Source organism: Oncorhynchus masou, chromosome 9 (assembly GCF_036934945.1).
Source record: "Oncorhynchus masou masou isolate Uvic2021 chromosome 9, UVic_Omas_1.1, whole genome shotgun sequence".
Lineage (NCBI taxonomy): Eukaryota > Metazoa > Chordata > Actinopteri > Salmoniformes > Salmonidae > Oncorhynchus > Oncorhynchus masou.
In genome coordinates, this window is record NC_088220.1 from 24,752,738 (window position 1) to 24,813,291 (window position 60,554).

The 60,554-nt window shown below is 41.1% G+C and overlaps 1 protein-coding gene and 2 long non-coding RNA genes across 4 annotated transcripts; 1 reads left to right on the forward strand and 2 right to left on the reverse strand.

Annotated features, from left to right (window-relative positions):
• Positions 1-18,002: 18,002 nt before the first annotated feature.
• On the forward strand, positions 18,003-23,006 carry LOC135545710 (uncharacterized). Of its 2 annotated transcripts, XR_010456493.1 has the most exons (4): positions 18,003-18,116; positions 18,420-18,458; positions 20,786-20,932; positions 21,236-23,006. It is a non-coding gene; the product is annotated as an uncharacterized LOC135545710 (long non-coding RNA). The 2 variants fall into 2 exon arrangements; XR_010456494.1 differs by lacking the exon at positions 18,420-18,458.
• A 956-nt stretch (positions 23,007-23,962) lies between these two features.
• LOC135545711 (uncharacterized) lies at positions 23,963-27,802 on the reverse strand. The gene is made up of 2 exons (XR_010456495.1): positions 27,665-27,802; positions 23,963-27,531 (listed from the first exon to the last, which is right to left on the reverse strand). It is a non-coding gene; the product is annotated as an uncharacterized LOC135545711 (long non-coding RNA).
• Positions 27,803-27,908: 106 nt separating this feature from the next.
• On the reverse strand, positions 27,909-58,284 carry LOC135545180 (receptor expression-enhancing protein 2-like). The gene is made up of 8 exons (XM_064972810.1): positions 58,113-58,284; positions 55,609-55,681; positions 50,789-50,865; positions 47,362-47,482; positions 42,646-42,759; positions 34,471-34,645; positions 31,854-32,029; positions 27,909-28,079 (listed from the first exon to the last, which is right to left on the reverse strand). The coding sequence occupies exons 1-8, from the start codon at positions 58,142-58,144 to the stop codon at positions 27,996-27,998; spliced, it is 852 nt and encodes a 283-aa protein (XP_064828882.1). The 5' UTR covers positions 58,145-58,284; the 3' UTR covers positions 27,909-27,995.
• Between the last annotated feature and the right edge of the window lie 2,270 nt (positions 58,285-60,554).

The window sequence follows — 60,554 nt, forward strand, 5'->3', positions numbered from 1 at the left end:
CGCTATCATCCAGAAGGCGAGGTCAGTACAGGTGCATCAAAGCTCGGACCGAGAGACTGAAAAACAGCTTCTATCTCAAGGCCATCAGACTGATAAACAGCCATCACTAAAATTGAGTAGCTGCTGCCAACATACCGACTCAATCTCTAGTCACTTGAATAATTAAAAATTGGATGTAATAAATGTATCACTAGTCACTTTAAACAATGCCACTTTATATAATGTTTACATACCCTACATTACTCATCTCATATGTATTTACTGTACTCTATGCCATCTACTGCATCTTGCCTATGCCGCACGGCCATCACTTATCATTATATTTATATGTACATATTCCTTATTCATTCCTTTATACTTGTGTGTGTATAAAGTAGTAGGTGGGAAATTGTTAGATTACTTGTTAGATATTACAGCACGGTCGGAACTAGAAGCACAAGCATTTTGCTACACTCGCATTAACATCTGCTAACCATGTGTATGTGACCAATAAAATTAGATTTGATTTGTAACAGCTTGACTGTATAATCAATAGCTATGATTTGCATGTATATACTATGATGAGAATGTGTGGACAAGGTAACTATGAAATGTAAAGAACACACGCATACAATTTAACACTTCTCATTACCTCTCTCTCTCGTTAGTTGGCAGTAGGTGTTGCGTGGCCCTCCACAGCACAGAGCCCAGTTGCTGATGGGATAGGACAGAACAGACGACAGTAACTCCACTACACTACATGTTGCCATGAGCAATCAGGAAGACATGTCACAATGGTGAAATGAGCAACCAGGTGGACTTGTCTGGAAGATTACAAAAGCAACCAGAAAGACTTGCCTGGAAGTTTCAAGAAGCAAAATTATTCAACAAGATACACCCTGGCATATTGACCCTACCCTGCATACATCCTTACAGAGTAGAGACCTAACACACACACACACACACACACATTTGAACTTAAGACAGATGGGTCTTGACACTCTAACCCATCTCCTTACCCCCATGCCAACACCCTTAAACACACTCACACGATATGCTTGACACGTTGCATAAGCCATCACTGAGCGTATCTCTCCAATACGGAGTGTATTGGTAACCGTAGTGGATGCTCTTCAGATGCACCTCTAGGAAGTCTATCGACTAGATCTGAAGGCTTGTGGGGTATTTATTAAGGTATGAGAAACACAAAGCTTAGCTTTGTTCTTAGTTGTTAGCTTGTGGATGTTTTGCTAGTTGAAAGTGTTTAGGAGAAGGTTAGTTAAGACTAAGCAACAAAGGATGCTGCAAAATAAAAAAGTACCCATTTACCATACTCTTGAACCAAACTTCCAGGTAAAACTAAGAATTGGCTGTGAAGAGCCTCATTTCATAATTCCGGACAAGACACTTGTCCAATACACTGGATATAGGGATGGCGCATGCCAGGGTATATTCTGCCACCTGGAGACTACATCACTTCTCTTCCAACTTGCCTCCATTCTCTCTCTCCTTAGCAAAGAGCGCCACCCAATGTTCACTCTTCAAACTGAGTGATGTGCGGTGGAACTGAGGACGATTCCGTCAGTACAGAACTGAGGCTGGGACGATTCAGTCAGTACAGAACTGTCATTTCGGTAACTTACTCTTATATTATGAGTATATTTACTAAGAATTTGCGCCAGTACCAATGCACATACCGTTTCCACGCCTCTATAAAGTGTTATTGTTGTGTTCTGGATTATATGATCATTTTGAGCAGAACCACTGCACTAAAGCACTGATAGGTAGTGCACTTTCACACACAGGGCCTGTAATCAATATGCTATTTCTACCAAGACTCATAGATCCATGGATATAATCACATTCACAACAGGAGTACAGAGCTATTGCCACTGTGGATGGTTACGCAAAAAAATGCAGACCATTACAAGTGTGCTCGGACTAAAATAACAGCACGATTAGTCTACAACTGGGTTCATTGTAAAGGAATCTCCAGTCTTTCACTGTTGATCATGATTATTTTATAGTCTTTAAATAGAAGCCTCATAACCTGAGTCTACAAGGAGGGATTCTCCCTCTGGCCTCTCCTCTCCCAGGCAGTCAGTAGTGGGCTGGAGCGGGATGCTCCTCAGCAGTTGTTGTGCAACTGGGGTTTTCTCCCTGACGTCAGCATAGAATCCCCGATACTCACTGCAGCGCTGCAGTGTCAACAGGGAGGACAGGTGGAGGAATGGGGGGATAAACCAAGGAGAGTTGGAGAGAGGTGGGAGGAGGAATGGAGGAGGGAGACACAGGATGAAGGGATATTCCAAAGAGGGGATGGAGACAGATGAGGGAGCGGTTGAGATGGGGGAGGAGGCATACACCATGGAGAGCTGCTGAGCAGGGAAATTTATGAAGGAGAGTAGAGAAAGAGGTCCAGTTGCCAGGACCACAAATAGAAATTCCATCTAGACTCCATTGCCCTAGAGCACACAAAAAAAACTATACATACCTTGGCCTAAACTTCAGCGCCACAGGTAACTTCCACAAAGCTGTGAATGATCTGAGAGACACGGCAAGAAGGGCCTTCTATGCCATCAAAAGGAACATACATTTCAACATACCAATTAGGATCTGGCTAAAAATACTTGAATCAGTTGAAGAACCCATTGCCCACTATGGTTGTGAGGTCTGGGGTCCGCTCACCAACCAATAATTCTCAAAATGGAACAAACAACAAATTGAGACTGCATGCAGAATTCTGCAAAAAATATCCTCCGTGTACAACGTAAAACACAAAATAATGCATGCAGAGCAGAATTAGGCTGATACCTGCTAATTATCAAAATCCAGAAAAGAGCTGTTAAATTCTACAACCACCTAAAAGGAAGTGATTCCAAACCTTCCATAACAAAGCCATCACCTACAGAGAGATGAACCTGGAGAAGAGTCCCCTAAGCAAGCTGGTCCTGGGGCTCTGTTCAAACACAAACAGACCCCCAGGACAGCAACACAATTAGACTCAACCAAATCATGGGAAAACAACAAGATAATTACTTGACACATTGGAAAGAATTAACAAAAAAACAGAGCAAACTAGAACGCTATTTGGCCCTAAACAGAGAGTACACAGTGGCAGAATACCTGACCACTGTAACTGACCCAAAATTAAGGAAAGCTTTGACTATGTACAGACTCAGTGAGCATAGCCTTGCTATTGAGAAAGGTTGCCATAGGCAGACATGGCTCTCAAGAGAAGACAGGCTATGTGCTACTGCACACAAAATGAGGTGGAAACTGAGCAGCACTTCCTAACTTCCTGCCAAGTGTATGACCATATCAGAGACATATATTTCCCTCAGATTACACCAGGCCCACAAAGAATTTGAAAACAAACCCAATTTTGATAAACTCCCATATCTATTGGGTGAAATACCAGAGTGCCATCACAGCATCAAGATGTGTGATGGCACGACCTGTTTCCACAAGAAAAGGGCAACCAGTGAAGAACAAACATCATTGTAAATACAACCCATATTTATGTTTATTTCATTTCCCTTTCGTACTTTACTATTTGCACTTCATTACAACACTGTATATCGTATATCATAATGACACTTGAAATGTCTTTATTCTTTTGGAACTTTTGTGAGTGTAATGTTTACTGTTCACTTTTGTTTGTTTTCTATTTCCCTTGCTTTGGCAATGTTAACATATGTTTGCCATGCCAGTAAAGCCCTTTGAATTGAATTGAGAGAGAATGGCACGAGGGAGGTGTGTGTGAGAGAGGAGTGATAGTGTCTTTTTCCCCACACCCTTTCATCAACCCCCCTTAGAGGTGAGAGAACAGCTGGGGAGAAGCAGTGATGGTGCCTCGTCATCCTCCCCCTCATCACCACCTCCTCACTGAAGAGAAAATAGTGGAATTCCCCCCCCATCTACAGACTCATACAACACTTCTTCCATGGTCTCCAACTGCTCTTAAACGCTAGTAAAACCAAATGTATGCTTTCAACCGTTCGCTGCCCGCACCCGCCCGCCCGACTAGCATCACTGCCCTGGACGGTTCTGACCTAGAAAACGTAGACAACAAATACCTAGGTGTCTGGCTCGACTGTAAACTCTCCTTCCAGACTCATATTAAACATTTCCAATCCAAAATCAAATCTAGAAATCGGCTTTATATTTCACAACAAAGCCTCCTTCCCACACACCTCCAAACTTACGAGTTAAACGGACCATCCTACCGATCCTCGACTTCGGCGATGTCATCTACAAAATAGCGTCCAATACTCTACTCAGCAAACTGGATGCAGTCTTTCACAGTGCCATCCATTTTGTTACCAAAGCCCCTTCTACCACCCACCACTGTGACCTGTATGCTCTCGTCGCCTGGCCCTCGCTACATATTCATCGCCAGACCCACTGGCTCCAGGTCATCTATAAGTCTATGCTAGGTAACGCTCCGCCTTATCTCAGCTCACTGGTCACGACACCCACCCGTAGCACCGCTCCAGCAGGTATATCTCACTGGTCATCCCCAAAGCAAACACCTCCTTTGGCCACCTTTCCTTCCAGGATTCTGCTGCCAGTGATTGGAACGAATTGCAACATCACTGAAGCTGGAGACTTATATTTCCCACACTAACTTTAAACATCAGCTATCTGAGCAGCTAACCGATCGCTGCAGCTGTACATAGTCCATCTGTAAATAGTCCACCCAATCTACCTTCCTCATCCCCATATTGTTTCTATTTACTTTTCTGCTATTTTGCACACCAGTATCTCTACTTGCACATCATCATCTGCTGATTTTTCACTCCAGTGTTAATCTGCTAAATTGTAATTACTTCGTTACTATGGCCTATTTATTGCCTACCTCCTCATGCCATTTGCACACACTGTATATAGACTTTCTTTTTTCTATTGTGTCATTGACGGTACACTTCTTTATTCCATGTGTAACTCTGTGTGGTTGTTTGTGTCACAATGCTTTGCTTTATCTTGGCCAGGTCGCAGTTGTAAATGAGAACTTGTTCTCAACTAGTCTACCTGGTTAAATAAAGGTGAAGAAAAATACAAAAACAAAACATCTTGCAGTCTCTCTCCTCCCTCCCCTGCTCTCTCACACACACTCTTTCTCTCACACACACAATAATGATGTGTCACTCTCAGGCAATGGGGCATTCCTAACTCCAGTATCTATTGACTCCTGCCAGACAACCAGAGCTAAGGCATGACCTCAGGGGTTTTCAGTTTCAATCTGACCATGATCAAAATTAACCACTGTGTTTAGGTTCCCCATTTTCTGATTAAGTTGCTTGTTGCTTTTGCATGAAATCTTACACTCACAAAATATAAAGTTGATTAATTTCTCTGAAGCCAAGACCTATTTGTAATTGTAATAGTATGGTTCAAAATTTGTAGACTATTGAGAGGGTTAAGGGGTTTGCTGTGAGTGGAGTGCAGTTTGGGACTGTAGTTTCCTTAAATGTTTGTTACAAATACTTTGGTTGCGTCGCCCAGCTAAGATACTGTAGTCTTTAACCAATGGTTGCATGCCACCTCCCTGACGGTGCCATCGGGCACCAGATTGCTATAACAAACCGTATGATGTAGTTAGGCGATGCGGAAAATACTAATCCAGGTGTTATAAGATCTGACATGACTCAGCAACTGTCTCACACCCAGTATCAGGACAGGACAGGCAGCATTCCATTCCATGTACTGACACCTATAGGTCAGGTGATACAAAAAGGAAAATGTGGATCACTGACATAAAAATGGATTGGTCAAAATGAGAATGACATTATAAATGGGCCAATGGGGAAAAGTAGGTGGAAGGTGGGTATACTCTAGCCTGACAGCGAACCGAATGACACAAACATGAATGAGATACCAAGTGTAGACACAAGCGTAACATTTTTGCATTCAGTGGCAAAGAAAAATCCACAATCGAAGTTGGAAATGCCAAGCCGTCTGGAGCAACCTAGAAGTGTTGTGATGGCTCACTTTCCGTAAGTATATAAATATACCTTTCCTTTGATTCCTTTCTACCACTAGACTACCCTGGGGCAGCAGGGTAGCCAAGTGGTTCCAATTTGTAAGTCGCTCTGGATAAGAGCGTCTGCCAAATGACTTAAATGTAAATGTAAATGGTTAGAGCATTGGACGTTCGAATCGCCGAGATGACAAGGTACAAATCTGTCCTTCTGCCGATGAACAGATAGTTAACCCAGAATTTGTTCTGAACTGACTTGCCTAGTTAAATAAAGATAAAAATAAATAAACAGAATGATGATGAATATATTTGCATGTCATAGTCATCAGTCAACTCCATGACACTCAAAAGTTACTTCAAACAGTGAATGCTAGCGATGGCTAGTTATGCTATATTTGCTACCAGTCTGTCTTAATGAGTGTTAGCATGCTAATAGCATGCCCTGCACACAGGGGGTACGCAGTAGGTTGATAACGATGAGCCAAATATGTTGTATGAGACATTTCAAAGAACATTCCCAACTAATGAGAAAACGGCATTTCTTTTTAAGAGAATGAATGTGATTCAACAGGGCAAACTTGGGAAGATTTTTACTTCTGTATTCCATTGACCACAGAAAATCATGCTGGATGTGCTACAGCATCTAATATCATAAAGATTGTCGTTATGACCAATCCTATTGTATTCCTTGTATTTCTGAAAAATGTTTTACTCGATCAAATGTGTGTATGTTGGCACCTGCTCCAGCTTGAGTAATGACATCACTGGTGTTATCTTGAAAGTGGAAAAGATCTGACACAGCAGTTTAAAAAGGTACTACCGCCATCTTAGTAGCACTTTACATTGCAGCACGGCATAAAGTGGTGGTGACATGGTTACTCACCATCAAAATAATGCTATTGTGAGTTACAAAACATTGTTACTATAATTACCGTGTTATTACTGTAATGTAAAGTGCTACCAAGATGGCTGTAAAGCAACACATGTAAAGTGCTACAGATAATGCATTTTAAACTATTACCACTCAGTAAAGTTATTTTTTAAAGACAGTATAAATTAACAACTTGTTACATTTATAACTGTTCTTTACGAAGGAAAAAATAGAAACCTGCTCAACCAGAAGGAGGGAGGCTACTCAGTGTTTGTGAGTTCCATTTGTAATAATGGATTTGTTTCTCCTTCATGTTTCTCTACAGTAAGAAGAGGCCCCTGTCTAATAGGAGTGATGTGAACTCTCCCAGCAACACAGACAGTTCTTCTGATAGATGCCCTCCTGAGGAGGATGTGGCTGCTATATCAACCAGATGGCAGAGTGAGGAGAATGAGAACCACCAATGGTATGACCCATTTGTGCCCTACACATTGGGAACAGACAATATTGGCAGATGTGAATTCAGTTGATGAATTCTGTAAGCAGGAAGTCAACCCACTGGGTGTGTTGATGTCATGTTGCTGAATCTACCTGGTTATAACTCAAGTCTTTGTTTACCTTGGCAAATCTGACCATAATTCTATCCTTCTGATTCCTGCTTAAAAGCTCAAATTAAAGCAGGAATCACCAGTGACTCGGTCTATAAAAAAGTGGTCAGATGAAGCAGATGCTAAACTACAGGACTATTTTGCTATCACAGACTGGAATATGTTCCGGGATTCTTCTGATGGCATTGAGGAGTACACCACATCAGTCACTGACTTTATCAATAAGAGCATCGAGGATGTCGTCCCTACAGTGACTGTATGTACATACCCCAACCAGAAGCCGATGTTTGACCTTTAAACAGGTCAAACTTCACAAGGCCGCAGGGCCAGACGGATTGCCAGAACGTGAAGCGCGAGCATGCGCTTACAAACTGGCAAGCGTCTTCACTGACATTTTCAACCTCTCCCTGTCTGAGTCTGTAACACCAACATGTTTTAAGCAGAACACCATAGTCCCTGTGCCCAAGAACACTAAGGTAACCTGCCTAAAAGACTACCGACCCGTAGCACTCATGTCTGTAGCTATGAAGTGCTTTGAAAGGCTGGTCATTGCTCACGTCAACACCATCATCCCAGAAACCCTAGACCCACTCCAATTTGCATACCGCCCCAACAGATCCACAGATGATGCAATCTCCATCGCACTCCACACTTCCCTTTCCCACCTGGACAAAAGGAACACCTATGTGAGATTGCTATACATTGACCACAGCTCAGCATTCAACACCATAGTGCCCTCAAAGCTCATCACGAAGCTAAAGACCCTTGGACGAAACACCTCCCTCTGCAACTGGATCCTCGACTTCCTGACGGGCTGCCCCCAGGTGGTAAGGGTAGGTAACAACACATCTGCCACGCTGATTGTCAACACGGGGGCCCTTAAGAGGTGCGTACTCAGTCCCCTCCTGAACTCCCTGTTCACTCATGACTGCACGGCCAGGCACGACTCCAACACCATCGTTAAGTTTGCTGATGACACAACAGTGGTAGGCCTGATCACCAACAACAATGAGAGAGCCTATAGGGAGGAGGTCAGAGACCTGACGTGTGGTTAAAGGACAACAACCTCTCCCTCAACGTGATCAAGACAAAGGAGATGATTGTGGACTACAGGAAAAGGAGGGCCGAGCACGCCCCCATTCTCATCGACGAGGCTGTAGTGGAGCAGGTTGAGAGCTTCAAGTTCCTTGGTGTCCACATCGCCAACAAACGAACATGGTCCAAGCACACCAAGACAAGAGGGCAAGACAAAACCTATTCCCCCTAAGAAGACTGAAAAGTTTTGGATCCTCAAAAGGTTTTACAGCTGCACCATCCTGACGGGTTGCATCACTGCCTGGTATGGCAACTGCTCGGCCTCTGACCGCAAGACACTACAGAGGGTAGCGAATACAGCCCAGTAAATCACTGGGGCCAAGCTTCCTGCCATCCAGGAGCTGTATACCAGTCGGTGTCAGAGGAAGGCCCTAAAAATTGTCAAAGACTCCAGCCACCCTAGTCATAGACTGTTCTCTCTGCTACCGCACGGTAAGCGGTACCGGAGCACCAAGTCTAGGTCCAAGAGGCTCCTAAATAGCTTCTACCTCCAAGCCATAAGAACAGCTAATCAAATGGCTACCCAGACTATTTGCATTGCCCCCCCCCCGAACACTGCTGCTACTCTCTATTATTATCTATGCATAGTCACTTTAATATCTCTACCTACATGTTCATATGACCTCAATTACCCCCACACATTGACACACATTCCCCACGTATATAGCAACGCTATTGTTATTTACTGCTGCTCTTTAATAATTTGTTATTTTTATCTCTTACTTTTGGGGGGTCGGGGGTATTTTCTTAAAACTGCATTGGTTAAGGGCTTGTAAGTAAGCATTTCACTGTAAGGTCTACACCTGTTTTATTCGGTGCATGTGACACCTTGAGTTCAATTGCAAGAAACCCCATTTTAAAAACCAAATATTTACAAATTGTATTTGAAAACATTTTTAAAGTATTTAAAACTTAATAAAGAGTTTTCAACAACTAATAGTTTGTGACATTGATGGTGAATAACATCATTATATTTCTCTGCAGTAAGAAGAGGTACCTATCACTGTCTGAGGGAGGGGATCCTGATGATGTGAACCCTTCCACCAACACAAACATTTTATCGAACGGAGGGCCTCCTGAGGAGGATATGGATGCTAATTCAACCAGTAAGGGGATTGAGATCCCGCAGAGGTATGACCTACATTTTCACAATATGCTTATTGGCATCAGGAGACAGAAAGCAATATATTTTGAAATCCTGAAGATGACATGCAACATTTTTGACACTGTACCAAAAGTGGACTAATATTAAACATACTAATTGTGGAGGACATGGTCGTTCTATTGTTATACATATGACGTGTAAATCCAGAGTCCATAGTTATTTTCTGAATCTTTACGAGAAGATTTTACTATCTTTAGCTCTCTTTGACCCCTCACTAAACAGGTTACAAATTGCAAAATTAATTTAGCTATTTTCATTCCACCTTACAGAGGAAGCCCCAGTCCTGCGAACATCAACTTTCCAGACAAGTCAGTGGAACTCCAAAATCAAGTTGAAAACAAATTACGTGATACATTTTAACTTCTACAAACAGAAGTTTGCATTCATCTTAAAATGAAATGGGCATTCTTAACTGGTGATGTGTTTGTTGCAATTCCGGAACCTAACAATATAGAAAATATGGAAAACAAACCTCCAATAATTAGTCATACCAAAGAGTTACTTCTTGAGGAAGTGAAAAAAATGTTTGAAAACGAAGTGAAAATACAAAATAGAAAATGTTATATGTATTCGCTCAACTCTCCTTCGCAAATTATAGATCATAAAATAACAGATTTAGCAGAACTGAACAAGTATGGCATAACAACGATTTTTACGAACTGTCTGACGGAAAACCAAAACATCCCAAAGCATTTTGAAAAATTTTCTGAATTTCTTGATAAATACTACTCATTACAAACAAAAGATTGCAAGCAAAAATTTGATACGCAACATGCATGGGCATTTATAGAGTCACCTTGTGGTGGAGAACCGGTTTTTGTTGGCTTAATTAAATTAGAAGATTGCAAAAAGATGGGTAAGGGAGAACATACCGAAAAGTTACTTCTTGAGGAAGTAAAACAAATATTGAAAAACAATGAGAAATTGCGAAATACTAAGTTGTTTATCTATACCCTCAATTCACCTTGTTTGCAAAATTCCGGTCATGATTCATGCATGGATTTACTGATTAAGGATTCTTCAGAACTGTACAAATCTTATGGTATAAAAACTACTGTTGGATATAGCAAATGGTACGGTTTGACTGGAAAGTTGACAACCTTTATAGATCCATATATCAGCTCATTCGATCACTTTAATTTGATAATCAGTAGTCCTAATTATGAAAACTATCGTGACAAATTTGCCATTTTTAACAATAAGAAAAGCCATGACTCTCAATCAAATTTTGAAGACAGAGAACTTACCGGGCGACTTTATAATTCGAGTAAACAATTTCTACCCAACAACATTTCAGAAGTACCTTTCAGATTGCAAACTTTTACAGACATCCATAAGTATGTGACAAAGAAATTTAGGTCAATTAGCAATTACCATCAAAAAGATTTGAGAACCGATAAGAAAAGTCTTGACCTACATTTTTCCATACCCCATTTTGGAACTCTGAATCAATTCCAAAAAGTTGGAGAGGATCTAGCTAAAACATTTGACTTGGTAAAATACATTGGTAATGACTTAGATAAATCTAAAGTAGTATTCATAAAATGGTGGACTAAAACAATTGCAGACAAACATACTACTTTTCTTCGAGAAGACATTAATAGACGACTTAGTGAAGAAAAACACAGAATCACATTCCTCGATCACATCAAGACTGCAGAATATTTACAGTTGTCACTTACCACCAAACCACTTATACAAACTTCTTAATTAATACATGCAACGAATTCATTTGAGGTTGTGAGCTATAGATTATATGAATAAATCAAATTGTATTGGTCACATGTCTATTTACCTTTATTTAACAAGTCAGTTAAGAACAAATTCTTATCATTAAGTCTGAACAGACTGTGCTGGCTAAGGTGAAGTCACTATCCACTGACCTATCTGCACAAATAGCCATTCTCGCCACCGAGGTCAACACAAAGATGGACTCTGTTAAAGACGACTTGGCGAAACATGACACCCATCTGAATAGCTTGGATTGAGGTGCAAATACTTACTTGGACAAAGTGGTGACACAGGAAGAGCAAATCACCCGGACTGGCTGCCTTAAGCAATCTTTGGGAGGTCCAACTCATTCCGTTGCATATTTGCTGACAGTACATTTAGTTCTGATTCATTTCCAGAGAATTATATATAGTCCATCCCTGCTTCCATGAAGTCTTATCACTTATGCAGATTCTTATTAACCAGGGGATGGGGAAGGAACACATCATTTCACTTTTCAACAGTCATTTATTCATGTACAAGACTTGTGTGAAGATGCATTTTTTTTTTAAATGTTAATTCATTAACTTTTATGTTATTTTACTTTTGAAAACCTTAATTGCACAATATCAAAACACCCTGTACTGTATGAGGTGAACATGCTACGTGATTGAACTTTACTACAAATATGGCAAAGTTTTTAAAATAATGACCTTGTAAGTAAGCATTTCACTGTAAGGTCTACACCGGTTTTATTCAGTGCATGTGACACCTTGAGTTCAATTGCAAGAAACCCCATTTTAAAAACCAAATATTTACAAATTGTATTTGAAAACATTTTTAAAGTATTTAAAACTTAATAAATAGTTTAACAACTAATAGTTTGTGACATTGATGGTGAATAACATCATTATATTTCTCTGCAGTAAGAAGAGGTACCTATCACTGTCTGAGGGAGGGGATCCTGATGATGTGAACCCTTCCACCAACACAAACATTTTATCGAACGGAGGGCCTCCTGAGGAGGATATGGATGCTAATTCAACCAGTAAGGGGATTGAGATCCCGCAGAGGTATGACCTACATTTTCACAATATGCTTATTGGCATCAGGAGACAGAAAGCAATATATTTTGAAATCCTGAAGATGACATGCAACATTTTTGACACTGTACCAAAAGTGGACTAATATTAAACATACTAATTGTGGAGGACATGGTCGTTCTATTGTTATACATATGACGTGTAAATCCAGAGTCCATAGTTATTTTCTGAATCTTTACGAGAAGATTTTACTATCTTTAGCTCTCTTTGACCCCTCACTAAACAGGTTACAAATTGCAAAATTAATTTAGCTATTTTCATTCCACCTTACAGAGGAAGCCCCAGTCCTGCGAACATCAACTTTCCAGACAAGTCAGTGGAACTCCAAAATCAAGTTGAAAACAAATTACGTGATACATTTTAACTTCTACAAACAGAAGTTTGCATTCATCTTAAAATGAAATGGGCATTCTTAACTGGTGATGTGTTTGTTGCAATTCCGGAACCTAACAATATAGAAAATATGGAAAACAAACCTCCAATAATTAGTCATACCAAAGAGTTACTTCTTGAGGAAGTGAAAAAAATGTTTGAAAACGAAGTGAAAATACAAAATAGAAAATGTTATATGTATTCGCTCAACTCTCCTTCGCAAATTATAGATCATAAAATAACAGATTTAGCAGAACTGAACAAGTATGGCATAACAACGATTTTTACGAACTGTCTGACGGAAAACCAAAACATCCCAAAGCATTTTGAAAAATTTTCTGAATTTCTTGATAAATACTACTCATTACAAACAAAAGATTGCAAGCAAAAATTTGATACGCAACATGCATGGGCATTTATAGAGTCACCTTGTGGTGGAGAACCGGTTTTTGTTGGCTTAATTAAATTAGAAGATTGCAAAAAGATGGGTAAGGGAGAACATACCGAAAAGTTACTTCTTGAGGAAGTAAAACAAATATTGAAAAACAATGAGAAATTGCGAAATACTAAGTTGTTTATCTATACCCTCAATTCACCTTGTTTGCAAAATTCGGTCATGATTCATGCATGGATTTACTGATTAAGGATTCTTCAGAACTGTACAAATCTTATGGTATAAAAACTACTGTTGGATATAGCAAATGGTACGGTTTGACTGGAAAGTTGACAACCTTTATAGATCCATATATCAGCTCATTCGATCACTTTAATTTGATAATCAGTAGTCCTAATTATGAAAACTATCGTGACAAATTTGCCATTTTTAACAATAAGAAAAGCCATGACTCTCAATCAAATTTTGAAGACAGAGAACTTACCGGGCGACTTTATAATTCGAGTAAACAATTTCTACCCAACAACATTTCAGAAGTACCTTTCAGATTGCAAACTTTTACAGACATCCATAAGTATGTGACAAAGAAATTTAGGTCAATTAGCAATTACCATCAAAAAGATTTGAGAACCGATAAGAAAAGTCTTGACCTACATTTTTCCATACCCCATTTTGGAACTCTGAATCAATTCCAAAAAGTTGGAGGGATCTAGCTAAAACATTTGACTTGGTAAAATACATTGGTAATGACTTAGATAAATCTAAAGTAGTATTCATAAAATGGTGGACTAAAACAATTGCAGACAAACATACTACTTTTCTTCGAGAAGACATTAATAGACGACTTAGTGAAGAAAAACACAGAATCACATTCCTCGATCACATCAAGACTGCAGAATATTTACAGTTGTCACTTACCACCAAACCACTTATACAAACTTCTTAATTAATACATGCAACGAATTCATTTGAGGTTGTGAGCTATAGATTATATGAATAAATCAAATTGTATTGGTCACATGTCTATTTACCTTTATTTAACAAGTCAGTTAAGAACAAATTCTTATCATTAAGTCTGAACAGACTGTGCTGGCTAAGGTGAAGTCACTATCCACTGACCTATCTGCACAAATAGCCATTCTCGCCACCGAGGTCAACACAAAGATGGACTCTGTTAAAGACGACTTGGCGAAACATGACACCCATCTGAATAGCTTGGATTGAGGTGCAAATACTTACTTGGACAAAGTGGTGACACAGGAAGAGCAAATCACCCGGACTGGCTGCCTTAAGCAATCTTTGGGAGGTCCAACTCATTCCGTTGCATATTTGCTGACAGTACATTTAGTTCTGATTCATTTCCAGAGAATTATATATAGTCCATCCCTGCTTCCATGAAGTCTTATCACTTATGCAGATTCTTATTAACCAGGGGATGGGAAGGAACACATCATTTCACTTTTCAACAGTCATTTATTCATGTACAAGACTTGTGTGAAGATGCATTTTTTTTTTAAATGTTAATTCATTAACTTTTATGTTATTTTACTTTTGAAAACCTTAATTGCACAATATCAAAACACCCTGTACTGTATGAGGTGAACATGCTACGTGATTGAACTTTACTACAAATATGGCAAAGTTTTTAAAATAATGACCTTGTAAGTAAGCATTTCACTGTAAGGTCTACACCGGTTTTATTCAGTGCATGTGACACCTTGAGTTCAATTGCAAGAAACCCCATTTTAAAAACCAAATATTTACAAATTGTATTTGAAAACATTTTTAAAGTATTTAAAACTTAATAAATAGTTTAACAACTAATAGTTTGTGACATTGATGGTGAATAACATCATTATATTTCTCTGCAGTAAGAAGAGGTACCTATCACTGTCTGAGGGAGGGGATCCTGATGATGTGAACCCTTCCACCAACACAAACATTTTATCGAACGGAGGGCCTCCTGAGGAGGATATGGATGCTAATTCAACCAGTAAGGGGATTGAGATCCCGCAGAGGTATGACCTACATTTTCACAATATGCTTATTGGCATCAGGAGACAGAAAGCAATATATTTTGAAATCCTGAAGATGACATGCAACATTTTTGACACTGTACCAAAAGTGGACTAATATTAAACATACTAATTGTGGAGGACATGGTCGTTCTATTGTTATACATATGACGTGTAAATCCAGAGTCCATAGTTATTTTCTGAATCTTTACGAGAAGATTTTACTATCTTTAGCTCTCTTTGACCCCTCACTAAACAGGTTACAAATTGCAAAATTAATTTAGCTATTTTCATTCCACCTTACAGAGGAAGCCCCAGTCCTGCGAACATCAACTTTCCAGACAAGTCAGTGGAACTCCAAAATCAAGTTGAAAACAAATTACGTGATACATTTTAACTTCTACAAACAGAAGTTTGCATTCATCTTAAAATGAAATGGGCATTCTTAACTGGTGATGTGTTTGTTGCAATTCCGGAACCTAACAATATAGAAAATATGGAAAACAAACCTCCAATAATTAGTCATACCAAAGAGTTACTTCTTGAGGAAGTGAAAAAAATGTTTGAAAACGAAGTGAAAATACAAAATAGAAAATGTTATATGTATTCGCTCAACTCTCCTTCGCAAATTATAGATCATAAAATAACAGATTTAGCAGAACTGAACAAGTATGGCATAACAACGATTTTTACGAACTGTCTGACGGAAAACCAAAACATCCCAAAGCATTTTGAAAAATTTTCTGAATTTCTTGATAAATACTACTCATTACAAACAAAAGATTGCAAGCAAAAATTTGATACGCAACATGCATGGGCATTTATAGAGTCACCTTGTGGTGGAGAACCGGTTTTTGTTGGCTTAATTAAATTAGAAGATTGCAAAAAGATGGGTAAGGGAGAACATACCGAAAAGTTACTTCTTGAGGAAGTAAAACAAATATTGAAAAACAATGAGAAATTGCGAAATACTAAGTTGTTTATCTATACCCTCAATTCACCTTGTTTGCAAAATTCCGGTCATGATTCATGCATGGATTTACTGATTAAGGATTCTTCAGAACTGTACAAATCTTATGGTATAAAAACTACTGTTGGATATAGCAAATGGTACGGTTTGACTGGAAAGTTGACAACCTTTATAGATCCATATATCAGCTCATTCGATCACTTTAATTTGATAATCAGTAGTCCTAATTATGAAAACTATCGTGACAAATTTGCCATTTTTAACAATAAGAAAAGCCATGACTCTCAATCAAATTTTGAAGACAGAGAACTTACCGGGCGACTTTATAATTCGAGTAAACAATTTCTACCCAACAACATTTCAGAAGTACCTTTCAGATTGCAAACTTTTACAGACATCCATAAGTATGTGACAAAGAAATTTAGGTCAATTAGCAATTACCATCAAAAAGATTTGAGAACCGATAAGAAAAGTCTTGACCTACATTTTTCCATACCCCATTTTGGAACTCTGAATCAATTCCAAAAAGTTGGAGAGGATCTAGCTAAAACATTTGACTTGGTAAAATACATTGGTAATGACTTAGATAAATCTAAAGTAGTATTCATAAAATGGTGGACTAAAACAATTGCAGACAAACATACTACTTTTCTTCGAGAAGACATTAATAGACGACTTAGTGAAGAAAAACACAGAATCACATTCCTCGATCACATCAAGACTGCAGAATATTTACAGTTGTCACTTACCACCAAACCACTTATACAAACTTCTTAATTAATACATGCAACGAATTCATTTGAGGTTGTGAGCTATAGATTATATGAATAAATCAAATTGTATTGGTCACATGTCTATTTACCTTTATTTAACAAGTCAGTTAAGAACAAATTCTTATCATTAAGTCTGAACAGACTGTGCTGGCTAAGGTGAAGTCACTATCCACTGACCTATCTGCACAAATAGCCATTCTCGCCACCGAGGTCAACACAAAGATGGACTCTGTTAAAGACGACTTGGCGAAACATGACACCCATCTGAATAGCTTGGATTGAGGTGCAAATACTTACTTGGACAAAGTGGTGACACAGGAAGAGCAAATCACCCGGACTGGCTGCCTTAAGCAATCTTTGGGAGGTCCAACTCATTCCGTTGCATATTTGCTGACAGTACATTTAGTTCTGATTCATTTCCAGAGAATTATATATAGTCCATCCCTGCTTCCATGAAGTCTTATCACTTATGCAGATTCTTATTAACCAGGGGATGGGGAAGGAACACATCATTTCACTTTTCAACAGTCATTTATTCATGTACAAGACTTGTGTGAAGATGCATTTTTTTTTTAAATGTTAATTCATTAACTTTTATGTTATTTTACTTTTGAAAACCTTAATTGCACAATATCAAAACACCCTGTACTGTATGAGGTGAACATGCTACGTGATTGAACTTTACTACAAATATGGCAAAGTTTTTAAAATAATGACCTTGTAAGTAAGCATTTCACTGTAAGGTCTACACCGGTTTTATTCAGTGCATGTGACACCTTGAGTTCAATTGCAAGAAACCCCATTTTAAAAACCAAATATTTACAAATTGTATTTGAAAACATTTTTAAAGTATTTAAAACTTAATAAATAGTTTAACAACTAATAGTTTGTGACATTGATGGTGAATAACATCATTATATTTCTCTGCAGTAAGAAGAGGTACCTATCACTGTCTGAGGGGAGGGGATCCTGATGATGTGAACCCTTCCACCAACACAAACATTTTATCGAACGGAGGGCCTCCTGAGGAGGATATGGATGCTAATTCAACCAGTAAGGGGATTGAGATCCCGCAGAGGTATGACCTACATTTTCACAATATGCTTATTGGCATCAGGAGACAGAAAGCAATATATTTTGAAATCCTGAAGATGACATGCAACATTTTTGACACTGTACCAAAAGTGGACTAATATTAAACATACTAATTGTGGAGGACATGGTCGTTCTATTGTTATACATATGACGTGTAAATCCAGAGTCCATAGTTATTTTCTGAATCTTTACGAGAAGATTTTACTATCTTTAGCTCTCTTTGACCCCTCACTAAACAGGTTACAAATTGCAAAATTAATTTAGCTATTTTCATTCCACCTTACAGAGGAAGCCCCAGTCCTGCGAACATCAACTTTCCAGACAAGTCAGTGGAACTCCAAAATCAAGTTGAAAACAAATTACGTGATACATTTTAACTTCTACAAACAGAAGTTTGCATTCATCTTAAAATGAAATGGGCATTCTTAACTGGTGATGTGTTTGTTGCAATTCCGGAACCTAACAATATAGAAAATATGGAAAACAAACCTCCAATAATTAGTCATACCAAAGAGTTACTTCTTGAGGAAGTGAAAAAAATGTTTGAAAACGAAGTGAAAATACAAAATAGAAAATGTTATATGTATTCGCTCAACTCTCCTTCGCAAATTATAGATCATAAAATAACAGATTTAGCAGAACTGAACAAGTATGGCATAACAACGATTTTTACGAACTGTCTGACGGAAAACCAAAACATCCCAAAGCATTTTGAAAAATTTTCTGAATTTCTTGATAAATACTACTCATTACAAACAAAAGATTGCAAGCAAAAATTTGATACGCAACATGCATGGGCATTTATAGAGTCACCTTGTGGTGGAGAACCGGTTTTTGTTGGCTTAATTAAATTAGAAGATTGCAAAAAGATGGGTAAGGGAGAACATACCGAAAAGTTACTTCTTGAGGAAGTAAAACAAATATTGAAAAACAATGAGAAATTGCGAAATACTAAGTTGTTTATCTATACCCTCAATTCACCTTGTTTGCAAAATTCCGGTCATGATTCATGCATGGATTTACTGATTAAGGATTCTTCAGAACTGTACAAATCTTATGGTATAAAAACTACTGTTGGATATAGCAAATGGTACGGTTTGACTGGAAAGTTGACAACCTTTATAGATCCATATATCAGCTCATTCGATCACTTTAATTTGATAATCAGTAGTCCTAATTATGAAAACTATCGTGACAAATTTGCCATTTTTAACAATAAGAAAAGCCATGACTCTCAATCAAATTTTGAAGACAGAGAACTTACCGGGCGACTTTATAATTCGAGTAAACAATTTCTACCCAACAACATTTCAGAAGTACCTTTCAGATTGCAAACTTTTACAGACATCCATAAGTATGTGACAAAGAAATTTAGGTCAATTAGCAATTACCATCAAAAAGATTTGAGAACCGATAAGAAAAGTCTTGACCTACATTTTTCCATACCCCATTTTGGAACTCTGAATCAATTCCAAAAAGTTGGAGAGGATCTAGCTAAAACATTTGACTTGGTAAAATACATTGGTAATGACTTAGATAAATCTAAAGTAGTATTCATAAAATGGTGGACTAAAACAATTGCAGACAAACATACTACTTTTCTTCGAGAAGACATTAATAGACGACTTAGTGAAGAAAAACACAGAATCACATTCCTCGATCACATCAAGACTGCAGAATATTTACAGTTGTCACTTACCACCAAACCACTTATACAAACTTCTTAATTAATACATGCAACGAATTCATTTGAGGTTGTGAGCTATAGATTATATGAATAAATCAAATTGTATTGGTCACATGTCTATTTACCTTTATTTAACAAGTCAGTTAAGAACAAATTCTTATCATTAAGTCTGAACAGACTGTGCTGGCTAAGGTGAAGTCACTATCCACTGACCTATCTGCACAAATAGCCATTCTCGCCACCGAGGTCAACACAAAGATGGACTCTGTTAAAGACGACTTGGCGAAACATGACACCCATCTGAATAGCTTGGATTGAGGTGCAAATACTTACTTGGACAAAGTGGTGACACAGGAAGAGCAAATCACCCGGACTGGCTGCCTTAAGCAATCTTTGGGAGGTCCAACTCATTCCGTTGCATATTTGCTGACAGTACATTTAGTTCTGATTCATTTCCAGAGAATTATATATAGTCCATCCCTGCTTCCATGAAGTCTTATCACTTATGCAGATTCTTATTAACCAGGGGATGGGGAAGGAACACATCATTTCACTTTTCAACAGTCATTTATTCATGTACAAGACTTGTGTGAAGATGCATTTTTTTTTTAAATGTTAATTCATTAACTTTTATGTTATTTTACTTTTGAAAACCTTAATTGCACAATATCAAAACACCCTGTACTGTATGAGGTGAACATGCTACGTGATTGAACTTTACTACAAATATGGCAAAGTTTTTAAAATAATGACCTTGTAAGTAAGCATTTCACTGTAAGGTCTACACGGTTTTATTCAGTGCATGTGACACCTTGAGTTCAATTGCAAGAAACCCCATTTTAAAAACCAAATATTTACAAATTGTATTTGAAAACATTTTTAAAGTATTTAAAACTTAATAAATAGTTTAACAACTAATAGTTTGTGACATTGATGGTGAATAACATCATTATATTTCTCTGCAGTAAGAAGAGGTACCTATCACTGTCTGAGGGAGGGGATCCTGATGATGTGAACCCTTCCACCAACACAAACATTTTATCGAACGGAGGGCCTCCTGAGGAGGATATGGATGCTAATTCAACCAGTAAGGGGATTGAGATCCCGCAGAGGTATGACCTACATTTTCACAATATGCTTATTGGCATCAGGAGACAGAAAGCAATATATTTTGAAATCCTGAAGATGACATGCAACATTTTTGACACTGTACCAAAAGTGGACTAATATTAAACATACTAATTGTGGAGGACATGGTCGTTCTATTGTTATACATATGACGTGTAAATCCAGAGTCCATAGTTATTTTCTGAATCTTTACGAGAAGATTTTACTATCTTTAGCTCTCTTTGACCCCTCACTAAACAGGTTACAAATTGCAAAATTAATTTAGCTATTTTCATTCCACCTTACAGAGGAAGCCCCAGTCCTGCGAACATCAACTTTCCAGACAAGTCAGTGGAACTCCAAAATCAAGTTGAAAACAAATTACGTGATACATTTTACCTTCTACAAACAGAAGTTTGCATTTATATTAAAATTAAATGGGCATTCTTAACTGGTGATGTGTTTGTTGCAATTCCGGAACCTAACAATATAGAAAATATGGAAAACAAACCTCCAATAATTAGTCATACCAAAGAGTTACTTCTTGAGGAAGTGAAAAAAATGTTTGAAAACGAAGTGAAAATACAAAATAGAAAATGTTATATGTATTCGCTCAACTCTCCTTCGCAAATTATAGAACATAAAATAACAGATTTAGCAGAACTGAACAAGTATGGCATAACAGCGATTTTTACGAACTGTCTGACGGAAAACCAAAACATCCCAAAGCATTTTGAAAATTTTTCTGAATTTCTTGATAAATACTACTCATTACAAACAAAAGATTGCAAGCAAAAATTTGATACGCAACATGCATGGGCATTTATAGAGTCACCTTGTGGTGGAGAACCGGTTTTTGTTGGCTTAATTAAATTAGAAGATTGCAAAAAGATGGGTAAGGGAGAACATACCGAAAAGTTACTTCTTGAGGAAGTAAAACAAATATTGAAAAAAAATGAGAAATTGCGAAATACTAAGTTGTTTATCTATACCCTCAATTCACCTTGTTTGCAAAATTCCGGTCATGATTCATGCATGGATTTACTGATTAAGGATTCTTCAGAACTGTACAAATCTTATGGTATAAAAACTATTGTTGGATATAGCAAATGGTACGGTTTGACTGGAAAGTTGACAACCTTTATAGATCCATATATCAGCTCATTCGATCACTTTAATTTGATAATCAGTAGTCCTAATTATGAAAACTATCGTGACAAATTTGCCATTTTTAAGACTGAGTATAACAATAACAACAGCCATGACTCTCAATCAAATTTTGAAGACAGAGAACTTACCAGGGAACTTTATAATTCGACTAAACAATTTCTACCCAACAACATTTCAGAAGTACCTTTCAGATTGCAAACTTTTACAGACATCCATAATTATGTGACAAAGAAATTTAGGTCAATTAGCAATTACCATAAAAAAGAGCCGAGAACCGATAAGAAAAGTCTTGACCTACATTTTTCCATACCCCATTTTGGAACTCTGAATCAATTCCAAAAAGTTGGAGAGGATCTAGCTAAAACATTTGACTTGGTAAAAAAAAGTGGTAGTGCCTTAGATAAATCTAAAGTAGTATTCATAAAATGGTGGACTAAAACAATTGCAGACAAACATACTACTTTTCTTCGAGAAGACATTAATAGACGACTTAGTGAAGAAAAACACAGAATCACATTCCTCAATCACATCAAGATTAACACTGCAGAATATTTACAGTTTTGTCACTTACCACCAAACCATTTATACAAACTTCTTAATTAATACATGCAACGTATTCATTTGAGGTTGTGAGCTATAGATTATGAATAAATCAAATTGTATTGGTCACATGTCTATTTACCTTTATTTAACAAGTCAGTTAAGAACAAATTCTTATTTTCAATGACATACACACTGTTAGCAGATGTTAATGCAAGTGTAGTGAAATGCTTGTGCTTCTAGTAATCTAACAAATTCACAACTGCCTGTAAAGGGGTGAATAGAATATGTACATATGTCTCCAACTCCCCCTATGTTTTTTGAGGTACTGTAAACGTATGCTTTCATACTAATAAAAAATAATTGCTAGTTTGTTTCCTCATTTTATGCCGTGTGTGGATTTTATTGTATAGAATGCCATTTCTATCACTTGTATTGATTTATAAATAATATTGGTCCTCCAAAGCGGGGCTGGTGTGGGGGGGGTTAGTTATGTATCAATGCCATTTTTTCAAGTACAGTCATGGCCAAAAGTTGAATGACACAAATATTAACTTTCAAAGTCTGCTGCCTCTGTGTCTTTAGAGATTCGTCAGATGTTACTCTGGAATACTGAAGTATAATTACAAGTATTTCATAAGTGTCAAAGGCTTTTATTGACAATTACATGAAGTTGATGCAAAGAGTCTATTTACAGTGTTGACCCTTCTTTTTCAAGACCTCTGCAGTCCACCCTGGCATGCCGTCAATTAATTTCTAGGCCACATCCTGACTGATGTCAGTCCATTGTTGCATAATCAATGCTTGGAGTTTGTCAGAATTTGTGGGGTTTTATTTTTCCACAAGTTCTCAATGGAATTAAGGTCGGGGGAGTTTCCTGGCCATGGACCCAAAATAACAGTGATTCCAAACACCCTCCTTTTGAAGCTTTCAGTCTGTTATTCGAACTGAAATAAGCATGACAAAGTGATCTCCAGCCTTGTCAACACTCACACCTGTGTTCACGAAAGAATCACTGACATGTCAGCTGGTCCTTTTGTGGCAGGGCTGAAATGCAGTGGAAAAGCTTTTTGGGGATTCAGTTCATTTGCAAAGAGGGACTTTGCAATTCATCTGATCACTCTTCGTAACATCCTGGGGTATATGCAAATTGCCATCATACAAACTGAGGCAGCAGACTTTGAAAATTAATGTGTCATTCGGCATGTACTTCATTGTTACCAAGAAATTATTTGAAAATCTATTGAAATACAACAGCTGCATTGGGCCTAGAATAGAATTTCACTGAATTACTAGTTAGTAGTTAGCAATAAGGTAATACATAATTGAAAACACATAATAAAATATTTATTTTCTTTATTAGTAGTGTTGTTATTGGTATATGACTGTCATTCAGTCCATGTTAAACACCATTATCTTAGCACAGAAACATCATGTCCTTTATAACAGTGGAGTATTGATAATTGGCACAAAATATATTAATGTAGAATATTCTCTCACAATGAGAGTTCCTGAACACAATAACACTGATACCAAACACACAGCAATAAATAAACAAATATTACAAAATAAAATGAACACTGGTTAAAATGTCACGTAGTGTTGCCATGACAGCAAGAATGTGTTTACAGTGTGTGCCATCTTTTCTTCTGTGCAAACTGTAGCAAAGCAGAATAGAAAAAAAGGAATTGCCATGTTGCCGTGGATACGGTAACCAGCCTGATAGTAAGGGAAGAACAGACGGGTCGGGACAACATGACTTCAGTTAGGTCGTTACCAAACACACAATGTCAGAGGAATTCCCCTTCTCTACTGAGCAATGTCCTGCAGGACTGGGACAAGGAAATGTTATTGTTATTTGGCTATCTCTGACCAATTAAAATGCATCTCGTTGAGATAGAAGAGAGAAATTCAGAAGAGATTAAAAACACAAGTAGCACTCTTCACAGCATATGGCCTTACAGAGGGGCTGAGGTGCCTCTTAAGGAAATGCAATATGATGTCTAATAAGATTTCAGATTAAATTCCAAATAAAGAAAAAAATAAATCTAGTTTTAAAAAGCGGGAAAAACAAACCTGTATTCTAGAACAGAGTGATAAGGCAAGCAAACTCATACAGCCAGAGAATGACTATGTACATACAGTGTGTACATGGAAGTACAACTTGCAGTCACTTCAGTAGTTTTAAAACGGTTGTGTGGGTTATGTCCCCCCCTACTGGTTCAAATCAGTGTCACAATTCAGACAACGGGCAACACACAAATGCAGTAGTCTCATGCATTCAACTACAGAGCACTCCAAATAAACCCTGTCGAAAGCAAGGGCATGTCACGTAAAAAAACAACAACCCCTTAGCACACACCCAATCCACAATCAACCCCTTAGGTTCCAACCAAAGACACACTAGATTTGAGAGAAGCACATGGTGGAAACTCAATGTACCCTACAAGGAAGCTAGGTGGAGTTCTTATCACAACGCTTTTAGCTAAATCCATGCAATCCTTTGCAACCTACCGGAGTACCAGCAGTACCTAGGGAGATTGACAAGAAGTGTCTGAAGGTAGATTTCAGACAAGGCAATAGTTTCTAAGGGGCAATGATTAGGTGCCTTGACAGAGTCTAAGTACCCTGCCTGCCCAACCAGTATGCTATGGATGGATGAATGTCTATGTCTTTCTGAAGTAAAACACTAGCAGAGCACATCCCTTTAACAGTTTTCGGCCCTATTGGGAGACAGCATTACTTATCCAACTAAGATGTAATAACTTGTCCACAGCATCCTATCTAATAGGGTAAGACAGTTTTCACCATGTTTGAGGAGGCTTCAGTCAGAGATGACCCATTAAGAGGATATGCTAGCAGAGCTGCTCTCCTTATGGTTCAGAGAAACAATGATATGATCCAGACCCTAGAATAACACAGATCTGGGCATGTATACATAGAGCGTCTCAGAGTCTAGGGCTGACCTCAGATCAGTTTGGCCTTTCAGACCATAATTGATAAGATCATATGGAAAGGTGGGTTTCTGATCGCAGATCAGCACTCCTACCCCAAGGTGCTTTGTGGACACTGTCCCAGAAGTAGAGGTCAGTCATGGATCGCTAACTCATTCAGGAATAGAAGTGAAAACACTGGACAAAATACTGTGAAGTGACAGTCATACATTATACAATCCCTAGTTTGACAGTCATACATTATACAATAGTAGTAGATCCCTCAGAAATGTGCCTAGTCAGACTGGGATGACCTGACCCAGGTAAGACCCAGACTTAAGCTAAGCCAGGTTCACCTGAAGGTCTTCCTAATAGGGCACTACACCACCCTGACACAGCCAGCTCTGATAATATAAACACATTGAAACAAGACAGGGATCCATAGTGGTGATCCATAATGTAGCCTGGTATCAACAGAGCATTAACAGTAGCTTGGTGACCACGAAGCCACTCTTACATCCTATAAGCCAGTCAATTTAGAGGAAACAAAAATAACCCTAAGCACAAGTCTAACAAAGTGAAATTAACTGTTGGTTGTCTGTACTGTTCAGCTATGCTATGAGCTGCAGTGCAAGACCTTGTGGATGGTTATGTTATAAGTGGTCAGAGAACTCTGTCATTGTGTCTCTATGCAGTTGGGAAAACAGAGAGGGGAAAAACAGAAGCTTGGTCATGTTCCAAAACACACATGCACATCGTACACACACACACAGTCAGACAGAAAAGGTAATGATGCCTGAAGCTGTGTGTCTTTCCCTTGGACCATTCTGAGCTGAACGGAGTGAGAGGGTAGAGCTGTCCAGAGGGAGAGGAGAGAAAGAGAGAGAACAGAGGGAGAGGAGAGAAAGAACAAACAGATCTCTTCATCTCTCTGTGGGCACGTGACCAAGTATTCATCAGTCTACTGCTCCATTACCGTAGAGTGAATGATATGGGTAACCATGGCATCGGCTTAACACTGTTAGAGACAAGTGCTCCCAGAATGTCCTCTGCCTTCCAGAGATCACACGACCCCGTCTATGTAGTCAGACAGAGACCTGCTCTGTGGACTAATGCTACAGCCAATGGTGAGACTGTAGTCTCTGTAGTATGGACATGTTGAGTAGAGGCCAGTTAGGCCAGGACAACACTGATCCTTGGAACCCATCCCTCTCTACTCTCTTCCCTTCCTTATCTCTCCTTCACACATGCCTAGTCCACTAGTCTACCTTTCCATTCATGGCAGCCGCCAGCTACCCTCCAATAGAGTTACCATACTCTGACTGGAATGTAAGTTCATAGAGAATGCATCTCCAATAAACTAGTGGGGGATCTCCTGCTAAGCAGCAAAGCCCTAGCATAGTGAGGGAGGTGGAGAGCCGTGATGGATGCCCTAGCATAGTGAGGGAGGTGGAGAGCCGTGATGGATGCCCTAGCATAGTGAGGGAGGTGGAGAGCCGTGATGGATGCCCTAGCATAGTGAGGGAGGTGGAGAGCCGTGATGGATGCTCCATCATAGTGAGAGAGGTGACGAGCCGTGATGGATGCCCTAGCATAGTGAGGGAGGTGGAGAGCCGTGATGGATGCTCCATCATAGTGAGAGAGGTGGCGAGCCGTGATGGATGCCCTAGCATAGTGAGGGAGGTGGAGAGCCATGGTAGATGCCCTATGCTCCCAAGGGGGCCAAGAGGATTATGTCAAGTCAATCCAGTGTGGGGCCTTGGATGACCTGGGAGGGCCACAACACAGAGGGTTATTAACTGTACAGGAGGAAGTAAGCAACTATTTTTCAGTCCAGATAACAGGCCATCACTGAAAAACACACACTGAGGTTAATGACTATAAAACCTAGAATGTAAGCAGCAGGCTAAATAAAACACGTGTTGTTGACATGAAGCTGGCCATCTACAGGAGAACTAAACCTGCTGGCCATCTACAGGAGAACTAAACCTAAACCATCTACAGGAGAACTGGCCATCTAGAGGAGAACTAAATCTACTGCCTGGCCATCTAGAGGAGAACTAAACCTGCTGGCCATCTACAGGAGAACTAAACCTGCTGGCCATCTACAGGAGAACTAAACCGGCTGGCCATCTAGAGGAGAACTAAACCTGCTGGCCATCTACAGGAGAACTAAACCTGCTGGCCATCTACAGGAGAACTAAACCGGCTGGCCATCTACAGGAGAACTAAACCTGCCATCTAGAGTTGCGCCATCTAACTAAACCTGCTGGCCATCTACAGGGTGACACTCTGGCCATCTACAGGAACTAAACCTGTGTGTGACACTCCAGTGTGTGTGTGTGTGGACTGGAGACAGAGGGGGCCTGGTACATGGCTGTAGTGGTGTGCAGTAGGGTGGAGATGGGGTCAGTAGATACAGATATCATGGTGACTCAGCGTTGTTGCTGGCTGTAGCTGTGGTGGTTGTCTTCTTCTTTGGTGTCTTTTTCACCGTCTTAGTCGTAGTCTAACAGGAGGAAGAGAGATGGGGAAAAGTGAGTTGACACCAGAGGAAATGAGAGAAGTAGAATCTAAAAAGGAGAGAGATGTTCAGGAAATAACAGACAGGGGCTTATTGTGTCCTACGTGGGTAGACTTCTCAGTCAAACGAGTCGTTTCACAACCTACACACTGCATTCCCGAAATAGTCAATGGCGGGCACACACACAAATCTTCTGGTACAGTGTACATAACTCATTACTGATGCTACAGACAGCAGTCCCATATCATTGAGCTGTATATAACCCTGTGTAGACTGTTACATAATGTGTACATCAACATGCTTCTATCACGGCATCTCTTCCATGGGAGCACATCTGATGTCGACTGCTTTATGAGGTTGCCCTTACAGACTGATGTAAGGTCAGTTTAGCATCTCGCCCTATGGATAAGATAAGGACTGAGGGAGGGTTAGCTGATCCTGGAATGGTGTACAGCACAGCTCCTACACAGCTGCTGGAGAAGGCGAGAGTGAGGAGCGGATATTCATATGAGATAATATATTACACTATTCCTATTGGAGGAGGATTATACAGTCAAACTGTGGGTGTGTGACTTGCACCCATCCACCCTGCATATTTACACACAGTAGAAGTTAAAGTATGAGACTGCATCACCTTCCTCTTCCAACCGTGAGTTAGTGTTGTTACTCCGAGACACAATGGTGTGTGAGCTTCTCCTTTTATGATGTAAATGTTATACACATTCACACAATACTGGCACACACACTCTGTGCACTTAAAATGATATATATTCTGACTCACCTCCTTAGCATAGAAGAAGCAGTCACTCTCCTATCAGAATGCATTAGCCCTAGTCCAACTCCATTGTGTGTGTATGTGTTTAAAAGTCCCCACAGGAATAATGAACAAACAAAAACATTTGAGCAACTGGGGACATTTTCTAAGTCCCCAGGTCAAATGGTATTTCTAGGGAGTTTAGGGTTAAGGTTAGAATTAGGTTTAGGAGCTAGGTTTAGGGTAGGTTTGGGTTTTGGGGCTAAGGTTGGGTTATGGTATTTTATTGGTCACGTACACATGGTCAGCAGACGTTATTGTGAGTGTAGCAAAATGCTTGCGCTTCTAGTTCCAACAATGTAGCAATATCTAACAATTCCACAACAAATACCTAATACAACCATCTAAGTAAAGGAATAAGAACGTATAAATATATGGATGAGTAATGTCAGAGCGGCATCGGCTACGATGCAACTGGTAGTATAGAATACACTATATACATATGAGATGAGTAATACAAGATATGTCACGTCAATGTGGATAGGATGGTGCTCCCTCTGCTGTTTCCTGAAGTCCACGATCTCCTCCTTTGTTTTGTTGACGTTGAGTGAGGTTATTTTCCTGACACCACACTCCTAGAGCCCTCCCCTCCCCCCTGTAGGCTGTCTCGTCATTGTTGGTAATCAAGCCTAGTACTGTTGTGTCGTCTGCAAACATGATGATTGAGTTGGAGGCGTGCATGGTCATGCAGTCATGGGTAAACAGGGAGTATAGGAGGGAGCTGAGCACGCAACCTTGTGGGGCCCCAGTGTTGAGGATCAGCAAAGCGGAGATGTTGTTTCCTTCCTTCACCACCTGGGGGTGGCCCGTCAGGAAGTCCAGGACCCAGTTGTACAGGGCGAGGTTGAGACCCAGGCCCTCAAGCTTGATGATGAGCTTGGAGGTTACTATGGTGCAGAATACTGAGCTGTAGTCAATGAACAGCATTCTCACATAGGTATTCCTCTTGTCCAGGTGGGATAGGGCAATGTGCAGTATGATGGCGTTTGCATCGTCTGTGGACCTATTGGGGCGGTAAGCAAATTGAAGTGGGTCTAGGGTGACAGGTGGAGGTGATGTGATCCTTGACTCTCAAAGCATCTCATGATGACGGAGGTGAGTGCTACGGGGCGATGGTAATTTAATTCAGTTACCATAGCTTTCTTGGGTACAGGAACAATGGTGGACATTTTGAAGCATGTGGGGACAACAGACTGAGATAGGGAGAGATTGAATATGTCCATAAACACTCCAGCCAGCTGGTCTGAGTATGCTCTGAGGACCCGGCTAGGGATGCCATCTGGGCAGGCAGCCTTGCGAGGGTTAACACGTTTAAATGTCTTACTCAAATCAGCCAGAGGAGACCTTGGTAGGTCGCGTTGGTGGCACTGCGTTTTCCTCAAAGTGGGCAAAGAATGGTTTTAGCTTGTCTGGCAGCAAGACGTCTGTGTCCGCGACGTGGCTATTTTCCTTTTGTAGTCAGTGATTGTCTGTAAACCCTGCCACATACTCATGTCTGAGCCATTGAATTAAGACTCCACTTTGTCTCGATATTGACATGTTGCCTGCGATTGCCTTACGGAGGGAACGACTACTCTGTTTTCTCCCCCCATCACCTTGCCATGGTTAAATGCGGTGGTTCGTGCTTTCAGTTTCACACGAATGCTGCCATCTATCCACAGTTTCTGGTTAGGGTAGGTTTTAATAGTCACAGTGGGTACAGCATTTCCTATACACTTCCTAACAAACTCAGTCACCCTATCAGTGTATTCGTGTATGTTGTTCTCAGAGGCTACACTGAACATATCTCAGTCCACATGAGCAAAACAATCTTGAAGTGTGGATTCCGAGTGGTCAGACCAGCATTGAATAGTCCTAAGCACGAGTGTTTGAGTTTCTGCCTATCGGAAGGGAGGAGCAAAATGGAATCGTGGTCAGATTTTCTGAAAGTAGGGTGGGGGAGGGCCTTGTACGCATCCCAGAAGTTTGATTAACAATGGTCCAGTATTCTTTCCAGTGCGAGTGCTACAGTCAATATGCTCATAGAATTTAGGTAATCTTTTCCTCAAATTTGCTTTGTTAAAACCCTCACTTACAATAAATGCAGCCTCAGGATATATGGCGTCAGTTTGCATAAAGTCCTTGAAGGCAGTCGTGGTATCGGCTATATACATGGCTGTGACAATAACCAAAGAGAATTCTCTTGGGAGATAACACAGTCGTTATTTGATTGTGAGGAATTCTAGGTCAGGTGAACAAAAGGACTTCCGTTCCTGTATGTTGTTACAATTACACCATGACTCATTAATCATGAAACATACACCCCCTGCCCTTCTCCTTCCAGGAGAGATGTTTATTCCTGTTGGGCGCAATACAGTGAGAATCCAGGTGGCTGTACCGATTCCAAAAGCATATCCCAAGAGAGCCAAGTTTCCGTGAAACAGAGTTTGATACAATCCCTGACGTCTCTCTGAAAAGCAATCCTTGCCCTGACCTCGTCAACCTTGTTATCTAGGGACTGGGCATTAGTGAGTAATATACTCAGAAGAGGTGGGTGATGTGTGCACCTCCTAAGTCTGACGAGACTCCGACTCCCTCTTCTCCAGCGGCATTGTTTTGTGTCGGCCTCTGGGATCAGTTCAAATGCCCTAGGGGGTGCGAAGGAAGGGTCCGCTTCGGGAAAGTCATTTTCCTGGTCGAAGTGCTGGTAAGTTGACGTCGCTCTGATATCCAATAGTTTTTCCAACTGTATGTAATAACACTTCAGATTTTATGGGCTAACAATGTAATAATTATATATAAAAAATAAATAAAAAATACTGCCAAGTTTCCTTAGGACTAGAAGCAAGGTAGCCCTCTCTGTCTGCGCCATTTACATAGGGTTAGAGAAAATAGAGTTCAGTCCCATTCAAAATCCTGTGTCCCTACAAGGTTAGTTATACAAGACTGTGTATGTGTGCCCGTACCTCGGTCTTGGCGGTGGAGGGTTTCTTGTTTGCCTTGACGCTGGCCGTGCGTTTCACAGGGACCTTCTCCACAATGTCCTCATCAGAATGCTCTGTGGTGATGCTTCTGGTGTCTGATTGGTCCGAGCTGTGCTGCGATGATTCATCGAGATGAGGAGCCGCAGATGAGGAACGAGCTGTGGGATTGGAATGAAAATGGGATTGTGGGCTGTCATAAGGAAAATGGGATTGTGGGCTGTCATAAGGAAAATGGGATTGTGGGCTGTCATAAGGAAGAGGGATTGTGGGCTGTCATAAGGAAGAGGGGATTGTGGGCTGTCATAAGGAAAATGGGATTGTGGGCTGTCATAAGGAAGAGGGATTGTGGGCTGTCATAAGGAAAATGGGATTGTGGGCTGTCATAAGGAAAATGGGATTGTGGGCTGTCATAAGGAAAATGGGATAAGGAAGAGGGGTGTGGGCTGTCATAAGGAAGAGGGATTGTGGGCTGTCATAAGGAAAATGATTGGGGCTGTCATTGTGGGATTGTGGGCTGTCATAAGGAAAATGGGATTGTGGGCTGTCATAAGGAAAATGGGATTGTGGGCTGTCATAAGGAAGAGGGATTGTGGGCTGTCATAAGGAAGAGGGATTGTGGGCTGTCATAAGGAAAATGGGATTGTGGGCTGTCATAAGGAAGGGATTGGGGCTGTCATTTGTGGGCTGTCATAAGGAAAATGGGATTGTGGGCTGTCAGAGGGGGATTGTGGGCTGTCATAAGGAAGAGGGATTGTGGGCTGTCATAAGGAAGAGGGATTGTGGGCTGTCATAAGGAAAATGGGATTGTGGGCTGTCATAAGGAAGAGGGGATTGTGGGCTGTCATAAGGAAAATGGGATTGTGGGCTGTCATAAGGAAAATGGGATTGTGGGCTGTCATAAGGAAAATGGGATTGTGGGCTGTCATAAGGAAAATGGGATTGTGGGCTGTCATAAGGAAAATGGGATTGTGGGCTGTCATAAGGAAAATGGGATTGTGGGCTGTCATAAGGAAGAGGGATTGTGGGCTGTCATAAGGAAGAGGGATTGTGGGCTGTCATAAGGAAGAGGGATTGTGGGCTGTCATAAGGAAGAGGGATTGTGGGCTGTCATAAGGAAGAGGGATTGTGGGCTGTCATAAGGAAGTTGTGGGCATAAGGAAGAGGGATTGTGGGCTGTCATAAGGAAGAGGGATTGTGGGCTGTCATAAGGAAGAGGGATTGTGGGCTGTCATAAGGAAGAGGGATTGTGGGCTGTCATAAGGAAGAGGGATTGTGGGCTGTCATAATGAAGAGGGATTGTGGGCTGTCATAAGGAAGAGGGATTGTGGGCTGTCATAAGGAAGAGGGATTGTGGGCTGTCATAAGGAAGAGGGATTGTGGGCTGTCATAATGAAGAGGGATTGTGGGCTGTCATAAGGAGAGGGAATGTGGGCTGTCATAAGGAAGAGGGAATGTGGGCTACTAGTGGGTCAGGTTTCTAGGTTCTCACATCAGACACATGGGGAAACAAATGCTTCCTCGCATCCCATCTCCTTACCCTCTTTCTCAGAACCTATTGGATGAGAAGGTCAAAGGGGAGTGAACTCTGATCTTCTCATTCAGTGGTTCTGAGGAGGTGAGGAGAGAGGACGTGAGGAATAAAGGAAATGCAACAGATTCTCCCAGGGTTGTTGAACAAGAGTGAAGGAGCAGGCACCAGTCCTACAGCTACTAACAGGAGCCTGCTCTTTAACCACATGAATGTCTCCCTTGTTTTATTTCCTTTTCTACCTCTTTTTCAGACTGACTATCAGCCTCTCTCTCTGCTATACCAGTTCTCCCCTTTCCTGGCTTTCATCCCACAGTGCCCCTTAACTCAATTTATTCACTTTCTCCATCCTTTCTCTACTTTCCTCCCTCAGTTTTTCCCCCTGTAGTCAGACTGCCAACCTCACAGAGACAGAAAGACTGAGCTATTTAGTCAGACAAAGACCCCCCCTCCTCCTCCCCACTGGCATCACATGGTCCCCCCCACCTCTGGAAAGTTTCCTCCCTGGCACCCTGCAGTGCTTTAAAGCACATGACCCCTCCCTCCCCCCATCCTGTACCAATAAGAACTATTAGACAATGGGCACATAGTACACAGACAAGTCAGCATACTGTAATGCCATGACTAAAATGGCTGTCATTTCCTGTTTCCTTCCATTGTGACCACTGATCTGACAGGGGAGAGCAGTTCTCTTGAATATTTGTAGCAACTTCAGTAAATACCTGCAGTCAGCTGATGCAATACGTTAGGAGATAAAGCAGATTGCGTTCTTCATTTCACTGGTCACATTATGAAGCTTACTGTTCCCCAGAACAGTTGAGCAGGTCATGTGTAGGTTTGTAAATAGCACAACAGCAGAAAGTGGGAGCTGGTGAGTCCATTGTGTTTATATATATCAATAAGCGAGTCTGTTGTGCGGCGCACATGAGGTGATGATGCACTTGTATGCAATTCACTACTAAATGTTTGCCATCAGATATGTTAAACGGGTTTTCTGCTGTGATTGAGAAGTCAAAGAGCTAAGGATGAGTTCTGTACAGCAGCCATTTTTTACCAGTGCGTGGTACCTACTCTGGCGTGTGGTCTTGGCGCGGGGCAGCGTGTTGGCTCCAGTAGCCATGTCATCCAAGGCATCTCTCCTCATGCGGGGGTCAGAGGAGTGCAGGCCCATCTCCTCCCCATCGTTGATCAGAGTCAGGTCCTGCATGCTGAAACTGCGCAGCTTGTCGGACAGCACACCCTGGCCCTGCACACAACACACACACCCCTCAAACACTGTGGGGTATAGATGTACGCATATACAGAACAGGGCTTCCGTGGCCGGCTTTTGGGGCGGCAGGAATCCTCGAACTGACAAGGTAAAAATCTGTCGTTCTGCCCCTGAACAAGGTAGTTAGGCCATCATTGTAAATAATAATTTGTTCTTAAATGACTTGCCTAGTTAAAAAAAAAAAATCAATTAAAAATACAAAAATATATATTTTTAAATTGGCCCCAAAAAAATATTCATAATAAATTGTAAAAATACAAATTGGCGCCAGATAATCGCCCGGGAGAAGAAAAAAAATCCCATTGCAAAATAACACTTTTTAGCCTATTCATTGATTGAAATACATCTGACCGGTCCTGCTTGTCTATTCAGTTGATTTGCATCATTTTGTGCATTAAATTGCTGCGTGTGTATTTTTCTAATTTATCATCACAAGCACACAGTATACAGATACAGAGCCTTTATTTGAGAGGAAAATCTGTCCAGCTCCTCAAACAGCTTGTTTGTTGCTGCTGGAGTGAAATGTGCTTTTATAATCCCAATCATTGCACAACATTTCTAAATTCAATTCAATTCATTTTGAAAACATACACAATTATTTGAGACCTGAACATTTTACTTCATACTATGGAGGCATGTCTTACCTTGCTTCAAAGTAGAATATCCTAAATCATTTTATGAAGACTTCCATATACCATTGAAACCAGTAGACTCCCTCTCATGTTCTATTGGTTTTCAAATCAACTTTCTTTGTCCAGTAGCCAAACTTGTATCCTAGTCATATTAGCAACCCATGCTAGCTGCATCTATAGATCTCCCCTCTTTCTACATTTCTAACAGCTATTTTCATCTCTGTCACATGAAACAGCACTGTTTTCCCACTAATTGCATTATGGAATGAACATTTGCGTGTAGCTTACTGCCTTGGCCGCATTACTGCGCTTATAATGCGAAGAAATAAGTTTTAAGCTAAACATTCTGATCAGCTTCATATATATATATATATATATATATATATATATTTTTTTTTTTATGAAGCCTAGACCTACTGGTTTTATGACTTTGGGATCCATCATCCCACAACTGTCCCAGAGTGTTTGGAACAGGCCATTTCGTTCTCACACAGATCGACAAGATCAGTAACAGAATAGGTCAACGTTTCTACTATGGAGGATCGTAGATTGACATAGGCTCGTGATTGTGATGTTTGTTACTTGGCTGAGGAGAAGTCAAATGGAAGTTATTGTAACATCTTCAAAGTGCGCATTGGAATTTGGTAAGAAGATCCTTGAGTTACATGTTCTGTTAAGATGAATTACCATACTACAAAATGTGACTTCTGCCATTTTGAGTACCATGGGTTTACGCCCTAATCAGGCTACGCACCCAATCCAATGAGTTTGGCACATTTCTCAAATGTCCTGTAAATGTAAATGCTGCTGGTCAAATGTCTTGTGCCACATTCTCCTAATGTAAACCCTGACCCAGACAGATGCCCTGCAGCATCACATGATCATAAGAGCACACACCTACAGAACACACACTTCAAGACACTAGGGTTGGATGACTGGATGACACTTCCTCATCAACCTGTCCAAACATTGTCGATATAGGATTGTATCACAAATGTATTTATTTGTACCAGGCGATGGGGGGAGCGCGTCGTTGCGTTGTCTGGAAATGCAGTAAACATCTGTAATTAAACCTGTGTCATGCAAAAACCATTCCACTGGAATGAGGGTCGCTTTCCGCTCTTGGCCAACGTCGCCCGCAAATACCTCTGTATCTGTGCAAAAAGCGTTCAGTAAGCAATATTGTTACCGCACTCCGTGACAGAAAAGGTGAACATGCTTGTCTTCCTTGCCAGAAACCTTTCAGTAAGTTCATATATAACAAAAATAAAAATAAATTGAATTCACAGTTGAGTCTTATTCTAAATAAATGTATCCCAGGCTAAAATATTCTGTTGTGTGCCTTAAACGTATTTGACCTGTAATTTATTCTGGTTAATTTTGTCCTTATTTTGTTTATTTTGTAGCCTATCCAAGTGTGGGTTATTATTTTTGTTCCTGCTTATCGAAAGCGCTGCTATGGGGGTTTATGTAATGCCGTTACACAATTCAGGGATATGAATAAACACTGTCACAACAATATATCTGTTTAGAAAAGTAACGTTTACTCCAAATTGTACTGACAGTAGCCTAGTTTAAGCCTATATCATTGTCCATTTGGTTAGCAAGGATTTTCCAGCAGCACACAATTTGTTTATCCTAAAGATTTGTTCAGGTGGAGGCCAGAACGTATAAGGTTTGTTTAAACTTCCCATTTGATTATGCTATCTTGAAATTGTTGGTTCTCTCGCTCGCTCTCATTATTACCATATGTTTAAATTTGGGCTATTCACAAGCATAAATCTTTCTGATGGAACTCTGATACTGGCCTCCTAGGTTCCTTTGAAAGTTGATCATGAAAAATTTGCTTATGTCAACAAGTCACATTCTATTAAAATGGTGATTGGGACAAAAGGGGAAATGAAGCTTTTAAAACATGCCAGACAGAGTGTCCTCTGCAGGTGGCCCATGATCATCCGACATTGAAGAGGTGAGCGATAGAGTGCTTTTGGCACTCTCCACTCCATCTACAATCCACATTGTAGGCCTACTCTCGCAATATGTTAATAGTAGGTAGGGATGAAACGGTTACCGGTTTCACAATAAACCACGGTAAAATTCCAGACAGTTAGAATTACAGTTTTAAATTTGTATTATCATTAAAACCATGTTTGATTATTGGTAAATAATGTCCTGCAACAACCAAAGTGAGCAACAGTCTGACACAGGCGCAGCATGCAACGTGGGTTTTGTTTTGTGTGAACACATGGGGAAGGCAGTGGCAGCGCTCGGGAGACTTTACAGCCTTCTAAGAGGACCAAATCTGAAGTGTGGTCCTATTTTGGGCTTTACAAGAGTCCCGAGGGAAACTTAATCAAAGATGGTCACCCTGTCTGCAGAACATGCAAAAAAATTAAAATAAATTCGCTGCGAAAGGAGGAAACACTTCAAATCTCGAGTCATCTTCATGAACACCACCCACTACTTTATAGCGAATGCAAGGGAAGTTAACATTTTCCCCCATTCCGAAGTTCCCACATCATGCATTGAGCTAAAAGTTATGGTTTGTCTGTCTAACTTGCTATTAGCTTGTGAATAATGTAAACTGAAGCTTTCAGTGTTACCTACTCTTGTATAAACACTACAAGTTGTTCTGCTGCTGTATGTCTCTGCAGACTCTATTCACCCATTGCACACGATAACACGTTACGTAGTTTAGTCAGCCAACCAACATATATTTTGTTCATTTAAAATCCGGCAGTTGTCGACTTGGTTGTAAAAGTGTTCCAACAGGAGAAACACTAGAGACTCCTATAAAAGACTCTGGTATTTATGTCAATTGTTGAGCTCATTACAATTACTGTCTTCTTAAGACTCATTTTGTATTTATGTCAATTGGGCATGGGGTCATTGCATATACACAAATGCATCACAGCAAATAGACTGCGTGTATAATAATAATTATAAAGTAACACCAACAATAATACAGTTACAGTTGTGACACAGACACTCCATTAAGCATTTAAAAGGCAGGCTGCTTATGTACCCACATCAAAGAATGCTCAAGACCTCACTGCAGCCCTTTCATTTCACATCGCAAAGGACACGGAGCCATTTCAAATTGTTGAGAGGCCTGGCTTTCTAAGGCTGATGAAGGTTGCGGTGCCTCACTACAACGTGCCATCACACACATTATCCAAGACTGAAATCCCAAACCTGTACAACCAGGTTCAAGCTGATGTTGGATAAAGTTTGGCTCGTGGCACATGGTTTGCTGCCACTACCTCTGGACCAGTGAAAGCTGGGGGTGGTCAACCCTACGTCAGCTTCACTATCCATTACCTCACCCCAGACTGGCAACAGGAATCAAACTGCCTGGAAACACAGTTCTTCCCAGAAGACCACTCAGCTCACAACAGTGTTTTTTGAGAATATGCTGGAAGAGTGGGGGATCAACAAGAAAGACCTGGTCTGCATAACCACAGACAACACAACAAACATGACCAGGGATTTTGAAGAGTTCCCAGATCTGTGGCTTGGGTGCCTTGGCCATCATTTGAACCTGGCCATTTCAAAAGGATCTGAAAATTCAGAGAGGTGACACAGCAGTCAAGGCCTGCCATCATCTGATCTGGTCCAAGGCTTCTCATGGAGCTGGAAGGAGAGAACAGAGAAAAGCAAGCTGCCCTCAACATACCACTGATCCATGATGTTGCGACCCAATGGGGGGGGGGGGGGGGGATCTACAGTCGTAGCCAAACGTTTTGAAAATGACACAAATATGAATTTTCACAGGTTGCTGCTTCAGCGTCTTTAGGTATTTTTGTCAGATGTTACTCTGGAATACTGATGTATAATTACAAGCATTTCAAAAGTGTCGAAGGCTTTTATTGACAATTACATGAAGTTGATGCAAAGAGTATTTGCAGTGTTGACCCTTCTTTTTCAAGACCTCTGCAAATCGCCCTGGCATGCTGTCAATTAACTTCCTGACTGATGGCAGCCCATTCTTGCATAATCAATGCTTGGAGTTTGTCAGAATATGTGGGTTTTTGTTTGTCCACCTACCTATTGAGGATTGACCACAAGTTCTCAATGGGATTAAGGTCTGGGGAGATTCCTGGCCATGGACCCAAAATGTTGATGGTTTGTTTCCCGAGCCACATAGTTATCAATTTTGCCTTATGGCAAGGTGCTCCATCATGCTGGAAAAGGCATTGTTCATCACCAAACTGTTCCTGGATGGTTGGGAGAAGTTGCTCTCGGAGGATGTACCATTCTTTATTCATGGCTGTGTTCTTAGGCAAATTGTGAGTGAGCCCACTCCCTTGGCTGAGAAGCAACCCCACACATGAATGGTCTCCGGATGCTTTACTGTTGTCATGACTCAGGTCAGGACCGATGGTAGCGCTCACCTTGTCTTCTCGGACAAGCTTTTTTCCGGATGCCCCAAACGATCGGAAAGGGGATTCATCAGAGAAAAGGACTTTACCCCAGTCCTCAGCAGTCCAATCAATGTACCTTTTGCAGAATATTAGCCTGTCCCTGATGTTATTCCTGGAGAGAAGTGGCTCTTTTGCAGCCCTTCTTGACACCAGGCCATCCTCCAAGTCTTCGCCTCACTGTGCATGCAGATGCACTCACACCTGCCTGCTGCCATTCCTGAGCAAGCTCTGTACTGGTGGTACTCCGATCCCGCAGCTGAATCAACTTTAGGAGACGGTCCTGGCGCTTGCTGAAGTTTCTTGGGTGCCCTGAAGCCTTCTTCACAACAATTGAACCGCTCTCCTTGAAGTTCTTGATGAGACGATAAATGGTTTATTTAGGTACAATCTTACTGGCAGCAATATCCTTGCCTGTGAAGCCCTTTTTGTGCAAAGCAATGATGACGGCACGCGTTTCCTTGCAGGTAACCATGATTGACAGAGGAAGAACAATGATTCCAAGCACCACCCTCCTTTTGAAGCATTCAGTCTGTTATTTGAACTCAATCAGCATGACAGAGGGATCTCCAGCCTTGTCCTCATCAACACTCACACCTGTGTTAACAAAAGAATCACTGACATGTCAGCTGGTCCTTTTGTGGCAGGACTGAAATGCAGAGGAAATGTTTTTGGAGGATTCAGTTCATTTGCATGGCAAAGAGGGACTTTGCAATTAATTGCAATTCATCTGATCACTCTTCATAACATTCTGGAGTATATGCAAATTGCCATCATACAAACTGAGGCAGCAGACGTTGTGAAAATTAATATTTGTGCCATTCTCAAAACATTTGGCCATGACTGCACAGACTTGAGCGTTTCCTCAGCCAACAGCAGCCAGTCTGTACAACCCTGGCTGGAGAAAGAGGAATATGGCATCTGATGCCCAAGGATGCCGACATAAGTGTCATGGAGCAACTGTGCCAGCAAGTGCCATGCACTTGCCTCAGAGACACGAGTGACACTGTCAGTAATCAAGCCTGTCCTAGACCACATCAACCGTGATGTTCTGGTGGAAAGGATATGGATCCATCCCTGACCAAGGAGATGAAAAGGGTAATGAGAGAATGCCTTAACAACAGATGCAAAGAGTCATGCACATGGCTTGTTTCATTGACCCCCGCTGCAAAATGAGCTTTTTAGATGAGGCTGCAAAAGTTAGACACTGACAGCTGTGTCCAGGAGGCCTTGAAGCAGGCAGCTGTACCACCAACACCCCCACAGCGACATCGGAGGGGAAAGGCCTGGCTGGGTTGCTGAAAAACATTACCTCAACAAGGCAGCAGAGAGGTGAAGAGGGTCCGATTCCGACCTCCCCAGAAGACAGAGTGAAAGAAGAGATCAAGGTCTACCTGTCTCTGCCACCTATTCCAGTAGAAGAGGATCCACTGGTATGGTGGAGGGGCCCTGCATCAGAGGTGCCTCACCTTGCCAGGGTTGCTAGGAAGATTTTGTGGATCCCAGCAACTAGTGTGCCATCAGAGAGAGTGTTCAGTGCCAGCGGGCACATTGTCTCCTAGCAGAACACTACTTAAACCGGGCAAAGTAAATATACGGACATTTTTACATTTCAATCTCAAGTGAACAAAGATGCAGACATACAGGATAGGATGTTAGGCCAGCAGCACTGGATGTATTTATGAAGGAGAGAACGGACATGCAATCAGTGCTGTTCATTTGATTTGTTTACATATATTGTTGTGTTGTTCTTACATGCACATGGGATGCGTTTACATATATGGTTGTGTTGTTCTTACATGCACATGGGATGCGTTTACATATGTGGTTGTATTGTTCTTACATGCACATGGGATGTGTTTACATATGGTTGTATTGTTCTTACATGCACATTGCTTTACTTGTGTTGCTTTTATATGCACATTTGATTTGCTTACTTAAGGTTGAGTTCATTTAAACCTGCACTAGGGAAAACATTTACCTCTCATGGCCACGTGGTGCCATCTTTAATGTTAATGTTATTATTTTAATGTTTATGCACACAAAAAGTGCATAGTGCTGCTATTGATTTATTTTTTGGTTTTCAATATAAAACTTGGTGAAATGATTTCAGTGTGTCAGTACTTTTTGAACATTAACAGCATAATACTGATAACCGTGATCATTTGGGTCACTGTCATCGTGGTATGAAATGTTAATACCGTTTCATCTCTAATAGTAGGCTAAGTCTACTTACATATTTATTGAAAAAGGCTACGGAAAATAGGGATAGGCAAGTCATTTGGCATGTCGCCCAGCTGTGCGCTGCCAGTCTTGTTCAAATAGGTTAAGCTATCTGTAAAAAAAATCTAAATATATAAAAACTATCATCTGTCACATTATGATGTCATTGTCATCAATGTCTGTCAAACATAATTGATTTCCGATTACATCGTAAAATCGCTTAACCCTACAAGACACCAGTGTTATTTCTTGCCAAGAGCTCTCAAACTATACAATAGACACTATTGCTAACATTGATATACAGACGTATTGGTATGAACAGGGCTGTTACTGTGACCATATTACAGTCACACTGGCAGTCAGGAGTCATGACCGCAGTCACATTCCACATGAAGTTTAGGCAAGGTAACTAAGCTTCTCAAACTGCCCTCTGATGCAGTTGGTCATTAGTAGCTTAACAAACTTGCTAACGGCCTGGTACTCAGCATTCTATTGGCCGGTACTCAGCACCTCTAATCACTCTGACATCAATGCAAACGCATCCGAACATCACACAGCATGGTACATGCCCATGGGACGCAATATATCGTCACACTACCACAAGGAAACCCCATATGCAGACAGACACACATTACCCTGCAGAGCATACACATCTCAAACAGGATGACACATACACACCTCTGGCCAGGGCCTTGCTTACCTTGCTAGCTGCGGTGACGGCAGCAGTAGCAGCCAAGTTCAGACCTCTCTTTCCAAACCTCATCATAGTCTCATAACTACGGTCTTTAGCCTGGGTGATGTACTGATCGATCTCCTACAGGACAGAAGAGGGTGGAGACAGAGAAACATACTGTATGAGTCAATGCATCTAAAGTTGAATTTGCAGGCTAACAGAGAGCTGGATCTTATTGTGACCTCTAACCTTCTCCTTGTTGGACAGGGTTAGACGTTACCGATATATAGTGCATCCCTAAAGGTAAGTATATCGGAATCAGACGATATTAACTAAAAATTCCAGTATTAGCCCGACGTCTAGTTTAACGCCAATGTGCAAAACCGATGTCAAAGGTGACGTGCCTACCTATATAACGCAGGTAGATGTCGTGCCTACCTATATAACGCAGGTAGATGTCGTGCCTACCTATATAACGCAGGTAGATGTCGTGCCTACCTATATAACGCAGGTAGATGTCGTGCCTACCTATATAACGCAGGTAGATGTCGTGCCTACCTATATAACGCAGGTAGATGTCGTGCCTACCTATATAACGCAGGTAGATGACGTGCCTACCTATATAACGCAGGTAGATGACGTGCCTACCTATATAACGCAGGTAGATGTCGTGCCTACCTATATAACGCAGGTAGATGTCGTGCCTACCTATATAACGCAGGTAGATGTCGTGCCTACCTATATAACGCAGGTAGATGTCGTGCCTACCTATATAACGCAGGTAGATGTCGTGCCTACCTATATAACGCAGGTAGATGTCGTGCCTACCTATATAACGCAGGTAGATGTCGTGACACCTATATAAAGCAGGTATATGTCGTAATGACGCCATGAAAAATACAGCGCTAGACAGCATTCCTAACCTAGTCCACAATGTCTGCTGTGTGGATCTATTTTGAAGTTTCAAAGGAAATAAGAAAAGGGCCATATGCAACATTTATGCTGCTATTATTTCCCGAGAGGGAGAAAGTGAAACCTTTCAATACCACAAACCTAATTGCTCAGTTGAAAGTGCACCACCCCCAGACGTTCAGCGACTACTTAGAACAAAAGCAGAAAAACTAAGAGCACACTTCCAACAACTAAACAAGTTTATGTCAAGTTGTCATTTGAAAGAGTATGACTCAGAAGCGAAATCCATTAACGCCAAGAAAATGGAATTCATTGCCCTCGACAATCAACCGTTCTCTGTCGTGGATGATGTTGGCTTTCGCCGACTGGTGGAGCACCTCGAGCCCCAGTACACACTACCAAGTAGGCGTTATTTTTCAGATGTTGCCCTGCCAGAGTTACACAGTATTGTTTAAACTCACATCCATGAGCTCAGGGATACAAACTAGTGAGGGCCCAAAATGTTAACATTTTTGTTGTTGCAAAAATCCCTCTGAGGCTGAAATGCAGGTTAACTAATTAAAGAAAATAATATGATCTAAATGATCAGTCTCTGTGTGTAAAATAAAAAGTTGTTCATGTGAACTTAACTCACAGCTAAACAAATGTAAAGAAAGCAATCCAATGTTATTTGTTGCCTAGACTTTACTGCAAATGACACTCAAGCCCTGAGAAAAAAGCAACACACTAATATTGCAGTTAACCATGACAGCCTTTATAATAGAACACTTTTGACCACACACACACACACATCTAAATATCGCACTTGGGGAAAAACATGTAAAGTAGAAATAGAATGAAACAAACAGGCATTCTATTTTTGCTCTATTATAATGGCCACTATAGTAGACATCGATCAAGTGCACAGGCTGTGTGCGCAAAAATAACATACACTGATTTAAAAAATGTAATAACCCCCCTTACTCACACACGTGTTATTGTCAAGTTCAACACAACAAAGGCAATATCTTCGGGCTACACTGCATTGTACACTTTCTGCCGGTGGACATGTGTCCTACAATGTGCCAGCAGAGCATGCTGCCCTTTGTTGTCATAACTGATCTCTTTCAGGCAGAGAGTACACCTTGCGCTACACTTTTTATCCACTGTATAGAAGTGAGAAAGCGGGAACGTGTGTGGTGTTCCTTTCACCTCTAGTGGCATCCAGCTTAAGCCAGGCCCAGCTCCAGCTACACTTGTTTAATAACAAGCAACTCATTTTCACATACTTCTCACATTCTGAAAACTAACTACATACTGTAAAGGGGAAAAAAATTATCCACAGATAGTAGTTAGTTCATTAGCAAGTTAACATGCCACACAGATTGCCAGGGTCCAGTAAGCAACTAAAACGTTATAACTTGAGAAACGGCAAGGAGTCGTATAACGTTACCAGTTAATATTATAGCGAATTGGTTAGGTTACTAACGTTAGCTGTCTGACTTTATTAGCCAGCCAATTTTCCCACTTTGATCAGAAATGTTGGCTAATGTTGCCGAACATTTCCCTGGCTGGCAAACAGATAATTCGATCCAGCTTGCAAGACACTTAACAATGCTAGCGATACTTGTTCCACCACACTTTTTCCCTCACCTCAAACTTTCCAAATGCCAGTTGTTTTTGGTTACAGCTCATGAAGTACGCTTCATCACCTTCTCAACCTCGTCTCCGTGGTCAGACTTCTCACCTACCTCTTAGTTATTGTTCAGGGGACGTGCTGCTGTAAGTTAACTGGTAAACTGTCTTTCAACTCTCCCTCATCTTTCCAGAGCGAGCACTGATGCTGTAGCTTGCCAATTTATTCTCCTTCAGTTGTGTGCTGCATTCTGTTGTTATGTGAACGATTGGCTGAGCCTTGGATACAGCCAGTATTGCTCCAAACGCACATCACTAGTTCGCATACAGCCAGTAGTGATCCTCATCGGATCTACACAAATCACGTAGGTCACCTTTGTTCGATTCAAAACTGTGCATTTTGCCAAAGGGTGACTGGTTTGCATCCCTGATGAAGCTATTAGCTTCACGACTGACATTTGGACCAGCGATATCAGCCCTATGAGCATGCCGAGCCTGACAGCACAGTGGGTCGACGAGGATTTCGTACTGAGGAAAGCCGTATTGCATGTTCAAGAATGTGCTGGTTTTAATACCACTGCTGCCATTTCAATGGCATTTGAGAACATGAACACACTAGCTAGCTCCATTCGAACAACTGACTGGAGAAATAAGCTCTTCAACTGTGTCTGTAGCAGACGTGATACCTTCTGTCATGGCATTGAAACTCCTGCGCAACAAAACTGCCGACACAGACCTTGGGGTTAAAACTTGCAAAAGTACTCGAGGATGTAAACAAGGGATTCCGTGGCATTCTCTCTGAGACTCTTTACTGTGTCGCCACCATGCTCGGTACACGGACCGCTACTTAGATGCAGACATGAAACAGGGTTTACGTGAAATGTTAGACACAGCTGGACAAGATGGAAATGGACACAGTGACAGTGCGCACCGAGGAAGAGGCCACGGATAGAGAGCTGAAACTTCACTGCTTGACATGTATGATGAAATCCTGGTTGAGAATGAAACGACAACAACAAAACAGCACAACAAGTGCTGAAATAGGTGAAAGAAATAGGTTTTGATTATGTTTTACTGGTAATGGGGGACATGGATAAAGGCCAACAAAATAACATTTTGGTCAGTGTGTGTTTCAACTATTTAACTGTACTAGAATGCTTAAAAGGCCGCTAAAAATTGTAAGAATCTATCAGTATCGTTTTTTTTGGCAAGGAAAATATCGGTATCAAAATGTAATATCGGTGCATCCCTAGTTACCTTCTCCTTATTGGACAGGGTTAGACGTTACCTTCTCCTTATTGGACAGGGTTAGACGTTACCTTCTCCTTATTGGACAGGGTTAGACTTACCTTATTGGACAGGGTTAGACGTTACCTTCTCCTTATTGGACAGGGTTAGACGTTACCTTCTCCTTATTGGACAGGGTTAGACGTTACCTTCTCCTTATTGGACAGGGTTAGACCTTCTCCTTATTGGACAGGGTTAGAGCGTTACCTTCTCCTTATTGGACAGGGTTAAATGATTACCTTCTCCTTATTGGACGTTACCTTCTCCTTATTGGACAGGGTTAGACGTTACCTTCTCCTTATTGGACAGGGTTAGACGTTACCTTCTCCTTATTGGACAGGGTTAGACGTTACCTTCTCCTTATTGGACAGGGTTAGACGTTACCTTCTCCTTATTGGACAGGGTTAGACGTTACCTTCTCCTTATTGGACAGGGTTAGACGTTACCTTCTCCTTATTGGACAGGGTTATTACCTTCTCCTTATTGGACAGGGTTAGTTACCTTCTCCTTATTGACAGGGTTAGACGTTACCTTCTCCTTATTGGACAGGGTTAGACGTTACCTTCTCCTTATTGGACAGGGTTAGACGTTACCTTCTCCTTATTGGACAGGGTTAGACGTTACCTTCTCCTTATTGGACAGGGTTAGACGTTACCTTCTCCTTATTGGACAGGGTTAGACGTTACCTTCTCCTTATTGGACAGGGTTAGACGTTACCTTCTCCTTATTGGACAGGGTTAGACGTTACCTTCTCCTTATTGGACAGGGTTAGACGTTACCTTCTCCTTATTGGACAGGGTTAGGACCTTCTCCTTATTGGACAGGGTTAGACGTTACCTTCTCCTTATTGGACAGGGTTAGACGTTACCTTCTCCTTATTGGACAGGGTTAGACGTTACCTTCTCCTTATTGGACAGGGTTAGACGTTACCTTCTCCTTATTGGACAGGGTTGGGTGGACAAACTTGCGGTAGAGCACACTGGAGCCCTTAGTGTACGGAGACAGGAGCCAGATCACAAAGGCTATCTTCAGCTCAAAGTAGAAAGGAAACCTGCATGAACAACCACACCAAAAGGAGTGTTAATAGACAGGAAAGAAGAATGGTTGTGGGCTACAATTTTACTGAAACAATAATTATTTTCTCTTTCAGGCATTAAAGGGTTAACCAAGTGTTTGCTCTGATATCCTGGTACATTTCTGAAGGCAATACACCACGACAAATGTAGACAATCAAATCGAAGTTGATTTAAATATATCAATCCTAGTGAGCACAACATGTTAAATACTTTTAACAGCTTGTCAACCAAAATAGGTCATTTCAATGTACAGTACCAGTCAAAAGTGATCTACTCATTCAAGGGTTTCTCTTTATTTGTACTCTTTTCTACATTGTAGAATAAGTGAAGACATTAAATAAAACTAATGAAATAACACATGGAATCATGTAACCAAAAAAAAAAAAAAAAAAAGTGTTAAACATCAAAATATGAGATTCTTCAAAGTAGCCACCCTTTGCCTTGACAGCTTTGCACACACTTGGCATTCTCTCAACCAGCTTCATGAGGTAGTCACCTGTAATGCATCTCAATTAACATGTGTGCCTTGTTAAAAGTACATTTGTGGAATTTCATTCCTTAATATGTGAGCCAATTAGTTGTGTTGTGACAAGGTAGGGGTGGTATACAATAGATTGCCCTATTTGGTAAAAGACCAAGTCCATATTATGGCATAGACAGCTCAAATAAGCAAAGAGAAATGGCAGTCCATCATTACTTTAAGACATGAAGGTCAGTCAATCTGGAAAATGTCCAGAACTTTGAAAGTTTCTTCAAGTACAGTAGCAAAAACCTTCAAGCGGTATGATGAAACTGGCTCTCATGAGGACCGCCACAGGAAAGGAAGACCCAGAGTTACCTCTCATGAACTTATCCTCTGCAGCAGAGTTAGCAGCCTCAGATTGCAGCCCAAATAAATGCTTCACAGAGTTCAAGTAACAGACACATCTCAACATCAACTGTTCACAGAGGAGACTGCATGAATCAGGCTTTCAGGGTCGAATTGCTGCAAAGAAACTACAACTAAAGGACAACCAATAATAAGAAGAGACTTGCTTGGGCCAAGAAACCCAAGCAATGGACATTAGACTGGTGGAAATCGGTCCTTTGGTCTGATGAGTCCAAATGTGAGATTTTTGGTTCCAACTGCCATGTCTTTGAGATGCAGAGAAGCTGAATGGATTATCTCCACATGGGCGGTTTCCACCGTGAAGCATGGAGGAGCAGCTGTGAAGGTGTTTAGCTGATGACACTGTCAGTAATTTATTTATAATTTAAGACACACTTAACCAGCATGGCCATCCCATTTGGTTTGCGCTTAGTGGGATTATCATTTGTTTTTCAAAAGGACAATGACCCAAAACACACCTCCATGCTGTGTTAGGGCTATATGACCAAGGAGAGTGATGGAGTGATGTATCAGATGACCTGGCCTCCACAATCACCCTACCTCAACCAAATTGAGATGGTTTGGGATGAGTTGGAACACAGAGTGAAGGAAAAGCAGCCAACAAGTGCTCAGCATATGGGAACTCCTTCAAGACTGTTGGAAAAGCATTCCTCATGAAGCTGGTTGAGAGAATGAAAATAGTGTGCAAAGCTGCCATCAATGCAAAGGGTGGCTACTTTGAAAAATCTCAAATATAAAATCTATTTTGATTTGTTTAACACATTTTGGTTACTACATGATTTCGTGTGTTATTTCATAGTTTTGATGTCTTCACTATTATTCCACAACGTAGACAATACAAAAAAAATACATTTTTTTTTTGAATGAATAGGTGTCCAAACTTTTGACTGGTACTGTAAATATACACTACATGGCCAAAGGTTCGTCGAACACCGACACGGTCGCCGGGTGTATTGTGTTTCCCCCGACACATTGATGCGGCTGGCTACCGGGTTAAGCAAGCAGTGTGTCAAGAAGCAGTGCGGCTTGGTTGGGTTGTGTTTCGGAGGATGCACAGCTCTCGACCTTTGCCTCTCCCGAATCCGTACGGGAGTTGCAGCGATGGGACAAGATTGTAACTACCATTTGGATACCATGAAATTGGGGAGAATAAGGGTTATATAAAAATATATATATATTAGGTTCGTCGAAAATCTCATTCTAATATCGTGGGCATTAATATGGAGTTGGTCCCCCTTTTGCTGCTATAACAGCCTCCACTCTTCTGGGAAGGCTGTCCACTCGAGCATTAGGGAGGTTGGGCACTGACGTTGGGCAATTAGGCCTAGCTCGCAGTCGGCGTTCCAATTCATCCCAAAGGTGTTTGATGGGGTTGAGGTCAGGGCTCTGTGCAGGCCAGTCAAGTTCTTCCACACCGCTCCTGACAAACCATTTATGTATGGACCTCGCTTTGTGCACAGGGCCATTGTCATGCTGAAACAGGAAAAGGCCTTCCCAAAACGGTTCCAACAAAGTTGGAAGCACAGAATCGTCTAGAATGTCATTGTATGCTGTAGCATTAAGATTTTCCTTCACTGGAACTAAGCGGCCGAGCCCGAACCATGAAAAACAGCCCCAGACCATTTCTCCTCCTCCACCAACCTTTACAGTTGGCACTTTGCATGCGGACGGGTAGCATTGTCCTGGCATCCGCCAAACCCAGATTCATCTGTCGGACTGCCAGATGGTGAAGCGTAATTCATCACTCCAGAGAATGCGTTTCCACTGCTCCAGAGTCCAGTGGTCGCGAGCTTTATGCCACTCCAGCCGACACTTGGCATTGCGCATGGTGATCTTAGGCTTGTGTGTGGCTGCTCGACCATGAAAACCCATTTCATGAAGTTCCCGACAAACAGATCTTGTGCTGATGTTGCTTCCAGAGGCAGTTTGGAAATCAGTAGCAAGTGTTGCCATTTTTTACACGCTATGCACTTCAGCACTCGGCAGTCCCGTTCTGTGAGCTTGTGTGGCCTACCACTTTGCGGCTGAGCCGGTGTTGCTCCTAGACGTTTCCATTTCACAATAACATCACTTAAAGTTGAGCGGGGCAGCTCTAGCAAGGCCGAAATTTGACAAACTGATTTATAAAAGGTGGCATCTGATGACAGTGCCACATTGAAAGTCACTGAGCTCTTCAGTACTGCCAATGTTTGTCTATGGAGATTGCATGGCCATGTGCTCGATTTTATACACCTGTCAGCAACTGGTGTGGCTGAAATAGCCGAAAACACTCATTTGAAGGGCTGTCCACTTTTGGCCATGTAGTGTAAATTGTTTTTCATATGGATGATCCTAGGGGCTATTGTTCTAAATGGCTGTAGGGCAGCGGTCAGAGATGACCCACGTGACTCACCAGGACATGAACAAGTCTGTGAGGGTCTCCACCGTCGTGAATAATGCAAACACTATCCAGTACATCATCCATTTCACCTGGACACACACAATATAGATGGGAGAGAGCATCACATATAGACCAAAGCATAGCCTACAGTAAGCAGTCACTGCCAAACAAAGGACGGAGAGTGTATCAACAACTACTGCAATATAAATAGTGAGATGTGGATGAATCCTAAAATGTTTTCACTCTGTCAGTGTGACATCTCATCTAAATATATCAGCATATGAAAAATATAAAGCACTAAACCCAGCGAGGGAATGCATTGAATAGGCTGAGAGGATGAGTCACATTTTAATGTCATACAGAGTATTCGGGAAGTATTCAGACCTTTTCCACATTCTGTTACGTTACAGCCTTATCGCAAAATGGATTAAATGGTTATTTTTCCTCATCAATCTACACACAATATCCCATAATGACAAATAAAAAACAGATTTTTTGAATGTTAAAATATATTTACATAAGTACTCTACTCAGTACTTTGTTGAAGCACCTTTGGCAGTGATTACAGCCTCGGGCCTTCTTGGGTATGACGCTACAAGGTTTGCACACCAGTATTTAGAGGTTCTCTAATATTTCTCTGCAAATCCTTTCAAGCTCTGTCAGGTTGCATGGGGAGTGTAGCTGCACAGCTATTTTCAAGTGTCTCCAGAGATGTTCGATCGGGTTCAAGTCTGGGCTCTGGCTGGGCCACTCAAGGACATTCAGAGACTTGTCCCAAAGCCACTCCTGCATGGTCTTTGCTGTGAGCTTAGGATCGTTGTCCTGTTGGAAGGTGGACCTTCACCCCAGTCTGAGGTACTGAGCACCCTGGACCAAGTTTTCATCAAGGATCTCTCTGTACTTTGCTCCGTTCATCTTTCCATCGATCCTGACTAGGGTTGCATATTTTGGGGAATATTCAGAGGTGGAAACTTTCTGTGGGAATATATGCAAATTAATATTAATACCATTTAAATGTAGATGTTTTTTTGCATTGGATATATTTACCATATCATATGGACACAGAAACATAAACCTTTCCCTTATCATAAGTAGACAATTGCAAAGGATTAAATCCTTCCAATATCCATTTTTAAAACAATTTAGTTACGAATTGAACTTTAATTAAATATGAGTTGACTTTACACATGGGATGATTTCACTGAACAACAAAAGGGAATATTGAATGATGCATCGCATCTCCCAAAAATGTTTTCAACATACATCTGTAAAATGATAGTCGAGAAACTAAAGCTTTGGTTGTCTTCCTCTCAGGCTTCCATGTCTTCTCCCTGGACCTCCTCAATGTCCACCTCTTGAAAGTTAGACTCTGAAGCATCATCTTCACTGTCACTTTCCAACCTTGTTGAGGATGGCTCATTGTCAGGCTCAAAAAGACTGAAATTTGCCCGGATTGCCACCAATTTTTTAACCCTTGCATTAGTCAGCCTGTTGTGTGCTTTGGTGTGTGTTCCCAAACAAGGACCAGTTGCGCTCTGAGACGGCTGATGTTGGTGGGATTTGGAGGATGATGGAGGCAACAGGGGAAAGAGCCTCAGACCCACAAAGTCCCTTTCACCAGGTGGCTGATGAGATATGTTGGCACGACTGCCATATTGCATCTCCATACCAAAGTCATTGTTTGGAAGTGTCCTTCGCCAGACTGCCAAGAACCTTGCCCTCATCCAGGCCAAGGTGGTGAGACACGGTAGTGATGACACCATAGGCCTGTTGATCTCTGCACCAGACAGGATGCTCTTGCCAGCATACTTGGGGTCCAACATGTATGCTGTGGTGTGTATGGGCTTCAGGCTTTTCGATGTATTTCAGAACTGCAGTTTACTCTGCTTGGAGCAACAGTGAAGTAGACAGGGCAGTACAGATTTATTCTCTTACATCTGCAAGCAGAGTCTGAACATCAGACAGTGAGCATTATCTCCCTCATCCATGTAATGGCTACTGCTATAGGTTTCAGGAGTGTCAGGCTACTTACCACTCTCTCCCAAAATACATAATCCAGGAGGATGACAGCACCACCCCAACGGTTGTTGCTGGGCAGCTTTAATGTGGTGCTCTTATTCTTCCCACTTCGGTTGATTGCTGCTATAACTTGATGGCCCTTCACATACCTAACCATTTACTTGGCTCTCTTGTAGAGTGTATCCATTGTTCTCAGTGCCATGATGTCCTTGAAGAGCAGATTCAATGCATGAGCAGCACAGCCAATGGGTGTGCTGTGAGGGTGGGACTCCACTTTAGACCAAGCAGCCTTCATGTTCGCAGCATTATCTGTCACCAATGCAAATACCTTCTGTAGTCCAAGGTCATTGATGACTGCCTTCAGCTCATCTGCAATGTAGAGACCGGTGTGTCTGTTGTCCCTGGAGTCTGTGCTCTTGTAAAATACTGGTTAAGGGGTGGCGATGATGTAGTTAATTATTCCTTGCCCACAAACATGCGACCACCCTTCAGAGATGATAGCAATAGTCTGCTTTCGCTATGATTTGCTTGACCTTCACTTGAACTCTTTTGGACTCTGCATCCAGCAAATTAGTAGATAAAGCATGTCTGGTTGGAGGGGTGTATGCTGGGTGAAGAACATTAAGAAATCTCTTCCAATACACATTCCTGTGAGCATCAGAGGAGAACCAGTTGCATACGCAGTTCGAGCAAGACAATCATCAGCATTTCTGTGACTATGTTCCTCCATTGAGTTAAAAACTTCTGATTCCAGGAGGACCATGAGCAGCTGCTATTGATAAGGTGTCCGATTCATCATATTCACCTCGAATAGAGGGACTTTTCCTGTAAAGAATAGAAACAAATGAGTAAAAAGTAATAATACAATTCCATGTACAGATAAATAGTTAAGCAGTTAGACTAAACAATTCCTTTGTAAGAGAAATGTTTTCAAATGAAACATATGGAAACAGGTGAATTAACACTCAGTTAGCAGGCTCAAGTAAGCTAAAACCACCCTGGTTGCAAAAACTAACTAGCAGAAGTTGTTAACAAGTTAGAAATGATTTAAACACACTTTGCTGTAGGCTACGATTTACTAGTTAACAAAAAATCATGCATGTCCTATAAAATATATTCACCCCACCGAGTATTGTAATAAAAAAATAAAAACTTACCTTGGCTCAGACAGTGTAGTAGTGTTGGCTCAAAAGCATCTCATCAGTGTGCAAGATCTTGAGAGCTGTACATGTGATGGAAGAATGCACTGTGCATGCAGAGGGTTGAAATTCCATTGAATTGTGGATAGTTAAACCAAAATATGCCACAAGACCTAGAATTGCCTTATGTGTATCCCACAAAAAAAGATTAACTTTTTTATAAGCTAACGTTTTTGATGAATTTAAGCAAAATTCCACAAAGTCCCAGGCTTAACTTCCCATGGAAAATTTCCGGAAAGTTTCCTACCCTTTGCAACCCTAATCCTGAGGAGTGGCTTCCGTCTGGCCACTACCATAAAGGTCTGATTGGTGGAGTGCTGCAGAGATGGTTGTCCTTTTGGAAAGTTCTCCCCATCTCCACAGAAGAACTCTGGAGCTCTGTCAGATTGACCATCGGGTTCTTGGTCACCTCCCAAACCAAGGCCCTCCTCCCCTGAATGTACAGTTTGGCCGGGCGGCCAGCTCTAGGAAGAGTCTTGGTGGTTCCAAACTTCTTCCATTTATGAATGATGGAGGTCACTGTTCTTGGGGACCTTCAATGCTGCAGACATTTTTTGGTACACTTCACCAGATCTGTGCCTCGTCACAATCCTGTCTCGGAGCTCTACAGACAATTCCTTTGATCTCATTGCTTGGTTTCTGCTCTGACATGCACTTTCAACTGTTGGACCTTATATAGACAGGTGTGCCTTTCCAAATCATGTCCAATCAATTGAATTTACCACAGGTGGACTCCATTCAAGTTGTCGAAACATCTCAAGGATGATCCATGGAAACAAGATGCACCTGAGCTCAATTTCAAGTCTCATAGCAAAGGGTCTGAATACTTGTGTTTTATTATACATTTGCAAACATTACAAAAACCTGTTTTCGCTTTGTCATTATGGGGTATTGTGTGTAGATTGATGAGGAAATGTTTTTATTTAATCTATTTTAGAATAAGGCTGTAACAAAATGTGGTTAAAGTCAAGGGGTTTAAATACTTTCCGAATGCATTGTAGGTACACAGCACAGGTCAAACATGTGATGTTATATAAATAGGTATTTCTACTGTTAAATCATTACAGAAAAGAATAGCGAGGGAAAAAGAAGAGATGGGAGGGGGAAAAAAATGTCCTCTGCATCTCTTCTCCCTCTCGATCTATCCCTTCCTCTCTCTATCTGCATGTGCCCCAGCCCCCAGCTCAAATATTGAGGGGGGGGGTTCCATAGCAACCAGAGGGAGGAGAAGGCTCAGGAGACGAGAGAGCTTGGCGGAGCTAGGCAGAGGGCCAGAACACAGAGTTCCACTCCTCCTCCTCTACCACCCCTCCTTTCTCCTCCCTCTGCTCCCTAACATGAATGAGGTAAGCTGGGAGGCTCCCATTTTAAACAGATACTGTTTAAACTTGTTTAAACTGCTCTCTCATCCTCAGAAACAATGGAAACCGGCTGCAGCGCATTAGAGAGGGTGAAAGCCATTTTAAAACCATCATAACTTTGTCCATTGTATAATCTCAATATGAATATATGAAATAACTACAAGAGACTTCAAATATTTAGCCCATCACTGAAGATGTTGTAAAGACATACTAGAGTTACAATAGAGTTACAGTATTCAAGTACAAAACTCACATATTCCTTCACATTCTTTGTCTTGACGGCCTTGTATGAGGAGTAGGCCGGGTAGAGGGTCCCGAAGGCCAGGCTGAAGAAAGAGGAAAGTCAGAGAGGAATGGGTCAGAGGTTCGGGGTTAAGGTACAGTAAACAACATCACCCTGGCTACATGACCTCAGGGTAGTAACACTGACCAAATGTTTCCCTCTGTTTCAATATGTATCCAGTAAAATGTGGCCTAACACCTGATTCCAGTCTAAAACCCATGATCTCAGAGTCTACATAAATAGGTTGCTTTGAGGGAAAGTAGGCCATATTCTGGGCAGTTCTCAAAATATCACTCTAGGTTAGCCTAGTTAGGGCACCTGACCCGCTCTATTGCAATAACAGATGGTTAGATTTAGACAAAGGGCAGTGGTTTGTTGGAACATATAATCAGTTCAGGAAGCAGAAGATTGAAAAAGAATGGAAAACGCTTCTGCTACTGATAGATGGACCAAACACACAAGGATAACGGCAGGTCATTGTATGTGAATCTGGCTGCAACACACATGGTAATAAAAGCCACAGTCACACACACATTGCACTCTGTCCTGTCAGCCCGGCTGCATGGCAATTACTGCTGATGTGACAGGAAACTGAATGCTGAGGGAGGGGGGAGCTGGGAGGACCACGCCTGCTACCTTTCTGCCCATCTGCCACACAACCATGTGAAGGCTATGGGCATTTCTACCACTCTAGGTTCATGTATTCCCCCTTTCGGTCCACATTTTCTCACCTCTCGGGCTTGGAAATATTTCCCGCTATGGGTTTCCCTTGTTCCATCTGAGTTTCTCATGTGCACAGAGTCTGTGCGTCTGTCTGGGTCTTTATAGGTCTGTGATTTGCCCAGTCATGCTGCCAGGGCTGCTTTGCTCTACTCTGCACTGTAGCTGTCCAGTAAGAGGAGACGCGTGGCAGGCCAGAGGCAAGGTTCAGACTCCCACAGCAGGCACCCAATGTCTGTCTCACTCCCAGACTCCTCTCTGCTCTGTCCCATATCTCAACTCCATGCTGTTCAATGCACTCAAGGAGACACAGAAGAAATGGCTACCAAGCACTGAGCAGGCTCAGATTCCCAACTCTTCTGTGATTATACCTATCGACTGTAATTATACACGCAGATTAAGTGGAAATGTATAACCATCTGTTGTTGGGCATTTTGGCTTGTAGTGTCCAATTCAGTTTTTACAAGCCCAGCAACACAGAGTTTATGCTAACATATATACCGAGTGAGAATGAGTATGACAGTGACTTTCATACTTGTACACAAAGATAAAGACAGGGTTGGCCAATCCCTGGGATAAGCATCATCTTGTTTACAGGACCATTCAATCATGTTTGTTTGGTCTCGAACACATGATTACCTGCCACACAATGAGCATTAAACCCTCTACACTAAAGTAATGGTTGGCTCAGATGTTATTGGTTACGTAATCCAATGCAAAATCAGCTACATCACTGACATCTATTCAGCACAACCGGTGCACTTAAAAAATAGAAGGCAGGCTCCGATCTTTACATCTGAGATTTAGTTAACTATTAAAGTTGTGGCTCTCATTTTATGCCAAGATGACAATTGCTACTGATGACATGATGAAAACAAAACATTGTTTGACAGAAACTGCCCACACAAATCCTACCACCTGAATAGAACACTGACTAACAAACACAAAGAGCTGATAACAGCGAGATATATTCTGGGGGTTTGTAGGGTAATGACTGTGTGTGTATGACTCAACTGTATAAACAGCTGTTGACTAATCTAGCTGTCAGGGTACAGGTAGGCCTATCCTAGCTGGCTCATTACAACATCAAATTACATCTGTGCCTCCCTCTTGGGTCTCACCCCTTATCGACACGCTTCATAAAGAACATCACGAGAATCAGGCAAGATCTTGACGTTACCGGTCCAGGTGACACGCAGTGGGAATGGAAGAGCATCGATGATTTCTCTGGATATCAGTGTCATGCTAGCAATGCAGTTTCTGACATATGTTTTGATGATCATCACGCAAACATTACTAAAAATGCACTATACACCGTGCGTGATATTATATTCAAGACTAGAGCATTTTGTTTTACTGACTTACAATAACAACCACTATATGAATTGACAAATTGGCTTCAGTGGATGGCCTAAGCGAGCGTGTTAGCTAGCTAATTAATTCCACCTTCACTTGACTAGCAGCGTTATCATTTGAGCTAAATACCTAGCTAGCCAGCGTTCGCACTGGTAACGGTGTTGCTCTTTGCCTACAAAACTGTCTTTGTGAAACACCAGTGGTCAACACACCCATTTCAGCACCATGGGCTATAAACCAACAACGACAATTCAATTGCAAGCAAATTAGCAGGGTCCCTGTCAATCTGGCTATCAAGATAACTGGCCGCGCACGATCTGGACACAAGCCATGACAGCAGTAGTTAGTATAGCAGTAGAGCGAATACAACAAACTGACGCTGTCGAGTCCATACTCACACTACCATCCTGGAGATAATCCACGACACCATCTTGATTGTAGTGAGCTTTTCCTTATTCTCGGAAATCTAACTACCTAGCTACCCCCCATTCCTCTGCCAACGACCGTGTTGTTGTGATGCGAGTGCCTGCTGCTGTTCTGATGTGCTATATGTTACTGACAGGTAGCCAGGCTACTGTGTGGTGATGTGCAGCTCGCGAACGATTCGTTCTTTTTTGAACGACTCTTTTTACTGACTTGAGTCATAATTCTATTTTCCGAGTGACTCGTTCATTTTAGTCGTTTATTTGACCTGCTGGCCTCAATGAATTCTAGCAGGGTTAATACACGCACCGATCAACTGTCTAGCAGACAGCATAGAAAATGAAAATACGTGTTTAGAACTGATAATTGACCCATAGTGCAATAATGAATGCAATTAATTTATGTGCAATAATGAATGCAATTAATTTGTTATGATGTAGAACCAAAACATACTCTGCTCATCAAACTCCAATTTAAGAACGAATCGTTTGGGGTGCTGCAGTTCACGAACGATATTGTGATTATCATCAAGGCAGTCAAGCAATGCATTCTGCCAAGAGTCGTCCTGTTGCGGCCACAACTAGACCTCGTTTCAAATGTACCAAGAAAACATCTTGTGTGTCTAGAATTCAACAAATGTACTACATTGTTTAAAGAACGCTTTTCAAAGTCTCAGTCCCATGACAGCTGTAATAAGCCGTTGGGTGAAACGAGACTGCTTGACGAATCATAACTAATCACTACTATTGTGATTTTGAATCCGCTGTATTCAAATCACTGTAATTTCTCTTAACGGGGCACGTCCACCCTGTTTTGTCTACTCCGTAGAGAAGGCAACTGGTTACTGCCATAATTAAATTGGTCATATAACTAGGAGTTGAATTAATTAGTGTAGCTATGCAGACAAGACCAAAAGGCTATGTACAGTGAGATGTCAGATGCACTGATGTCCCAGACAGTGCTTGATACTGTGTGTAGGCACCAATGATGTATATAAACCCTGGATTGCTGAAGCTTTGTATTGGCCACAGAGGCTTTAAAGCCATGGTTCGGCCATATTGGCAGTCACCAGAAGGAGAAGTCCTCCATAGAGCCCAACAGTGGAGGTGTCATAATACCTATAAAAACCTAGCGGTCAAACAGGGAAAAGGTTCCAATCGTTTTTCCACTATTCATTTTCCCCATAGGGGATTTTAGAAACACTTAAAATAAGGTCTGTGTTTTGTGTAGGCTTACCCTGGTGTGATGTTTTGATAACCATGTAAATCTCTCTCAAACAAGGTGACTATTAATATTCAAATCTATTTACTCTCAGATTTTGAAAATGCTAATTAGCATCAAAGTAGGTATCATGCAAAACAACAAATCCCTGCAAGCTCCTGAAAACCATCTCTTGCTGACACCTTTGCTAACAGGTATTGTGTCAATTTAAAATTTGCACAAGGTTCACAGAATTGTCAATTTGAAGAAATGTAGCCAATTTATTACTACATTTAGTTAACATTAGATAGGTAATCCAGAGCACAGGCAGCTGGTGGCACCTTAATTGGGGATGACATGCTCATAGTAATGCCTGGAATGGCATTATTGGAATGGTATCCAACACATCAAACAAATGTTTTCCATGTTTGATGCCATTCCATTTACTCCATTCCAGCCATTATTATGAGCCATCCTCCCCTCAATTGCTTCCTGTGATCCAGAGATTCTTACATTTATCTTGATTCAGAAGTCTTGTCATGGCATGTGTCATAGCCACATTAACGTTTCCTTTTTGGGGAGGCTAAATACAGACAAATATATTGATGAAAATCACCTTGTCCTTGAGAGATTTACACGTTTATCAAAACGTCACACCAGGGTAAACCAACACAAAACACAGCCCTTACTTAACATGTTTCTAAAAACCCCTATGGGAAAAACGATTGGAAAATTACATGTATTTGTTTTTTTTGCTGTGGTGAAGACAGTAACAATCTCAAATTATACTTTCAGGAAAATGTTTTTACATTTTTGAATGTTAAATGTTTATGTTTAGCTCACAATTTTAAAGTATGCATTACGCGGTCTAACATACACGGAACAAAAATATAAACACAACATGTAAAGTGTTGGTCCCATGTTTTGTGAGCTTAAATTTAAAAAAATCACATACATTTTCTATACCCAACAAAATGCTTATTTCTCTAAAATGTTGTGCACAAATTTGTTTCCATCCCTTTTTAGTGAGCATTTCTCCTTTGCCAAAATAATCCATCCACCTAACAGGTGTGGCATATCAAGAAGCTGATTAAACAGCCTGATCATTACACAGGTGCACCTTGTGCTTGGGACAATAAAAGGCCACTTTAAAATGTGCAGTTTTGTCACACAACACAATGCCACAGATTAATCAAGTTGAGGGCATGCTGACTGCA

Coding starts and splice junctions, on each gene's coding strand:
- LOC135545180 (XM_064972810.1), bottom strand. CDS start 58,144: ATGGTGTCGTGGATTATCTCCAGGATGGTAGT. Junction 50,866..55,608: donor CAAAGAATGTGAAGGAATAT/GTGAGTTTTGTA, acceptor GTGTGTGTCCAG/GTGAAATGGATGATGTACTG. Junction 32,030..34,470: donor CGCCAAGACCACACGCCAGA/GTAGGTACCACG, acceptor CCAATCCCACAG/CTCGTTCCTCATCTGCGGCT.